The 72,089-nt window shown below is 44.1% G+C and overlaps 1 protein-coding gene across 1 annotated transcript; it reads left to right on the top strand.

Moving 5' to 3' along the window:
• The first annotated feature begins 25,243 nt into the window (after positions 1-25,243).
• ITM2A (integral membrane protein 2A) lies at positions 25,244-64,592 on the top strand. Its single transcript, XM_029606538.1, has 6 exons — positions 25,244-25,424; positions 33,253-33,384; positions 37,184-37,366; positions 50,795-50,905; positions 52,981-53,128; positions 63,756-64,592. Exons 1-6 carry the CDS (start codon positions 25,347-25,349, stop codon positions 63,842-63,844), a joined length of 741 nt encoding a protein of 246 aa, XP_029462398.1. The 5' UTR covers positions 25,244-25,346; the 3' UTR covers positions 63,845-64,592.
• The last annotated feature ends 7,497 nt before the right edge of the window (positions 64,593-72,089 follow it).

The following is a 72,089-nucleotide window of genomic DNA, read 5'->3' as shown; positions in this document are numbered from 1 at the left end:
CTGGCCTCCTGGCTGATGCCCTGGCATTGGGTCTGGGTCTGAGACTAGGCCCCAGTGTCAGGACCCAGCCTCTGGGTCGGGTCGTGGCATTGGGCCTGGGTCTGGGTTGAGGCCCTGGCATCAGGACCCAGCCTCCCAGCTGAGACATGGTGTCAGACTTGGGCTCAGGCTCCAGCTTTTGCTGGGTCCCAGGTGTCAGGACTCAGCCTCCAGGTCAGGATGCACCATCAGCCTGGATCCAAGCCAAGGCCCTGGCATCGGGTCCCGGCCTCCAGGTCAGGTCACGGCTTTGGGCCTGGGTCCAGCCAAAGTCCCACATTGGGACCTGGCATCTGGGCCATGTTGTCAGACCTGGATCTGGGCTCCAACCTAGGCCAAGGTGACGGCCTTGACTAGGCTGAGACAACCTACCGCGGCCTCGACCTATGTAAGTCTAAGGCTCCAGTCTAGTCCTTGCTGATGGATCCCCACTGGCCTGGGTAAGTGGGGGCCAGGGAGATCCTGGCCCCAATATTTTTCCGGGAGGATGGGAAGGAGGTTTCCCTTTTGTTTTTTGGCCTTTTTTTTTTTTATTGCTTGATTTTTTTTTTTCACACAAATGAAACAAATCAAGCAATTCTAAATTTGTGGGAAAATACTTCGTGAAAATGAACTGAACAACAACAACAATTTTTCCCCCTACATATCCCTAGTGCATACTGTATTAGCAATAACTTAGAAGATCAAAATAAAGATCACACTAGTTATTCTAAGAATAGCGTCTCCTTGTAACACTGACGGCAAGAGAAGGAGCATCACAGGTGGAACCAGACATTCGGGGATTTACATAGTTACAGTTCCACTGTCTGAAAAAGTCAGAAAACTGAATCTTTAATTTGAAAATTCTACGTTTTAGATGAGCTCTGTGTTGCAGACAAAAGGTTGTGATATGTTTGGTGTCATCTGTTAAGAATCTGTGCTTTGTTTCTAGATAAGCTGCACCACTTCCGATATTTCCAGGTGACAAACACAAAAAGAAGGTTTAGCTAACATATATTTCTTATACTGTTAGGCTGCCTTGTTCACAAAAGTTGTTTTTTTTTTTTGCTTCCTGAACTGTCTAACCATACACACACAGGTGTTGTCAAAACAAAACATAAAAGAGAACCGAATATGCTTACTATACCGCATGCTTTGTTCAACAATGCAATATTTATTTAGCTTCCTCACAAATTTATTTTAAATACACTCCATTTGAGTTTTAGGCATATTTACTCAATGAAATGCATTTGACGAAAACTGTACTAAAGGTCCGAAATGGTGCTGCATGCAAGATATTTAGGTTCCACTTTCATTCTTGCTTGCTCATCTTCTCATTCCAGGATTACTAAGTGATCTCAGACTATCCAGCATCAAAAGGTTAAAACAAATTCTCATATTAACAAATCAATCACAACATTGAAAGTATTAAAGATTCCTTGTTTTGATAAAGCGAGGGCACTCATTAGGCTCAGCTTCCAAAAAGGCTTCCCCTACTCTGTGTTCAACGGCAAAGTTTATTGGTTCCCATCTCAGTAAGTGAGCAGGGCATTCCCTGTACACTAAGTACAAGATTTGCATTTGGGTGTTGCCTCTCCTGTAAAAGTGATTCGATTCAGATATTCTGGGTGAAAACGGCACACCCCAGAAGAATAGCAAAATCCTGAACAATAATTAGTCACTTTTAACCACCCTCCTTAATCAGGAGTAATGACAAGTAACAGCAGACCCCCTCCTATAGCTTTAAAGCTTAAGGTAGGCACAACAATAACACCACAAAAGTTGCAAAATCATAACTGGCTGCACAAGATGCATGCTAGAAATGTATGCAAAAACGGCACCTCGCAAATTATGGGCCTGATTCACTAAGCTGGTTTTATTTTTCCCGTAGACGTAGAATGGGAAGCCTTAGTAAATAGGGCTCTGTATGACAAATACTGTTGCGCTTGGAGATGGACCCTTGTCCTGGAGCAGTGTGGAACGGCTCCCTGGTAGAGATCAGGAAGTACCTGCCCCCAGGGGGCAAAGCACAGGAGGAGACAGAGGCTAGGATGAGCTTCACCACTGGAAGCTCGCAGTCCCCCCGGGTGGAGCACGTAGAGACCCAAGCCACTTGGACTTAGGTGGGCCTCACAGGGTCTTCTGGAGAGGTAGTGGAGAGGCGTGCCCACGAGCAGCAAGGGAGTGCAGTCAGTCCTTAGGTTGTAGGCCTGGAGGATCTGGGAAGGCCAGTACAGCATAGGCGATGACAAGGCAAGGGACAAAGCCAGAATCAAGAGACGCGGTCAATGGCAGCCGGGGTCAGGTTCCGAGGATCAGTCCGAGGAGTGTCAGCCAAGGCAGAGGTCAGATACCAGGAGTCAGTCTGAGAGTAGTCAATGAAGCAGGGGTCAGGTTCTAGAGGTCAGACGAGGTCACAAGGCAGGCAGAGATCAAGATCCAGGCAACGAGCAGAATGGTCAATGGAGCAGGCCGAGATCAGTACCAGAGAGACAGTCCAAAGGTACTACCTGGGGAGACAGGACAGACAGACGCTGGAACAGAAGGATGCTGGATAGGCTGGAACAGAAGGATGCTGGAACCGAAGAATGCTGGAACAAGACTATGAACGCAGAGGCAAACTAGTACACATACAGTGCCGACCCGATTGCCAAGGCAAGGAAGTGCAGGCAGGAACTTCCTTATGTAGCACGTTCAATCAGGGCAGCCGCGGAGTTAGGACCCCGCCCCTGGCCCTACAAGAGGCCGGGCGTTCCGCACACGAGTGTAGGAGCATGGCCAACGCCACCGAGGACACCAAACTCTGGCGTGACATCTGGTGTGCAGTGGAAGGCCCGGCGACCGTTGCCGTGGGACACCAAGGCCTGAAGGAGTTTGCGGCTGCTGCTGGGGAAGCCGACCCGTGACCTGCAGAGGAGCTAGCGAGGTGAGCAGGCCTGTGCGTGGGCTGGGCACAAACGGGGTGCGCAACAAATACTTGACTATGCCTTTCATTAACTGTATTTAATTGCCATATAAGGGCTCATAAATGAAGATGAAGGACCATGAAACTTGAACAAAAGTAGGTGTATAATACTGATGGGTTTGTGTAATTTTTATCTATTCATATGAATAAAATTAATTTAAATGAAGGCACCAGATTTTACAATACAATACAATAATCTGTGTTGTAAAAACTGGTGTTTTAAATTCTTTCACAAGAGCAAATATAATAAGGTAATTATTCAGAGCAGTCTCTAAAAATGCATGGCTGCAATAGCCATCAGTAAAACAACTTTATCTAAGCAACCAATGCACTAACTTTGAAGAAGCACTATATAAATGATCTTTACCTACAATCTAACAACAGGAAATTTCTCAAAGAGAGATTTGGTAAGATAAAGAAAGATGTGTCTTACTTGTCCAGTAAAATACATTGAAGCTAGGGTATCTTTAGGTGGAAGACTATGAAATAATGGTGATAATTTTGACCAAGTCAAAGGGAGTTTCCCTCCTCAATAGGAAGAACTGGAAACCTTGATGTTCAAACATTCATAACTTCTTGGGAAGTGTAAAGGAATATTGCAAAAGACCACCCCTGGCCAATTAAATATAATTGTTGTCTGAGCTTCAGAAACCAGGGTTCACATGTTATTAAACAAAATGGGATCTTCAAATCATCTGGTTAGATCACAAAGTTCAAAATAAATCACAGATCACTCATGAGGAGGCTCAAAGATCATTTATTTATTTTTATTTTTTTTCTATACCGACATTCCTGTAAAAATATACAAATCATATCGGTTTACAATGAAACTTCAGCATTCGCTCAGGGGCGGTACAAGGAAAATTGGTGCCAGTTAACAGTGGAAACAGGTCAAAAACTCGTCTTAACATATCATAAAAATAATATAACTCATCTTAACATGTCATAAAATCAAATCTTCTCAAATCATCTCGGAAACAGAAGAGATGGTAGCTAGAGCAAACAGAAGAACTGAGAAGTGGACTAAGGTGTCCAGCTGGATTGTTCGCTTGGGAGAGAGAGGTTAAAGGCAAAGGGAGATTAGGTGTCCTGAAAGGCTTGGCTAAATAGCCATGTTTTCAGTCTCTTTTTGAAGACAGAAAGGCAAGATTCTCATCTGAGGCAGGGGGTAACGCATTCCATTGATGTGGTCCAGCTGTCGATATGGCGCATTTTCTAAGGGATGTTTTGGCTTGGGGAGCATACAAGGTGTCTTTGTAGGCACTCCTGATTGGTCTAGATGAGGTATGTGGTTTTAGTTGAGTGGATGTGTGGAAGGCGGTGAGGTTGTGTATAGCTTTATGGATAATCGTGAGTACCTTGAAGAGGATCCTGAATTTAATGGGGAGCCAATGTAGGTTCTGAAGAGTAGGGGTGATGTGTTCCCTTTTTTTGGTATTGGTGAGTAGCCTGGCTGCGGAGTTCTGAACCATCTGAAGGGGTTTTAGGGAGTTGGCTGGGAGACCGAGTAGAAAGGAATTGCAATAGTCCAGTTTCGACAATATGACTGATTGAAGTACCAGTCTGAAATCTTGGAAGTGAAGGAGTGGTTTTAGGTTTCTGAGGACTTGGAGTTTGAAGAAGCAATCCGTAGTGGTGGTGTTCACGAACTTCTTGAGGTTAAGCTGGTTATCCAGAGTGACTCCTAAGTCTCTGACAAAAGGAGAGTGTTTAAAAGTTGAATTGGCTGGTTGTGAGGCGGGCGGTAAAGTAGGGTGGGTGGGGAGGTTGTCTTGAGAGATGATAAGAATCTCCGACTTGTTGGTGTTCAAAACCAGGTTGAGAGTGGAGAGCAGGTGGTTAATTGCTTGAAGGCAATTGTTCCAGTGGTTTAGGGTTTTTTGTAGGGATTCTGTGATAGGAATGAGTATTTGGACGTCATCTGCGTAAAGATAATGGGATAGATTTAGCTTTGTAAGGAGGTGGCAGAGCGGAAGAAGGTAGATGTTGAAGAGAGTAGGTGAGAGGGAGGATCCCTGGGGAACACCCATGTTGGAGCGGACAGCGGCGGATTCTTTATTGTTAATCCTGACTTTAAAGCACCTGTTGGACAAGAAGGATCTGAACCAGCTGAGAGCAGATCCCTTGATGCCTATGTCTGTTAATCGATCTAAGAGAATTGCATGGTTCACCGTATCGAAAGCAGCAGATAGATCGAGTTGCACGAGTAGGTAAGTTTGACCTTTTCCCATGTTTATTAGGATGTTGTCCGCAAGGGATATCAGAAGGGTTTCTGTGCTTAAAGTCTTCCGAAATCCACATTGGGAGGGGGAAAGTATGTGGTGTTCCTCAAAGTATTCCGATAACTGTTAACTATTTTTTCCATGATTTTAGCAATCATTGGAAGGTTGGCTATTGGGCGGAAGTTAGCTGGGTCCATAGGGGACAAGTTAGGCTTTTTTTAAATGGGATCATGATCCATGGAGTGTAGAATTTGTTTTGCATGAACTGATTGATGGAAATATTATCCAGAAAATGTCAGAAGATGGGTAGTGCAACTTCATCCTCTACTCTTCACTCCCCCCCCCCCCATCTTCTTCCCTTTATATATCTACTATAAATAATTGAAAAAAAAAGCAAGCTACACTAAGTTCTCAAAAAAGATATAGCGGAACTAGAAAATGTACCACAAATTGCAACCAAAATAATAAAGAGGAAGGAATGGCTCACTATGAGGAAAGACCAAACAGGTTAGGGTTCTTCAGCCTGGAGAAAAGATAGCCAAGAGGAGATTTGATAGCAGCTTATAAAATCTTGAATAGGTGGAACGGGTAAACAAGGAATGGTTTATTTAGCCTTTCAAATATTACTAGGACTAGGGGACACTGCATGAAGCCAATAGGTAGCACATTTAAAACAAATGGAATAAAGTAGCTTTCATTCTGCGCACAATTAAACTGTGGAATTTTAATGCCAGAGGATGGGGTGAGAGCAGTTAGCTTAGTTGGGGTTAAAAAAAGTTTAGACAAGTTCCTGGAGGAAAAGTCCATAAACCATTATTAGCCATATAGACTTGGGAAAGTCACTGCTTATCCCTGGTTATAAGTAAGAAGGATTGGATCTATTCTTAGGGATCTTTCTGGGTACTTGTGATCTGGATTGGCCAGTAGACAGGATACTGGGCTTGATGGATCTATGGTCTGATCCAGTATAGCATTTCTTATGTTTCTTATGAATTGAAAAACAAAGAATTGTGGCTCACCATCCTCAGATCACTAATTCTTTATGGGTCTTGCTCTATTAGAAACACCTTCCCCTTACTCATGATTAGTGACAACAAAACCTTCATCTAATGGGCAATCATTTGACAGCCATAATGTATTCTCATTCTATGCTGTATATTATAAAATACTGCCGTACTAGATATAGTCACCTTCTTAAGTATTAATTAAAGTACCACGTAAAAAAATGCCTGAAAGAGTTCTCCAATTTGCTATACAAAATTGTATCAATATATAGTATTTGCTACATTTTCAATGTTACAGTCACAGGTGTTGTGACTTTTCTATTTTTAAATACCAGGTTTAAAAATAGCTAACCAGAAAAAGACACCTGCATGCTAAAAGTGCAGTATGCAGATAGCACTAATCTTTTATGCTTCCTAACAGGTGTTCATAAAGACATAGCACATGATGAATATACTGAAGCTAATATTCAAAGCTAAAACATCCTGTATAAGTTAGCCGGATAAGATTTATCCGGCTAACTTACATGGGATATTCAGCAGCATAGCTAGTGATATTCAGGTACGTTTAGACCTGTTATTTGAGTAGTTAGTAGGTCTAACTAATGCTTTTGGAGGCACTTGGTTGTGGGAAGGAGCTCAAGAGAGTAAAGTCCGGTTAACTTAACAGAATAAGTACAAATATTGTTACTTTTCTGGCTGTTAACCAGATAAGTAGCACCATTCCAATCTGCCCATGGCACATCCACAACTTATCTGGCTATCTATTTAGCTGGATAAGCAATTTATCTGGTTATGTGGCGACCTCTGAACGTAGCCAGATATTCAGCGGCTACCACTTAGCCAGATAAGTCCTACTCATCTGGTTAAGTAGTATTTAAATATTGGACTCAAGATGTCTTAGTTGATTGCCACTTATATACTTAAATGCAATATTTAAAGGATTTTTCATCTTTATTATGCAAAGATGGATTTTCATATTGGGTGGGGTGAAGAGGGGTTTGAAAATGAGGGATTGCTATCTCTGGGCAGAATCAGACATAGTATATACAGATTTAGTGCAGAGTTCTAATAATCATATAAGTCCTAGAGAAAAATGAAATCTTTGCTTGCAGATTGTGTATGATATGTTATTTGATCAATTAAAAGAAGATGTAGCATATACCATTTTTTGTTGGCCCAATAAAAGGTGTCACATCTTACAAAGGTTTCAGCTGCTGTCCTGTGCAAGTCCAACACAATTCTGCCAAATGCACCTCAATCTTTGGGGACTCTTTACTAAAAAGCACTAGACAATTGCTATTAGATGCCTTTTTAACATGCTTTTGTCTTCTCTTGGTGAACACAGGATTTACTAAAGGGAATTAAACCCTTCATACATCTCATGTTCATGCCAGAAACGTATGCTTGTGTTACTAGTTATGGCAATGCACACTCGCATTATCCTCCCACCTGGGCTGTGATCTTTTAAGGGGAAGTTAGCTTTAAGTGACATTCTTTCCCCCCTTAATCGAATCCTGACCCCAAAAGCAAATCCCCATCCCACTCCACAGTGCATCACTCCCCCTTCTTTCCCAAAAACGCCACCATCCTCCCTGCACTGGCTTCCCTCTTACTTTCCACCCCTTAACCCATTGGAGTGCCTGGGGCCCAGATCAGGCAGGAATTATCAATCTCCAGTACCTCCTGCCCCACTGGCAATGAAATTCCACATCCATGGGGGGGGAAAAAGGGAGCCTCGGGTCAGTTGGCAACATTTTGAATTATGGTTGCACCTTCCAGGTCCAGGACCTGGGGGCTCCAGTGGGTATGGGAAGGCCAACAAGGGGGTGGAATATTGTGGAGTTTGGAGACAGGAGAAGGACTATTACTGTAGATAGGATGGGCGATATGCTGTGGGGAAGTGGGAATCTGCTTTTGGAGGCACTTGATTGTGGGAAGAAGCTCAAGAGAGTAAAGTATCATTTGGAGCTAGCTGCCTCTTTAGGGATCGCAAGGGGATGGGTGAGGAGTGGTTCCAGGGGCATCGGGAGATGTTAGCATGCCAATGCTCTTGATGGGAACGTTAAGTGCCAAATTTGACATTAATGCTGCTTAGTAAATAGGTCCCTTTTTCTGCGTCTTATTTATTTATTTTATTTATTTAGATTTGTATATTCTGCTTTTCGTACTTTTTTCAGCACTTCAAAGCAGATTACATTCAGGTACTGTAGCCCATGGTAACTTCCTTTTGTGGAAGTCAGCAATTCTTTCTAAATGTGCATCAGAAAGAATTTATATGCCAGCTTTTTTCCTATATTTTCTTTATGGAAGCTTTAGCCAAAGTATTGAGTTAATTTTCAAAACAGTTATATGCATAAAATTAGCATATGCACGTTAAGTAGCCTGTACTCACGTATATGCTATTTTAGATACTCATTTCAATTAGGTGTGCATGTTGCGGTTCTGGCCGCGAGCGCCGCGACCAGACCCTTACCTCCATGTTTCTGGACCTGTTCCCGCTTTCACTGGCCTAGTTCCTATCCTGTTCGGCAGCGTACCGGCGAGGGCCGTGCCGCCGGGAAGCCTTCCGTGGACGCCCTGTCTCTAGGAGCGCACGCGCGCTACTTGGGCGCTTTTCTAGGCCGTTTCCCGCCAGTGGTGACTCCGCCCAATTCCTGACGTCAGACTCCGCGACCTTGATAAGCCGGCCGCGGCCACCCAGTCTGTGCCTTGCAATGGGCTTACCTACCGGATCCCTGTTGCGCTGTGCCCCGGAGCGTCCTGCTTTGCCAATCGCTCCATTCCTGCTTGCCTGCTACAGTACCTGGTTGGTTCCTGCTTGCCAGCTACAGTGCCTGCTTGGTTCCTGCCTGCTTGGTTCCTGCCTGCCTGCTACAGTACCTGCCTGGTTCCAGTACCCGAGTCTTGCTACAGTTCCTGCCTGGTCCCAGTACCCGAGTCCTGCTACAATTCCTGCCTGGTTCCAGAACCCGAGCTCCGTTACAGTACTGACCTACTGTCCTAGTCTGGATACAGTTCCCAGTCCTGATCCACTACCGCCTAAGTTCCAGCGACCGGGCCCCTACGGGCTCCTCCCGGGGGGGCTTCGGCTTCCAAGGGTGAAGCCACCTAAGTCCCAGCGGTTGGGCTCCTACGGGCTCCTCCCGGGAGAGTACCAGCTTCCAGGGTGAAGAGCACCTCCACGTCCAGCCTGAACATCTGCCTCCCAGCCTGTGGTATACTAGAGACTTTTGAATACCTTTCCCAGTCTCCTGCAGGTTGGTCCAAGGGTCCACTAAACTGACATTCCCTAACAGATTGCAAGGCCATGGACTCGGCAGATGTGTCCGCTCCCTCAGACCTGTCCGGGATGACCAGGTAGATGCTACAGCACCAGAGCTGCATTGATTCACTGGCAGCCACGGTGGAATGGCTATCCTCGCGCCTGGAGTACCTGCCTCCTGCTGGCAGGATCCCCAAGGGACACAGCTCTTCTGTGACTCAGCTACCGGCACCATCCCGCTAAGCTGGAGATTTAAGGACCTGCCGCGGCTTTCTGAACCAATGTTTTGTACAGTTCTCTCTGCCGCCTTGGCAGTTCCCCTCAGATGCGGTGAAAGTGGCATACATCCTGTCCCTGCTTGATGGGAAAGCCTTAATATGGGCTTCTTCCCTTTGGGAAAACAATGATCCTTCACTAACTAACTTACAACAGTTCATCTCGAACTTTCGTCAGGTCTTTGATGAACCCGCCCGAGTAGCCACGGCTATGTCTGATCTGCTGCAAATCTGACAGGGGGCTCGCTCCTTGGCAGATTATGCTATGGAGTTTTGGACTTTAGCCCAAGAAGTAGGTTGGCAGGATGGTAGTCTTAAGGCCATCTTCTTGGAAGGTCTGTCCGGACGCATAAAGGATGAGATTGACACTCGAGATCTGCCGGAGGACCTCAACACCTTGATAGAGATGGCTGCTCGCATTGACCACCGCCTACAACAACGGGCCAAGGAGCAGCACTCTTCTCGCCATAGTCCTGCCCGTGGGCCAGCGAGACCTGTATCCTCTCCCAAGATTTCTCGTCCAGATGCTCCCATTTGCGAACCTATGCAGCTGGGACGGGCCCCGCTTTCTGCTGAAGAAAGGCAACGTCGCCGTTCGTTGAAGTTGTGTTTATATTGTGGTCAGAAGGGCCACTTCTGGGCATGCTGCCAGGAGCGTGCGGAAAACGCCAAAGCCTAGGAGGTCGGGAGGAGCTCCTCCTAGGCTGTGCTACAGCTCCTCAATGTACCGACCCTGTTACCCTGGAATATCCTGGAGGATCGTTTGAGACGAATGCGTTCCTGGATTTGGGAGCCGGAGGTAATTTCATCCTGCAGGACCTAGTCTCTCAGTTGCGTATCCCTACGCAAAGACGGGAGGTCCCGTTATGAATTACCTCTATCCAGGGGACGCTCCTTCCAGGCCCTGTCCTGATGTCCATGGCACCCGTTACTGTCTGCACCGGGGTGATCCATTCAGAGGAGATAGCCTTCCTAGGGTTGGATAAGGCTGTCCACCCTGTGGTGCTAGGGTTGCCGTGGTTACAGAAACACTCACCCACGATTCAGTGGGATACGTTACAGATTGTCGAGTGGAGTCCTTTTTGCTTAGCTAATTGTATGAAAGTGCCTAAGATTCCTGCACTTCCATTGATGCACTCTGCCTTGGGTCCTCCTGCACCTTATGAGGACTTTTCGGACATATTTTCCAATACCCAGGCGGAGACCCTTCCGCAGTCTCGCCTGTCCAAGTCGCCTGCAGGGGCAGGCTCCTTCTATGTTAGTGAGCAGGACGGCTCACTGAGACCATGCTTAGACTAACGAGGCCTAAATTTCTTTGCTAAGCGAGACCGATACCCGCTCTTATTAATCCCGGAGCTCCTCGATAGGCTCCAGGGAGCGAAGATTTTCACAAGGTTGGACTTACGTAATGTTCCGGCGGAGTCCCAGCACCTTGTGAGTGAGGTGTTTCGGGATCTTCTGAATACTTGCGTAATCATTTACCTCGATGATGTGTTAATGTACTCCCAGGACCTTCCTTCCCACCATCAGCATGTCTGTCAGGTGCTCCAAATACTTAGGGAGCATGGCCTGTACGCGAAACTGGAAAAATGTGGCTTTGAGAAGACATCCCTGCCGTTCTGGGCTACATAGTCTCTGTAACCGGCTTTCGAAAGGATCCTGAGAAAGTGGTGGCAATTAAGAATTGGCCCTGGCCTAAGGGCCTTAAAGCGTTGCAACGCTTCCTTGGTTTTTCCAATTTCTACCGTCACTTTATTCCTAACTACTCTCGTATTGTGGCCCCATTGACTGCCCTCACCCGAAAGGGGGCCTACGTGGTGGATTGGCCTGTTTCCGCCTGCCAAGCCTTTGAGGCCCTTAAGGAAGCCTTCTTGTTAGACACCTGCCTTTGTCATCTGGATCCCAATCGGCCCTTTGTGGTGGAAGTGGATGCCTCCAATGTGGCCGTGGGGGCTGTGCTGAGCCAGTACTCAGATTCTGGACAATTGCTACCCTGTTCATATTTTTCGAAGAAATTCTCTCCGGCAGAGAGCAACTACTGTGTTGGAGATAAAGAGTTGCTAGCCGTAAGACTTGCCCTGGAGGAATGGAGACAGTGGTTGGAAGGAGCCAACCATCCGGTTACGATTTACACCGATCACAAAAACCTAGCATTCTTGAAGCAAGCCCAACGCTTGAACCCAAGACAAGCCCGGTGGTCGCTGTTTTTTGACCGGTTCGACTTTACCTTACGCTATCGACCCAGCTCTAAGAATGTTCGAGCCGATGCGCTCTCGCTCTCTTCTGAGGTCGAAGAGACCCCTGACATGCCTCAGTTTATTTTGGATCCTGTGAAAGTCAGTCTAGCAACAACCTTGGTGTCCTCCCAAGGGAAGACCGTCGTTCCACGTCACTCCCAGAGAACAGTTCTCACTTGAGCCCATGACTCCCTCATGGGGGGTCATGCTGGCTGTAAAGGGATCTTAGACTTGTTGAACAGATTCTACTGGTGGCCGACGGTGAGACAGGACGTCCAAGCATTTGTGAGCTCGTGCCCAACCTGCGCCGTGCAGAAGCCGCTCATCGGGAAGCAACTTTCAGCCCGCAGCTTCTTTCCTTGTGGACATCTATCTAGGGAAAGATCCATAAAGCCGCCCAGTCCACCAAGAAATGGGCAGATAGGCATCGTCAGCCAGCACCTATCTTCCTCCCAGGAGACCATGTCTGGCTAAGTACCAAAAATCTACAGCTACGTATTCCGTCTCGAAGACTAGCTCCAAGATTCTGTGGGCCTTTTCGAGTCGCCGAACGAGTGAGAGCAGTCTCGTACCGACTACGCCTACACTCCTCCATGCGCATACATGATGTGTTCCATGTGTCATTGCTGAAGCCTCTTGTTTTATCAAGGTACCACTCCCGGGTTCCTGAACCTTCGGACCCTTCAGTACCGGACGAGGTTACATATCAAGTACATGAGGTCTTGGATGTCCGGTTTCACCCACGCTGATGGGAGTACCTGCTTGCCTGGGAGGGTTGCGGACCGGAGGATAATTCTTGGGAACCGGCCAGTAACATCCTTGACAAGGACTTATTATGGCAGTTCCATCTGGACCACCCGAGTAAACCCGGATTGGCTAAGAGGGGGCGTAAGAGGGGAGGTACTGTTGCGGTTCTGGCCATGAGGGCCGCGACCAGACCCTTACCTCCGTGTTTCTGGACCTGTTCCCACTTTCACTGGCCTAGTTCCTGTCCTGTTCGGCGGCGTACCGAACTTTCTCTGATTAGTTTTAAATGTGCCCCATGCTAACTTCATGGAGTGCCCCCTAGTCTTTCTACTATCCGAAAGAGTAAATAACCGATTCACATCTACCCATTCTAGACCTCTCATAATTTTAAACATCTCTATCATATCCCCCCCTCAGCCGTCTCTTCTCCAAGCTGAAAAGTCCTAACCTCTTTAGTCTTTCCTCATAGGGGAGCTGTTCCATTCCCTTTATCATTTTGGTCGCCCTTCTCTGTACCTTCTCCATCGCAATTATATCTTTTTTGAGATGCGGCGACCAGAATTGTACACAGTATTCAAGGTGCTGTCTCACCATGGAGCGATACAGAGGCATTATGACATTTTCCGTTTTATTCACCATTCCCTTTCAATAATTCCCAACATTCTGTTTGCTTTTTTGACTGCCACAGCACACTGAACCGACGATTTCAATGTGTTATCCACTATGACGCCTAGATCTCTTTCTTGGGTTGTAGCACCTAATATGGAACCCAACATTGTGTAATTATAGCATGGGCTATTTTTCCATATATGCATCACCTTGCACTTATCCACATTAAATTTCATCTGCCATTTGGATGCCCAATTTTCCAGTCTCACAAGGTCTTCCTGCAATTTATCACAATCTGCTTGTGATTTAACTACTCTGAACAATTTTGTGTCATCTGCAAATTTGATTATCTCACTCGTCATATTTCTTTCCAGATCATTTATAAATATATTGAAAAGTAAGGGTCCCAATACAGATCCCTGAGGCACTCCACTGTCCACTCTCTTCCACTGAGAAAATTGTCCATTTAATCCTACTCTCTGTTTCCTGTCTTTTAGCCAGTTTGCAATCCACGAAAGGACATCGCCACCTATCCGATGACTTTTTACTTTTCCTAGAAGCCTCTCATGAGGAACTTTGTCAAACGCCTTCTGGAAATCCAAGTATACTACATCTACCAGTGAACCGTGGATTGCAAACTGGCTAAAAGACAGGAAACAGAGAGTAGGATTAAATGGACAATTTTCTCAGGGGAAGAGAGTGGACAGTGGAGTGCCTCAGAATCCTAAGCACCTATCTATTTGTGCTGTATGCCACATCAGGGCCATTCAGCTGGAGCTTTCTTTAAGCCTGTGTCACTGCTGCCTGGATGCTCGGAGAGATTTACCTCCTTCTGATTTTGCCGGCGATGGTCCATCTCCTCGGTCTGGACATCAGGATGTCAGGTTCAGGCCTATGGGTCCTGGAATGGACCCATCCTCCTTTTCCTGGGTAGAATTCTTCCAGGAATTGCAGACATTTCTACAGGGCCGGTCTTCTGAATTGGTAGATCTTACTAAGGTAGTTCCATGCACTTTGACTGCTCCTCTGCCTGTCTTCACAGTCAAGCAGCATGGCGCAGTGCGGTCTAACAGAGCTTGAATGCAGGTGGATCATGACAATACCAATGATGATGGGACTGGCTCTCTTGGTGAAGAAGGGGACATTCCACCAGATTTGGAGCCATATAGAACTCTTCTCCATTTCTTTCAGAGAGATCGATTTCCGGGTTTGATCTCTCAGACCTTGAAGACCCTTGGAGTGGCTGTGCCTAACTCCTTGTGAACGCAGAAGAATAATCCTATTTTAGTCACCCTGCGCATGGCCTGTTTCTTTCCTCTCCTGAATGTAAACCAGGAGTTGATTGATCTGGAATGTAGTACGCCAGAGGCATCTTTTAAAGGAGGGCACATCTTGGCAGGTTCATACCCCTTGGATCTGCAGGCCAGAGAGCAGTTGTGTTTCCCTAGGTTGGATGCCTTGGTGTGCTCTATTACAAAACATACCACCATCCCATTAGAGGGAGGTGCAGCACTGAAGGATGCTCAGGATAGGAGGATCGAGGCTATCCTAAAGCAAGCCTTTGAGGCAGTGACAATGAACTTGCAAATTGCTTCTTGATGCACCTTGGTAGCTTGGGCTACCTTGCATCTTTGTCACGAATTTGGTAGTGCTGGGTCTAATCTTGGACCTATGATAGAACCAGGGCCACCTTCTTGGCTGATGCAGGCTTAAACTTGGTACGCACAGTCACCAGAGGAGTTGCTTCATTTATTGCGGCCAGACGGCAGCTATCGTTGCCCACTGGAACTGCTTCATTTATTGCAGACAGGCGGCAGCTATCGTTGCGCAACTGGAGCTGCTTCATTTATTGCGGACAGGCGGCAGCTATCGTTGCGCAACTGTTCCACAGATACTATTTCAAAGTCCAATCTTACTAAGCTGCCCTTCAAAGGCTCACTTTTGTTTGGCAGTGAATTGGAAAAACTGGCAAGTAAATGGGGAGAGACCCAGGTCCCACGATTACCAGAGGACAAGAAGCATGTTGCCCACTCTTTTTGTGACTGGCTGCTCTCAAGACTACCAGCGTTTTCAGCATTATAGGGCAGGTTCTTCCCAAAGATTTCATCCTTTCCATAGGTCTCAGTCCTTTTGCCCCTGAGGACCTTGAAAGGATGTGGGCTCCAGATATGGAGCCCCTCAGTCTTCCCAATGAAGGTTTGGAGGCTCATCTAGTGGTGCAGGAGAGAGGTGGTTGCCTATCCCGTTTTTAACACAGGTGGGCCAGATTACTTTGGATCAACGGGTTTTCGAATGATTCAGGATGGGTATGCTCTAGAATTTCTTCGCATTCCTTCGGATGCCTTCATGGTCTCTCCATGCAACCCCCCTCAGAAGAGGATAAAAGTGGAAGTGACATTAAAGTGGCTGTTAAATCTGAAAGCGGCAATTCCCATTCCCAAATCGCAGTGAAATACGGGGCATTATTTCATTTATTTTGTCATGCCTAAGAAGGAAGGGTCATTTTTGGCCCATATTGGATCTCAAGGGCATCAACCAACATCTACAAGTCACACATTTCAGGATGGAAACAGTGCATTCTCTCATAATGACTGTTCAAGCAGGGGAGTACCTCACATCTATGGATCTGACAGGTGTATCGGCATATTCCCATCTGGCAGGAGCATCAGTGGCTCCTCCAATTTGCTATCCTGAATCATCACTGCCAGGCATAGTCTTTTCGACTAACCAGAGCACCCAGGACCTTTTACAAGGTCATGGTGGTGGTAACAGCAGCCCTTCACAAGGAGGGCATTCTAGTTCACCCCCTATCTGGATGACAGGTTTATTTGAGCCAAGACAGAGGAAGAGAGTCTTTGCACTTCCCACAGGGTGGTTTTCTTTTTATTTATTTTATTTATTTAACATTTTTCTATACCGAACTTCATGACAAGCTTCATATCAGGCCGGTTTACATCAAACGTAGGGGTTAACTTAACAAAAACCATATAACAAGAGGGCCGAAGCGCAGATACAAATAACAGGGAGAATGAACTTGGGGGCTAGAGTAGCCAGGAAATAAAGGACAGAAAAAACTGGAGAATGAACATGAATGAATATACAATGGCTGGGTTGGACATTTAGTCTATTGAGCTAAATGAAACAACTGTTGCAATGTTAAGCTTAAGGGAAGGCTTGGACGAAAAGCCAAGTCTTGAGTTTTTTTCGGAAGGTAGTCAGGCAGGGTTCCAGTCTTAGATCAGTCGGCAGGTTGTTCCAGATGATGGGGCCAGCTGTGGAGAATGCCCGTTCTTTCGTGGAGGTTAGTCGAGCGGATTTAGTTGGGGGAACTTGAAGGGTTTCTTTGTGTGCCGCTCTGATGGGTCTTGCAGATGTGTATAGTTTGTGTGGGAACTGAAGGTCTAAAGGAAGTTGGTTGTGTATGGATTTGTGGATAATGGTGAGTGCTTTGAGCAAAATTCTGTATTTAATAGGTAACCAGTGTAGGTTTCTAAGTATAGGGGTGATATGAGTTCTCCGGTTAGTGTTGGTTAATATCCTGGCTGCTGAGTTCTGGAGCATCTGTAGTGGTCTAGTGGCAGAGATCGGGAGTCCTAAGAGGAGAGTATTACAGTAGTCGGTTTTGGAGAATATTGTTGACTGAAGGACCGTTCTGAAGTCCTGGAGATGGAGGAGGGGTTTGAGTCTTTTCATAACTTGCAGCTTAAAGAAACAATCCTTCGTAATATTGTTGATTGATTTTTTTAGGTTTAAATGGTTATCAATGGTGACTCCTCAATCTCTAACTTGAGTGGTCTGAGGAATAGAGGTTGTCTGATCATGGCTGGTAGAATGGTCAGAGGAGATGAGAGGAATTTCTGTTTTGGCTGCATTGAGGACAAGGTTCAGGCTGGTGAGTAGGTGGTTGATGGACTTGAGGCAGTTTTCCCAGAAGGAGAGCGTCTTTGGAAGGGATTCTTTTATAGGGATCAGGATCTGAACGTCGTCAGCATATAGTGAGTTAGGTTAAGGTTTGTGAGGAGCTGGCAGAGAGGCAGTAGGTAGATATTAAAGAGAGTGGGGGATAGAGAGGAGCCTTGGGGAACACCTAGAGTAGATTTGAAGTTAGGAGATTCTTTATTGTTGATAGTGATCTTGGAGCTTCTATTATTGAGGAATGAGCTGAACCATTGGAGGGCGTATCCAGATAAACCAATGTCTGAGAGACGATTGAGGAGGATGCTATGGTTCACAGTATCAAATGCCGCGGAGATGTCTAAGAGAACTAGCAGGAATGAAATCCCTTTGTCTAGGCCCATGAGGATGTGGTCTGTTAGCGAGATGAGGAGGGTTTCAGTACTGGAAGACTTGCGGAAGCCATACTGGGAGGGGTATAAGATTTTGTGTTCCTCTAGGTAGTCCGAAAGCTGTGTGTTCACCACCTTCTCGGTGAGTTTTGCTAGCAGCAGGAGGTTGGATATGGGTCGGAAGTTGGAGAGCTCATTAGTGTCCAGGTTGGGTTTCTTCAAGAGAGGTTTAATTGATGCTGTTTTAAGGTCATCTGGGTAAATTCCTTGGGCAAGGGAGCAGTTAATGATGTCGGCCAAAGATCTGGAGATGGTGCCTGGAATAAGGAGCAGAAGTTTTGTTGGGATGTGGTCCAACGGGTGGCTGGATGGTTTCAGCTTCTTGAGTGTTGATTCTATCTCCAGCGGGGTGGTTGGCTCGAAGGACTCTAGGGTAGCACTGGGGGAGCCTGTGATGGTGAGGTTTAGAGCTAGTGGTGTTGGGTTAGTAGGGAGAAGCACTAGAGTGTTTGCAATTTTATCCTGAAAGAAGAGTGCGAGTTCATTGGCTTTGGATTGAGCCTGATCGTCAGGAATGGTAGGAGCAGAGGGTTTAGTGAGTTGAGATACATAGGAAAACAGGGCCCTAGCGTCATATTAAATATCATAGATTCTGCTGGCGTAATAGTCTTTTTTTGCTTGTAGGAGAGAAATCCTGTAAAGATGCATGTTTCGTTTGTAATCGGACAACGTTGTAGAGTTAGGGGACTTCCGCCAAGAGCCTTCCTTGTGTCGGAGGTCTTGCTTCATTCGTTTAAGTTCCGGTGAGTACCAAGGTTGCTTCCTTTTTTGAGTCCAGTTGATGGTTTTCGTCTCTTTGGGGCAGAGTTTGTTAGCTATAGACTCCGTGAAATTGCGCCAGGATAGAAGGGCTGAGTTGGGGTTAGAGGTGTCTAGATTGGGGAGTTCTTTGGAGAGATGTTCACTGAGAATATCGGAGGTACATTTTCTTCTGGGATGGATGGTGGAGTGAGGTTGTGGTTGAGAGGGGTTTCCTCGAGTCTTGAGAGTAGCTGATATGAGTGAATGGTCGGACCAGGGGACTGGGGTGCAGTCTGGAGTGTTAGTGTATGATAGGTGTGAGTTTAGGAAGATGAGGTCTAGTGTGTGTCCAGCTTTATGGGTGGGTTTGTTGACTATTTGTTCAAAGCCCATTGCCTGGAGTGTGGATAAGAATGTTTCGCAGTTGGAGGAGATCGGGGAGGCGTCGACATGTAGATTGAAGTCCCCCAAAATCATGGCAGGTGAGTCCATGTTAATGTATTTAGCAATGGTTTCTATAAGGGGTGAGGCATCCGAGTCTATAGATCCCGGTGAAGCGTAGACAAGGATAATTTGAATATGCTTTGATTTAAACAATCCGAGTTCTAATTTTTTGGAAGAGGTCTTGACAGGTTGCTGTCTAAGATTCAGTTCCTTCTTGGATGCTAGAAGCAGACTTCCCCCTCTTTTTTTGGGTCTGATAATTGAGAAGACGTCATAAAGATAAATAGGTAATTGGTTTATCAGTACAGTGTCGGTGCTTTTTAACCAGGTTTCCGTGATAGCACATACATCTGGGTTGGATTCAAGCAGGTAATCATGAAGAATGTGCATTTTCTTAGTGAGGGACTGAGCATTGAAGAGGGTTAGAGAGAAAATCGTGAGTCCTAGTAGTTGGGTCAAGGGTGTGAGCATGATTGGGATGAGTGATCTCGTTGACTGATTCAAGGTCCATTGTGAAAGTTTGGAGATGTGTGAGTGGCGATAATAGATGATAGGAATGGGGTAGGATTGCATGCTGCCTACTCGGATGGTGAGGAGAGGGTGGTGTGGAGGGTGGTGGTAGAAGCTGGTCTGGCTGGACAGGGTTGCACAGGGTTACTGGTGAGGCTGGATGGATGCTGGCGTGTCTTGATGGAAGCTGGAGAGGCTGGAATGGATGCTGGATGGATGTTGGAGAGGCTGGAAGGATGCTGGAGAGTCTTGATGGATGTTGGAGAGGCTGGAATGGATGCTGGAGAGTCTTGATGGATGTTGGAGAGGCTGGAATGGATGCTGGATGGATGTTGGAGAGGCTGGAAGGATGCTGGAGAGTCTTGATGGATGTTGGAGAGGCTGGAATGGATGCTGGATGAATGTTGGAGAGGCTGGAAGGATGCTGGAGAGTCTTGATGGATGCTGGCGAGGTTGGTTGAATGCTGGAGGGGCTAGGTGGGTGCTGGCTTTACTCCAGGCAGCAAAATCCGTTTGGCCAAAGACCTTTGCTGGCAGCTACAGTTATTATGGCTTTAGTTACTTCCGCGGGTATGGCTCGGGGCTTCCTCGGGGCTGCACGAAGGGGCGAACAAAGGGGCCTGCCCCTTTGTCGCGCGCCTTTGGCGCGCTCCGAGCTGATGACCAATTTAAAGCCCCTCAGGGCTGGCTCCTATTGGAGGTGCTGGTTCGGTGGGCGGGGCTCATGTTTTCGGCGCGGCGCGGTTTCTTTCTGCTTTAGATTATTTAGGTTTTTTCTTTCTTGGTTTCTGCCGCGCTATCGGCACTGAGGCCTCCTGGGTGGGGAGAGAGTGGTACTGACCTTCCCCCGGCGGGGCTCGGCGCTGATCGCGCAGGCCTTCCCCGATTGCAGCAGTGCAGAAGAGGAGATGGCGCCAAGCTGATGACCGATTTAAAGCCCCTCAGGGCTGGCTCCTATTGGAGGCACTGGTTCGGTGGGCGGGGCTCACGTTTTCAGCGCGGCGCGGTTTCTTTCTGCTTTAGATTATTTAGGTTTTTTCTTTCTTGGTTTCTGCTGCGCTATCGGCGCTGAGGCCTCCTGGGTGGGGAGAGAGTGGTACTAACCTTCCCCCGGCGGGGCTCGGCGCCGATCGCGCAGGCCTTCCCCGATCGCAGCAGCACAGAAGAGGCTATAGGAATTAGGCTAGGTGGTAAATTTGGCCAAGAGCAATTTGTAGCCATCTCAGACCCTGGAGTATATCGGGGTTTGATTCAATACAAGGCAGAGCAGAGTATTTCTGCCGGAGTCTCGGATCCATATATGATGCTGCGAGTTTGACCCTGCGGAACTATGTTTGTCCAACTGTGTGATCTTATCTACAAGTCCTGGGGTTGATGGCTGCCGCTTTAGAAGTAGTTCCTTGGGCAAAGGCAGATATGTGCCCTCTTCTGTGCACATTGCTCTTCTGATGGAATCTGCAGTCATAGAACTATGTGGTGAGGCTTCTCCTTTCATTAGAGGCAAGATTCCAGTTGGACTGGTGGTTACACGTGGATCATCTCAGGAAGGGAATTTCCCCGACAATGCTGGATTAGTTGGAACTCACAACAGATTCGAGCCTCCAGGGCTGGAGGGCTCATTGTCAGATGTTGGTGGTGCAAGGGCAATAGAATGCAGCAAAGCAGCAGTGGAAAATCAACAGACTGGAAGCATGAGCAGTTTGGTCGGCGTGTCTGCGGTTCACCGAGCAGGTAGAGGCTCAGGCAGTTCGGATAATGTCCGACAATGTAACGATGGTGGCTTACATCAATCATCAGAAGCAAGCAGACTCAAACAACACTCACAGGAGACGTTGCCAAGTCAAGGAATGGTCAGAGGAAGTCTCCTTTTATACTTCCTCTGGCCCTGAGGATAGGAATCAGCTGAGGACAATTAAAGGAGCGAGGTCCCTTTAATTCTGGTGAAGGGGCACGGTGTTCAAATGAGTGATAGCCATTCAATTTTATCATTCAGTCCAAAGGGTTCCAGTGTATTGAGATGATAAATCCATGCATTCTCTTTTCTATTCAAAGTGCTGACCCGGTCCCCTCCTCTCCATGATGAGGGTACATGCTCTATTATGGACCATTTGAAGTCACTGAAAGTGTGGCCACAATCAATACAATGTTGTACAATTGGTGCCCTCTGATCCTGATTATTGATCCTGCATTTGTGCTCTATAAGGCGTATCCTGATTTTCCGTTTAGTCCGGCTTATATAAACTTTAGGGCACGGACAGTGGAGGGCATAAATCACAAAATCTGTATTGCAATTCACATTACTGTTGATTTTAACTCAAAATCCTGTAACTGGATGAACCCATGTGGTGCCTTGATGAGCTTGGGAACAGAGGGCACATTTGCCACACGGAGTTTGCCGATGTCGCCCGTATGACATAGTGAGGGCAAAGGTAGCGCCGGCGCCATTTTGAATATTGGCAATACGGCCCGCGTGCAGGAGGTTGCTCCCGGACCTCCGCTGGACTTTTGGCAAGTCTTGTGGGGGTCAGGAGGCCCCCCCAAGCTGGCCAAAAGTCCCTGGGGGTCCAGCGGGGGTCCGGGAGCGATCTCCTGCACTTGTGACGTCGGGAGCCAGGAACCAAAATGGCGCCGGCGCTACCTTTGCCCTGTCATATGATAAGGGCAAAGGGCCACCGGTGCCATTTCTATTAACGCAGCCGTGGCCAGAGTGCGGGAGATCGCGCCGGGACCCCCCCACTGGACTCCAGGTAATTTAAAACATTTTGGGGGGGTTCGGGAGGGTGGAGGATTTATTTTAAAGGGTCGGGGTGGGTTTTAAGGTTGTTTTGGTGTGCTGGTTTTCCCGCCCTCCCCCCTCCCCCGATAAAACGATTTTTTAACCAAAAAAACTAAGACGATCAGATTTCTCCCCCCCCCCTCATCCCTAGTAATTTCTCCTTGTACATTGTTCATCTTTCAAGTATGACTATGTCCATGACATCACAAATTTATTTTTTTGTGAGTTGATTAGACCAAGCTACACTTTGTAGCATCTGTGGCATATTGAGCAGCAAATGCTTCCTTGGTTTGCTTGCTCCACAGCAGTTACAAAATTTCCACTGTTTGTGCTTCTGCTCTGCTTCAACAGTTCTCTTTTGCTCGTATATTGTAGCTCCAGTATAGATAACACTTTGCTAGACAGAGAGATCATGAGAAAGATTATCCCAAGCCTCCAGGTCAATGCTGAAGAATTTCAGAGAAGACTTGAGGGAGTCCTTGAAACTCTTCTTTTGCCCAACCTGAGAGCACTTTCCCTCCTTGAGCTCACTATAGAAGATGTTCTTTGGTAATCACTCATCTAACATCCTGATAAAACTGAATGAAAGCCTTATAGAAATCTGAACATCTGGCATCTTGTCTTGCCATATTATCCCCATCAGTTTCCTCAGACAACCCACATGAAAGTGGTTCAACTTCATGACATAGGGCCTAAACACAATCCAGGTTTCACATGCATACAGCAGGACTGACAACAAAACAGCTTTGTAGACCATGATACCTCTGTGCATTCACATATTTGCACAATGGCTGTCAAAGGCCACATTCACCTTGGCAATTTTGGAGTTAATTTCATTCTCGGTGTAGACTGCATGTAACAGTATACTGATGAGGCTGTTGAATTTGTCGTGAGCCTTAAGGTTTTGCATATTCACTAACAGGACAATTTTAAAAGCGTTGCTTGCGTAAAAATGCATGCATATTTTAAAAAGCTGCAAAACACACGTGTATGTACCTGAGCATGCATAGGGAATAAGGGGATGGAAAAGGGGAGAGCATGGGCGTTCCAGGGAAGGGCCAATACTTAAGCATGTAACTCAGAATTTTAAAACAAAAAATGGCAATGTGCATAAGCTAGATATCTGCATAACTTTACTGCTGCTCCTGCTGAGGAGCAAGTCTGAAAAGAGTTTATAGAACAGGGTAAGGGGTCCGGACCAACTGGGGAATATGCAGGATAAATGGACAAACTGGTGGACTAATTGCAAAACTGGGAATGTACCTCTTGTGAGCATACTTTAAAATATGCTGACATACGCACGTAAAAGCTGACAAGGTCCTATGGAAGATAAATTTGCATACTTACGTGTGGTTGGTGCATTTTAAAACATATGCATGCAAGTGTGTGAGCAATTAAATTTCCAGTGAATTCTCACTCATGCACCGATACGTGTTTATATGGATGCACATGTGCTCATTTTAAAAGCAACCTCTAAGGTTGGAGGCCTGACTAAGGTTTTCCTGGAGCAGTCTGGTGCAGCACTTCTGTCGATGTTGACTGTGAGAACAACATTGTGTTGTGAGGCCCGATCGCAATCGCATGCGATCGGGCCTCCCTACCTCTCCCCCGCACGATTTGGGCCCTGTCGATTTGGGCGCTCCGGCCAATGAAAGCACATAGATGGGCGTGCTTTCATTGGCCGGAGCGCCCGTCTATGTGCTTTCATTGGCCGGAGCGCCCAAATCGATGGGTGCTCTGGCCAACGAAAGAACGCTTCGCTCCGCTCGTGCCGGAGAGGGCACAGAACAGTGGGCTCTCACCTCACGCCGAGCCAGGAGAACCGGGACCTGTGCGGGGGGGAGGAACGCTGCAAGCCGCTTCACAATTTGTCCGAGCCAGGAAGGAAGGAAGGATTGGGGTGGATGGAGCCCTAGCTGTTGTACTGCTGTTGCCGAGCCAGGAGAACCGGGACCTGCGTGGGGGGGACCGCTGCGAGCCGCTTTCGCCGCCGGCTGCCCCCTCCGGAGGGCGGCAGAGAAGGGAAGGGACTGAAAAGCAACAAAAGGTAAGTTGGCACATGTCGAGCCGCTTCGGGAAGAGGGGATTTTCGGTTTTTAGGTTTTCCTGGGTTAATGTTGGGATCCACTTCCTGGTGCCTGTCATTTCAAATGTCATTTGAAATGACAGGTACCAGCGCACCCAGGATACTGTATAGGCGCTGTATTAAGCGCCTATACAGTAAAATGGGTTGCACGGGCCTAACGCTTCGCCTAACGCTTTGCATACACGGCTTGCATTTGCAAGCAATTTAAATAGAGTATCAAGCGGTATGTGATCAGAACAGTGCGTGGGGCAAACGAGGGTGCGCCCGGCACTGCCGCACTCTTTCTAACGCGGCCTTACTGTATCGACCCGTGTGAGATAACGCAGGAATATTTTCTTAATTGTATAATAATACTTTGCTCTGTAAAATAAAATTGAAACTTAATCAAAACTGTATCTACCCTATAAAACCATTGTCTGCTGCTATAGTCTTAACTACTTCACAAAGGTGTAAGTTCCTGTTCCTTTAAACAACTGAATTTGTATAATTTAGGTTATTTTTATATTAGCACATGTAACAACATTCCCACACACCTCTGAACAGAAATGCAAGAAAGGAGGAAACTTTCTTTTAATGCGTTAGGAGGCTAGGTCTCTTGCCGCAGATTTTTTTCGCATCTATGTAAATATATAATTAAGCTGGGCGGGAGTTAAATATGTTAATTCATTTGTTAGCAACACCAGTAAAATTTAGCTACATTCTTTTTTTACATTGTCTCCATATGTGCCAGTGTGATGCATGTCTGAGATTGTGCTACACAGCAACAGCCAGAGGCCTCATCAGCATTGCAAAACGATCTTTTGGCCAATCTCAGGGAAGCAAAACAAATAAAAACACAAAAGATGAAGATTCCGTTTTTAACTACCAGCTGACTTGTTCGCATAAAAAAAAAAATAATAATTCCCCTTTGCACTCCTCTCCGAGAGCATAAGATCTTTTACAGCTCAGGAAGGAACGGTCATTTCCGGTCGGCGAACGGAGGCGTGGCCGCCGCGACGTCACGAGGTGCGCAGAGGACGGAAAGGCAGCTGCTGTTGGTGCGTCACAAGCAGCTCGGGGGGGAGGGGAAGTTAGTTGCGCATCGGCCTAGGTTCAGTGCGCAGGATGGTGAAAATCGCCTTCAGCTCGCCCTTCGCCCAGAAGGAGCCCAAGAAGGATGCTGAGGCGCTGGTGCCGGAACAGGTGGGTGCGGAGTCGGTTTCGGGAGCCGCCCGTCAGTGTCTTGTGGGAAACGGAGGTAGAGGGAGGCTGAGGCCTCTCGCTCTCTCTCTGGGTCTGCGCTGCAAAGTTCGGCGCGCAGGAGGCACTTTCAGCTCAGTCTGTAGGTGGTCTCCGGACGTCTGTTTGGTTGGCCTGGACTCAAAATGGATGTTATCTGCCCTGTTTCTTCTTCCTCCCTCCACTGCGTTACTTCCGAGCGAGCGCTAAAAAATCACCCTTGCCTGAGTATTCTCAGTATAAGAAGCTATTCGCGAGCACCGAAAGTTACATTTGAATTTCTTGCTTCGCTGGATGTTAACGGGCGTTGAGTGGCGAAATAATGCTGACAGCCGAAGTCTCTTTATTCTATGGGTTTAGGTATTCATTGCTTGGGAAACATTGAGCACGCTGGAGGTTGTAGTATATTTTGCTTAAACTAACGAAAAATTGTAGGTTATATTGTATACTTGATAGGAATTTTTTTTTATAGCTCCTGAAAGCTAGCACATAGCGAGCAACTCGAATCAAGTAGACAATGTTGTTGTTCTTTGCAAGTACTTTTTATGCTGATCTTTAAAGAAGCTATCCATATTTTTATATAAAAATAGAAAATACACTATGCACAAAGGCGTTTTAATACAGACTGCATCTGCTGTTTGTGGAGGTGGATGGCAATATGTATACGTTTGGCAAACCAGTATAGGCATACTGTGTTCTTGCCCCAACCTCAATATGCCACAGTAATACTTTTTTTTTCCCTGCAGTAATAAAAAAAAAAAAAACAAAAAACACTTACATGCTTAAAATTGGGTTTTATAGGGGTAAAGTGCATTTACAGTGTAAGTGGGCTTTTGAAAATGGTTGCATTCCCTGCCTATCTGGGTTTGAAAATTGCCCTTGATGTAACTTCCATTTTTGATTGGGCTAATCAACTAACAACTTCCACAAATGCCCCTTTTTTTTTTTTTTTTTTTTTTTGAAAACTATATTGATCAAAGTGATCATTTTTTCAGGACTTTTTTGTGTGTTTGAAGAGGTTGGTAGAGTAGTTATACTCTTGAAAACTAAAACATTCTCTATATTAAAATGCATTTTTGTTAGCAGTATTGCTTTCTTTGAAGGGGGAAAAAAGGAGTAAGTGTTCTGAAATTAACTTTGTATTTCAAGTGCAGTAATGTTGCTGTTTAAAAAAAAAAAAAAAAAAGGGTAAAGAGAAAATGTCACCAAAGAACCATTCTTGATTAAACCTCCTCCCCATCAATATTCTAATTTTTTGTGGATCATGTGCTACCATAGTGCACAAACCTGTACACAGTGTACTTTAAACACTATTCTATTTTCCTTTTCTTCCTCATGCTGTGTGTGCACGTAGGTTGCTTCCCATATATTTTTGGCATCCTGTTCTCATCTGTTAGTCTGTCTTATTCTTGGGTTCCCCTTTCCCTCCCAGAGGAGAGTAATGTTAGCATTTTATTTACTAGTTTTAGTGCTTACTCAGTGTGATTGCATAACATAGTAGACCATGGCTGGTAAAGACCAAAGGTCAATCTAGTCTGCCCAGCAGTTGCTTTTGGTAATGATTGCTGCTATGTGCAGGCTGCTTGAAAGGGCACACCTGAGAGGGGTTTTGTTCTGTCTCAATTTCAATCATAAGAACATAAGAAATTGCCATGCTGGGTCAGACCAAGGGTCCATCAAGCCCAGCATCCTGTTTCCAACAGAGGCCAAACCAGGCCACAAGAACCTGGCAATTACCCAAACACTAAGAAGATCCCATGCCACTGATGCAATTAATAGCAGTGGCTATTCCTAAGTAAACTTGATTAATAGCCGTTAATGGACTTCTCCTCCAATAACTTATCCAAACCTTTTTTGAACCCAGTTACACTAACTGCACTAACCACATCCTCTGGCAACAAATTCCAGAGCTTTATTGTGTGTTGAGTGAAAGAGTTTTCTCAGACTAGTCTTAAATGTGTTACTTGCTAACTTAAAGGAATGCCCCCCCCTAGTCCTTCTATTATTCGAAAGTGTAAATAACCGAGTCACATCTACCTGTTCAAGACTTCTATCATATCCCCCCTCAGCCGTCTCTTCTCCAAGCTGAACAGCCCTAACCTCTTCAGCCTTTCCTCATAGGGAAGCTGTTCCATCCCCTTTATCATGTTGATTGCCCTTCTCTGTACCTTCTCCATCACAACTATATCTTTTTTGACATGTGGTGACCAGAATTGTACACAGTATTCTAGGTGCAGTCTCACCATGGAGCGATATAGAGGCATTATGACATTTTCCGTTTTATTAACCATTCCCTTCCTAATAATTCCTAACATTCTATTTGCTTTTTTGACTGCTGCAGCACACTGAGCCGATGATTTTAAAGTATTATCCACTGATGCCTAGATCTTTTTCCTGGGTGGTAGCTCTTGATATGGAACCTAACATCGTGTAACAGCAAGGGTTATTTTTCCCTATATGCAACACCTTGCACTTGTCCACATTAAATTTCATCTGCCATTTGGATGCCCAATCTTCCAGTCTTGCAAGGTCCTCCTGTAATGTATCACAATCCGCTTGCGATTTAACTACTCTGAATAATTTTGTATCATCTGCAAATTTGATAACCTCACTCATCGTATTCCTTTCCAGGTCACTTATATATTTGGATTTTCAGCTGTGTGATCTCCTGACTGTCATGGATTCATGGATATATTGAAAAGCACTGGTCCAAGTACAGATCCCTGAGGCACTCCACTGTTTACCCTTTTCCACTGAGAAAATTGACCATTTAATCCTATTAGGTTTCCTGTCTTTTAACCAGTTTGTAATCCACGAAAGGACATCACCTCCTATCCCATGACCTTTTTCGTTTTCTTCAAAGCCTCTCATGAGAGACTTTGTCAAACACCTTCTGAAAATCCAAATACACTACATCTACCGGTTCACCTTTATCCGCATGTTTATTAACCCCTTCAAAAAAATGAAGCAGATTTATTAGGCAAGACTTCCCTTGGGTAAATCCATGTTGACTGTGTTCCATTAAACCATTGCTTTCTATATGATTTTGATCTTGAGAATAGTTTCCACTATTTTTCCCGGCACTGAAGTCGGGCTCACTGGTCTATAGTTACCCGGATCGCTCCTGAGCCTTTTTTAAATATTGGGGTTACATTGGCCACCCTCCAGTCTTCAGGTACAATGGATGATTTTAATGATAGGCAAGGGGTGGTGAGACAATCCTGACTTCCTTCTTCCCACCCCAGTAAAGAGGAGCTTTGGTAACTCCCATACATAATGACTGGTCTAACAGGAAGATAAGTAAGGTTAAATTGTACTTTACTGATAATTTCAATCATCTTACCTTTCAACTTGCTCAGAGCGATCATTAATACCCAGTAAAAGGTATTTTCAAGAAAGTGGTGTTTGGGGCTGGGGAATTTCTAGTGCTCTTTAGCAACAGACATTGGACCAGGATTACACCCCCTTTATACCAGAGAGTGAGGTAATTAGAGGGGTGTCCTCTGTCAGCCATGGAGGAGGGAAATAGTATATGTAATGACTGATCTAGCAGGAAAGAAAATTATCAGGTAAGTGCGTTGTGGGGAGGTACTTGTTATAGCAGTTCTTGGACTAAAAATAGTTCAGAAGACTCCAGATGAGGGCAGACCCAAGGTGGCTAACTGGGTATATATCTTCATGGTGTGTCCAGCTGTGCACCAAATAGCAGCGATAAAATGTTCGTCCATTTAAAAAAGACAAAGCTGTCAGTAAACTACATTTTGTGATTTGGCAATCCTAGTAGGAAGTGAAGGGGAGAGAGAAACTGGTGTGGGGAAAAACAAGATGGTGTAAAATACACAAACTCTACTTTTTTTTTTCTTACCATAGTTATAAAAAGTATACATCACCTTGAACACTTTGTCGGTACGTCAGACTTGCATGCATTTAAATGAGGCCTTTTTCACACACCTCAATGGCATATATCACATCTTTACAAAGTCATATGTTTTTATTGGAGACAAAGCATATATTTCTAGAAAAAAAACCCCTGAAATCCAATTGGATAAGTTTCCTCAGTGCCCCCATTCCCAGAGTCACTTAATGAAGGCACCTTTTTAGTAGTTACAACTATAAGTCTGCTAGGATAGGTCTCCAACAATTTAGAAAACTTAGATTTTTGCCAGTTTTAGACCCTTTTTTTATGAAATTGTTCAAGTTCTGTCAAGTTCTTTGGGGAGCATTGATGGAAGAAATCCGTTATGTCACAGATTTTTGGTTGGATTAAGGTCTGAGCTCTGACTTTGGACACTCTAGGACCTTTAGCTCTATTTCTTAGCCACTCCAGTGTAGCTTTGGCTGTCTGCTTCAGGTGGTTGTCCTATTGAAATGTGAACTTTTAATTGTTTAATTTGTACTTCAAGCTGTATCACAGTTTCAGCTTTCTTGCACAGGTCAGAAGGCTTTTGTCAAGGACTTTTCTGATTCTCTATTCATTGTGACACGGTCCCTGTTGAAAAACATGTCCATAATATAATGCTTCGCAGTAGGGATGGTGTTCTGCATGATGTGCTGTGGTTTGGTTTGTACCAAATGTAAAACTTTTTTTGCTACATGGCTACAGTATCCCTTGCATGTTCCTTTGCATACTTCAAGGGGGGGGGGGGGGTCAAGGTGGGCTTTCAGTAATGGTTTGCTTCTTTGCTGCACTGCCATACACGCCAGATGTGTGGAATGCTTCTGATATTGGCACATGCACACTCTGACTAGACTTGCAATATACACAGAAAATATTGGAAGATATTAACACTTTTGGGGGAGGGATATCTGTCCAGTGATATAAAATTGTATGCTTATGGGTCACAGAATAACATACTGTGCCACAGTTTAACACTTGCTGCAGGATGTAGCCAGGAGCTACCGCAGAAAACCAGGAGACATTTGTATTCTGGAGCTCATGTGTAGTTTGTCGTTTCTCCCCCCCCAGTCTGCTTCAGGACATACTGCTCAGATTATTCAATCCTTATTTTAAGTTTATGCCTGTTGAAGGGTACATCTAATTTTGGAATGGGAAATAAGTAGGTGCAAGATCTAAAGTTCTTATTCAGTCCAGTTTAACAATGGACAGGTACTTAATTTGAGTTGTGCAAAAGCCATGTCTTGCTTCAGGAATGTGCCCAATGTGTGTGTCTTTATTTTTAACTACCGGTACTTTAAAATTCCCATCAAAGATGAAGACTAGATAAAAACTCTTGATCAGAGGCAGTAGACATACTCCTTGGTGGCACTTGAAGCTGCAAGCAAAAAATGCTTTGGCCCTTTATTTTTTAGCACTGAGAAACGTGATTATATTCCTTACAGATATCCATGGACTATCAGATGGAGGGGGAATGATGCACTTCTTTTCCAAGGCACACCTACATTAATAAAAATGTGTAGCAGACCAACCTCCACAGGGCAGGCAGTGCGTACATGGAGAGGCATCATAACCAAAAGAGCCCTCAAAAACCCCACCAGTCTCTTCCAAGCTTTTAAAACAAACGTAGGGAGAAGATAGAAATTGATGAATTCATCACATTGGACCAGCTCGCTCAGTATACAAGTGCATGCTAAGGGAGACGTTTGGTCAGGCAGCCAGCTCTGTTACCTTGGCTGTAGCATGTGACTTCCAGAGCTCAGTCATGGCTGCTATTCCTAACAGTAAGTCATGGTTGCTCAGTGCATGTTCTCCCCATCTTATTCAGTTTGGGGATAAGACAGAAGCTGGAAGGACTGAAAGTAGGCTCAGGAAAGGGAAGATGAGGATGTGTTGTCGCTCAAATTGGAGCTTTGCTATCCTTGTAATGCATGCTGCCCATTAATTACCACACTCTGGGGCTCATGCTGTAGCTAAGAAGAGGCATGAATGCTTACACATGTTCTCAGGAGCTCCTATACATTTAAGAGCACATGCAAGTGTCTTGTGCGGTGCTAAGAGCAGAATCTAGGTGCTGGCCTGGATCTGAGCATTGGGCAGCGGTGACTCTCTTTTTTTTTTTTTTTTTTCCTGTGGCACATATGATTGCATCCGAAGACACAGCTTTGGAAACACTGTGCTAGACAGATGTTAAAAAATGAGGCACCCCTACTTTGCATAAAGCTGATAGTAAATGAAGTAAGGCTATAAAAAACAAAAAACAGCAGCTTAGGCTTGTGTGTGTTGCCCCAATACCAATAAACAGGAGAACCAAATATGGCCAATAATGAAATCTTTATTGTAAGGAAAATGTCTTTGGTTTACAAGGTATTGGTGGAAGGAAAGAGAACAGTTACACAGAATGCAGTGTATGACTGCTCTCAACTCCTTCAGAGAGCTATCATATCTATCTTACATACAGTATTACTTATAGGCTCCATTACCCTCCCCCACACACACAAATCATGCGTTACCCAGACATCTTGTAATTTCATTTACCATGCACCAAAAAGGGCACTACTTCCTACCACTAAGCCAGTATAACCCCCCCCCCCCCCCCCCCCCCTTTCTGACCACAAATGTCCCTGCTCTGGTTCTGCATTTCACCTCTGAGCCCAGGCAAACTGCTTCATGCTCTCTAACTGTGGTCAGGCTGGCATACCCTAGTTCCTCTTTTGTGCATGTTCCTTCTGTGCTATCAGTGTCTCTGTAAGGATGCAACTCTCCCTTTAGCTGGGGCTTTGAATACACAAGCATCTTGCCTGCCCTTGGCTGCTTGTTGACAGGCAGGTCAATACAGGCTCTGAGGATTACTAGTTTGCTAAATTCAAGTAACTATATTCCAGTCTTGCAAGCCAGGTTTATATAACTTCTGGAATACAAAAATGTAGCCTATTTTATTCCTGTCTTAGATGTGTGGGAAATAGTTACCTAAACTGTCTAATCGGAATTAATCTTGTTGGTCAAAGATCAGCATTCCAATAAAAACAAAAATAGCTAGCAAAATGTTCTAGTTGCCAGGTAAACCAGTGTATCAACGTTTAAAATTACATGACAATGTGGTGTTTCAGACTTTTTCTATATCTTGTGCTAAATAACTCACTTCCTTCACATGTGACCATCTTTTCCCCACTCTCTGTATCAACCTCTGCTGGGTAGGTAGGGAGGACTTTGGGATAGGCAGCAGGTAGACCTCTTGTGGCTCTTCAAAACGTGTGACAAAGGCTTTAAGTAGCTGGAACAAGGAGGTTATTGCTGCCTTCTTGATGTGTAAAGGAAGCCTTCTGTTGGTGGCTGGGTCAGGAGAGAGCATCTCTTCTGATCAAATTAAGAAGGAAGTTTTCCCATGATGGAATAGGCTGGTTAAAAGAAGAAAAAAAAGGCTTCTGCAGCTCCTGGGATTTCTGGTTTGGCTAGATAGCGGCAGTGACTCTTTAGTGGTAATCTAGAAGCTCCTCAGAGGGAGATGGTGGGATTGATTCTGAAGCCTTTTTAGCAAGAGCAAGGTGGTCTCATTTGTGGCTTTTTGGACTGGCAGGAGGGATCTAGACTGGCATTTTAGATATGAAGGAGCTGGCAGTTCTGGTCTCAGATGATTGCTCCTCTATGGTTCCTTGGTTTAGATGAGGAGGCAGGCAGCAGTAGAATTCTCATGCACTGGAAAATTAGTGAACACTAAGATTTTTGGTTGCTATTGGTAATCAGGAGGAGAATCTTTTTTTTTTTTTTGTTTAGCTCTGCAGAGATCTGATTTTTATTTTCATTTTTTTTTTGGTGGCGTAAAACATTTAGGAATTCAGGCTGTGATCTTGCTTGATGTGCTCATGATGCTAAACATGATTTTTTTTTTCTTTGAAGGATCCTGAAATAGCAACACATGGGACTGAGAATTCAACTGGAAGATGCCTGCTCACTCTTTTGGGTCTTGCATTCATTCTTGCTGGTATTATAGTTGGTGGAGCCTGCCTCTACAAATACTTCATGCCCAAGGTAATAGTTTTCTGGTCATAAGAACTGCCATATTGGGTCAGACTGTCCATCAAGAATACTTTTGTTTTCAATCTGTGGATGGTGTTTGTTATAAAGTTTTAAAAAAAACAAAAAACCATTGCATCAAAACATAAACTGACACAGCAGTATGTAAAACATTCAGCCAACTTCTTTCTTCAACAGGCATTTCTAACATACTGTGTGACCGTTTTGATCGATATTTGTATTGGTAAACAGTATATAAATACGTTAAATCCGCATTGTTTAATAACAATATACCCTTCCCCCAGGCTTTACCTTAACATCACAAGTACATTTTCCAAAAGTTCAGGAGGCTCTGTTTTCCAACTTAAACCCATTTAAAACATTGGTAGGAGACGAGCGGGGGGAACATTGAGTCCTAATCACCTTTGTCCACTGGTCCCAAAAGGGGGACCATATCTTGTCATACAGAAACATATTTCATGTAAGTAAATAGGTAAGATACTTATTTGTGTACCTGCCTCTTCCAGCAATCAAGTGTGTGAGCAGACTTCCACAAGATAGCTATCATGAGCTTACCTGTGTTGATCATCTGGTCTGCTAGGCATCATTTAGATAAGCTCGGTGTTTTCCACTTCCCCAGTAGACACATGGCTGGCATAAAGACTAACTTCCCTTAGTGATGGACTTTTTGGACAAGGTCAGAACTAACAGGTGTGCTCAAATGTCCACATCTCCTCCAGCACAAACCAGAAAGCCCAGCAGAGAATATTGAATAAGAGGAAATTGGTATGCTCTATGGAGAAGCTCCATAGAGCATATTGAAATCTTATGTGCTGCCTTCCATATACCTTCCCAATCCTTAACATTCAAGTCTAATTAATTAAAGGTCTCTGTTCCAATGCTCTATCAAACCCAGAGGCGGTCCTGTCCTATCTGACAACCTTGTAAAGGTGCCATATACCCTACCTGGGGATGTCTTCTTCGGCTATCACTTGTTCCACTGGGCCTGGAACCTATGGCTCCTCCACCAACCTTCCTGTCCAACTCAAATCCTCTCCTCTAAGATCTGGAAAGGTTTTGATCTGTTCACTCTTCCCAGAATGGACTGAAGAACTTTAAGCCAGTTTTCCACCAATCCCCAGCCTCGCTATGCATTAATTTATAGAAGCCATTAGTCTACAACTTCCATGTATTGGCACTGGGGCTGATAAAGACTGCAAGCCCAACCCAGTTTTCATGCACATAGCTTTCCACCTTTAAGAGTCTCCATAACCCTATCAACAGCTCCGGCTGAAGCATGGGCAGGTCCAGCCCGCCCACCAATTTAGCTTCCAGTTAGTACCACAGAATCATATATACCTTATGAAGCCAGGCCTGCTGCCCAATAGTAATTTTGTGGATCTGGGAGAGCCATTTCCCTCTGCCTCCCTTGAACGTTACAAGGTACACAACTTAATGTGTGCCGGCTTGTGATGCCAAACTTGGATAATACTCCATTTAGAGCTGCAAAGAAGCTATCTGGTATGTAGCATGAAACATGCTGAAACAGTTATGTCCATCTAGGCAAAATATTCATTTTCAGAACGTTCTCATGGACCAAAAACAATATAGCCACAGAGGCAGTTGGAAGGCTGCCTCCACATCAAGGGCTACCATCAGCCCCATTACATGCTCCTCTTTGGCCAAGGAGATTATATTGAAGCCGCCTTGTATTTGTAGTGGAAATGCTACCTTTTATGAAACCAGTCTGTTCTCCCATTAAATGACATTGACTCAGCCTAAACTGAATGATTTTTACTAAAATCTTAATGACAGTATTGAGCGATTTTTATAGGAAAGTAAGATCTTGAATATAAGTTATCTTGTCCTTGTTTAGGAATCGGCACTATAACTGCATCAGTCATAGTATGTGCTGTCTGGGCATTACCTGAGGTACTCTAATGTTCCCTGTAGCCACAGAGCTAATTCTGAAAAGAACCTTTTGTAAAACTCTGTGTGAAAGCAATCAGGCCCTGGACTCTCTCACCATTTGGTAGCCCAACTGCTGCTTTATATCTCTTGTCAAGATCGGGGCCCTTAGCCTGGCCATTTGCCTTTCAGATGCCTCTGGCATTTCTACCCCCACCAGGTACTCTATTTCCTCAGTCCTACCTTCCTCACTACTGTCTATCCAGCAGCAGTTCATGCTGTATGATTTGCTGCTGTCCTGCTTCTCTTCACTCACACCACATCACTGAGACCATATCTGGCAGGGATATACTGCCCCAGCATTTCTACCTCTATTAGCTGCTGGCCCTCCCTTTATGGTCATCTCTGGCCTTGCTGATCTTGTCTGTCAGCGAACGTGCACACTCTGTCAGACTGGGCCAATCCACCAAGTTAAAGACCAGGATACGATAACCAGAGCTACTTCAACCACTAGAAACTGAGCCAAGGTTGCTTCCATTGGACCGCCACCACCTTCAGCTGTCGCGCTTTTCCTCTAAGCACCCCTGCTACTGACCACCTCCTCCCGAGGAGATGAAGCACAATTTTTTTTTTTTGTTGTGTGCCTCTAGAAATGCAATCATGGCCCTCAGTGAGTCAAAACCTTTCCAGACACAATCAACCCACACTGTAAACCTTGACATGTAAATCAAATGGAAATGCAGCTGTTGCTCGTGGAGGAATTTCTTCACCCATGCTTCTGCTCGCCTTTTCTGTGTACTTGCGCTGTAGTTCGAATATTGCCACACGGCTCCCCAGGTAAGCTAACAGGCAGCCTGCTTCCCCTGCTTTTCTCAGTACCCACTCCTTCATGTGATACCGGTGTAACTTTATTAAAAAGAGTTGTGGAGCATTATCCATTCAGCTCCTACCGGGAATCTAATGCCACTGGTCAACTTCAAGGTGCAGGTCACTTGCCCCCAGACATAGGACCTCCCTGAAAAATCTCTAGGAATTCCTGCACATTCTGTCCGTCTGCCTTCTCCGGGATCCCAACATTTGACCGATTGAGTTTGATTTCCAGGTCCACAACTTTTGTCTCAGAAATTTTACTTGTTTAAACCCTGTGAGTGAGTTAGTTGCTGAGATTCCCAGTCCTCTACTGCAGACACTACTGCTCCTCTCTGGGGCCCAAGGTATCCATTTGGGCCTTGATTTCTGCTATCAAGGACTTCATTGACACTTGTTTTTAGCTGCCTCTGCCTGCAGCTCTCTAATTTCATTTAGGACTTTCACAATCATCCTGCTCAGGGGCTGGTAATTGACTTTCAACTCCATCGGCCTTCTTTCCACCAGCATGCAGTGTCTGACTCAACAGCCTTCCAATAGATATCTGTGATGGGCCTGACCTGAGTGCTGCATGTGTACCTGAAAGTCATCCCCCCCCCCCCCCCTCCTCCTCACTTAATCAAATGCAGGCTACCAAACAATCATGGCCAATGTATTAAAATATTTCCACCTGCATCTAAAAACCCAATGCAAAATAGGGGATAAACTCCTGGGTGAGTGGAACTTCACCATGGAGGCAGACTTACAACAGCACCCTGACTATTCTATTTCCAACAATGGCCAATCCAGGTCACTTATACTTAGCAGGATCCCATCTAGGAGATGGGATTCCATGCTGCTTACACCCATGGATAAGCAATGACAATTGACAGAAATAATAGTCTATAGTTTTCTGGTTTATTTTGAAACAGATTTCTCTTTCCAGTCAGTCAAGTATTTTTAAACCAGTCTGTTTTATATAGTTTTGAATGAAGTATGATTTGTGAAGCAAAGTGAGCACCACCAAAGCAGTAATATATTGCATTTTCTTCTGTTTTAGCATAAGGTTTACCATGGAGAGTTGTGTTATACTGAAAATCAGGATCATGTTCAAGAACCCTACTTCCTGCCCATTGTGGAAGAAGCTGATATTCGGGAAGAAGAGAACATTGCACTCATTGATGTCCCTGTTCAGAAGTCTTCAGATAGTGACCCAGCAGCTATTCTGCATGACTTTGATAGGGTATGTATAAGACATGCCATGTGTGCCCTAATTTTGTTTGAAGAATTCACAGAATTACTACTGTTCCTGGGCTAGACAATTAGCATTGTAATTGGAAGTGGTATGTCATTTATGTAACTAAAGAAATATGTACGTTACCTGACAAGAAGGCATGTGTTAACCATTATGTGTGGGTGACATTGTCCAACACACTCAACACTCTGAGCTCAGTAAAGTTATACTGAACATATATGGGAGTTTTGTTGTGCACACCTGCCTTGTGAGTCTCTTGCCTTGCTTTGTCTAAGCTACATCATGGACATGATCCACTGTTTCTTAGAATTTTTCTATTTTTGAGGCCTAGTGTTTCTCTCTGCCTCTAGCTGCTACAGCTGTGGTTGATATCCTAAAGTAGTACCATGCCTGGAAGATGGAAATCCTAAGGAAGGTACCAGAAGGTAAGAACCTCAAGCCTCAGTGTGAGGGAAGCAGCATAGCAGCTCCATTGAGTGAAGTATCATGCTCTTGGCACAATAAATCAAAGCAGGAAGTCTCTCATTCTTGATCCCACAAGCACAGGAAGGGCCCCTCTACCTCACCCCATGGCATCAGCCTCTGGAACCACCTCAGGTCAGGGGGTTAAGTGTCCCAGAGAAGTCTATGGTGCCAAAGCAGCACTGGGAACCTCCTTGAGGGCTGTCTTCTTTGGAGTCAAACAGCTCAGTGCTATCAATGCAGGACTCCACTATCATGGGGGTCCTCAATGCTGAGGCAGTCTTAGCCTCTTCAGCTCAGGTGCCATCTTTGTGCATGGTATTGAGGATTCCCACAATACTGAGCCATTTTGTTTTATCTGACCCTGTCTGATCAGGATGCCGTCAGCATCCTTGGCTCAGAGCCTGCATTCTAAGGCTCAATCAACACTCTGCTTGGCAGATCACAGTATAGTAATTGGTGTCACAGCAGAGCACTTAAGCATATAGTTTTAGGAGTCCCAAAATGACTGCCATGGCATAGAAAAAAAAGCTACGAGTTATCAATAGAATAAGGTGGAGCATCTCAGAACTAGCTGCTTCTGTGGCAGGGGAGACTACAGGTGCACAGGGTTCCTCTTCAGCTTCTCCAGTAGCCCTGAGCAAGGTGGTTGACCTGGGTTTCTGAAGAGGATGTCTCTTCAGCTCCGGCTCAGAAGGTACTTTTTACTGGAGCTAGGAAAAAATCTTTCCCTCATTATTCCCTGAAGACTGAAAAGGAGAGTAGAACCACTCCGCTCGAAGATGGATGTAGTTTTCCCACATAGTACAAGCATGGAGCAGCCCCACTATTTGTGTGGTGTGTGGGTTTTTTTGTTTTGTTTTAAGTGGGGGGTTTATGCCCTCTTTGTAAGATGAGTAAACCTCCAGGGGAGTCCCTTCACAAATTTGGTGAGGGAAAAAGTGGTCTGTCCACTCTCTTCCTATCAGACATTTCCTTACTGGACCAGCAAAAGTCTACACCTTGGTTGCTGCCTCGATCAATGTTCTTTAAAGAAAGACCCGAGAACAAATGTCTGTGGGCTTCTTCGGTTCCTTCAACTTCAAATGGATTTCTGTGTTTTTCTCCAGGATCTTCTGATGAGGATGTAGCAGATGCCTACATTGTATCTGGCTGTAGCCAGAAGCTGGATGTGAAATATAGGGTATGGGGTGGTCTAATTGTCATACCTCTGTGGTAGTATAATTGACATTGAAGCTTGCTAAGCACACTTGTGATCACTTCAACATAGTAAGACTGTCTTCAGGATTGCCCGCTCAATGTCTGAATTGTGGCTCACCAGCTTTTCATGATGCAGTATTTGCATGAATGTGTCCAGAAGCTAAGACCCTTGCTAAAATTATCACATCCTGAGCAGTTGGACTTTGAGCAAAAGATGGTGAAGAATGTGAGAAGCATCTTATCTGTTCAATATATATAAAGCTTTCCATATTTTATCCAGCACTCTGGAAGCTTCCAAAGGGGCCCATAGACTTGTATGGTTGCAAGGGGCTTCAGAGAAAATGTGCATAATTGTCTTGCTGATATGCCCTCTATAGTGAAAACCTTTTTGTCAACAAAGTTCAAGAATCAGACATTCTGATTTTAAGGAGCATCAATAAAAAAAAATTCAGTGTTTATGGTGGACTATCTAGCTTTTGCCTGATATTGGTACTTTTCTTCCAAATACCCATTCTTCCTAAGATGTCCCTTCTGTTCTATTCAGTATCTTTGAGCTCCTCCTACTTTTCATTAGCTGCTACCCACTTGAAGGGACTAGTTTTTGATGGCAGAGACCTACCTCTTCCAGTTGAAGGAAGGGTTCAATCCCTCCAAGAATGGCTCCATATCACCAAGCATAAGGGTCCTTTAAATTGTGGTTATTGCTTATGTTTCTCTTGCCTTCCACTGACCCAATAGATTTCAGTCTTGAACTCTGACCCTTCTCAAGCAACTTAACTGCAGCTGGGGGGTAGTCTGTTCTCCAGCAGAGGATTGTCAAACTTGCCCCCTATTAGTAGTGTGGCCAGGGATTCTATTCCTGGTATCTTCTAATCCCCAAGAATACTGGGAATAAGGCCTATACTGGATTTGCAAATACTGAACAAAATGCTGGCTAAGAAGATGTTCAAGAGGTGCTCATTCCCAGCAGTCCTTCCTTTCATTTAACCAAGGAATTGTATGTATGCTTTAGATCTAAAAGACTCCCTTTTATATAGGGAGGAAGTGATGTACGTGAGCGAGATAGCAACTCGAATCTAAAGCTCCCTATTTGCCTTCATAAAAATCCCATTTGAGCCAGAAAGTCTGTTTTTGAGCTTGGCAAGGAACCAGAAGTCTTTGGTGCAAGACAGCCAATTTTTTTTTTTAAGCGGTTCTTAGCATGAAGCAGATTGGAACCTGAGACCAGTACAAGAATTCAGTACAGCACAAGATGTCATCCAGACAACTGCAAATGTAAAACTGTAGATTTTTTGCTAAAGGCAAATTTGAAATGAAGTTGGCCATAGGCAAAAACTCATAATAAATTTTTTTTAAAATATATCCGAAGCAAGAAATCTTTGAGGGAGTCGGTTGGACTATTAGATGACCAAGGGGTTAAAGGTGCTCTTAGGGAAGATAAGGCCATTGCAGAAAGACTAAATTAATTCTTTTCTTCCGTGTTTACTAATGAGGATGTTGGGGAGATACCAGTTCCGAAGATGGTTTTTAGGGGTGACGAGTCAGACTAACTGAACGAAATTACTGTGAACCTGGAAGATGTAGTAGGCCAGATTGACAAACTAAAGAGTAGCAAATCACCTGGACCAGATGGTATGCACCTAGGGTACTGAAGGAACTAAAATTTCTGATCTATTAGTTAAAATTTGTAACCTATCATTAAAATCATCCATTGTACCTGAAGACTGGAGGGTGGCCAATGTAACCCCAATATTTAAAAAAGGCTCCCGGGCGATCCGAGTAACTATATAGACTAGTGAGCCTGACTTCAGTGCCAGGAAAAATAGTGGAAACTATTCTCAAAATCAAAATCATAGAGCATATAGAAAGACATGGTTTAATGGAACACAGTCAACATGGATTTACCCAAGGGAAGTCTTGCCTAACAATCTGCTTCATTTTTTTTGAAGGGGTTAATAAACATGGATAAAGGTGAACCGGTAGATGTAGTGTATTTGGATTTTCAGAAGGTGTTTGACAAAGTCCCTCATGAGAGGCTTCTAAGAAAAAAGTCATGAGATAGGAGGCGATGTCCTTTCATGGATTACAAACTGGTTAAAAGACAGGAAACAGAGAGTAGGATAAAAGGGTAAACAGTGGGGTGCCTCAGGGATCTTACTTGGACCGGCGCTTTTCAAAATATCTTTATGAGGAATATGAGTGAGGTTATCAAATCTGCAGATACAAAATTATTCAGAGTAGTTAAATCATAAGCAGATTGTGATATATTACAGGAGGACCTTGCAAGACTGAGCATCCAAATGGCAGATGAAATTTAATGTGGACAAGTGCAAGCTGTTGCATATAGGGAAAAATAACCCTTGCTGTAGTTACATGATAGGTTCCATATTAGGAGCTACCACACAGGGAAAAAGATGTAGGCATCATAGTGGATAATACTTTAAAATCGTCGGTACAGAGTGCTGCGGCAGTCAAAAAAGCAAACAATGTTGGGAATTATTAGAAAGGGAATGGTGAATAAAACGGAAAATGGCATAATGCCTCTCTCCATGGTGAGACCGCACCTTGAATTCTGTGTACAATTCTGGTCACCACATCTCAAAAATTGTTATTTGCGATGGAGAAGGTACAGATAAAGGCAACCAAAATGATAAAGGGGCTGGATCAGCTCCCCTATGAGGAAAGGCTGAAGAGGTTAGGGCTGATCAGCTTGGAGAAGAGATGGCTGAGGGGGGGATATAATTGAGGTCTTGAACGAGTAGACGTGAATTGGTTATAGCAAGTAGCACATTTAAGACTAATCAGAGAAAATTCTTTTTCACTCTACGCACAATTAGACTCTGGAATTTGTTGCCGGAGGATGTGGTTAGTGCAGTTAATATAGCTGTGTTTAAAAAAGGATTGGATAAGTTCTTGGAGGAGAAGTCCATTACCTGCTATTAAGTTCACTTAGAGAATAGCCACTGCCATTAGCAATGGTAACATGGAATAGACTTAGTTTTTGGGTACTTGCCAGGTTCTTATGGCCTGGCTTGGCCACTGTTGGAAACAGGATGCTGGGCTTGATGGACCCTTGGTCTGACCCAGTATGGCATTTTCTTATGTTCTTATGATATTGACTAATCAAGACTTATTGTAAAGAAAGGCAGGAAGTTGAGAAGGAATAAAGAAAACATACTTGACTCCTTGAATCTTAAACATTTACAAGGTTATTGTAAAATTACATTAACTTTAACTTTAAATGTGAATTGAATACTGTTTATAGTAGTGTATTTACTACTTTGCATGGTGTGCTGTAAATATAGTAATAAAATCCATTCAAAGTTTGACATGTCAGTTTACAGCAGACCATCTGCCAAGAGGAACAGTCATAATGCTTGATCTTAGAGCAAAGGAAAAGTAGGCAAAAGTGTTGCAATTTGGGGGGGAGGAGAGGTGGCAAATAAGAAAATAGGGGCTTTGGAATTTTTTTTGTAGTGGCTTTATTTTTGAGAGGAAATATTTAGAAATTAGATTATTTTTCCATGGCAACCAGATGTAACGGAACCAAAGCATATTTAAAATGTTACTTTAAAACATTTTTTGCTATATGGGGAGAATGTTGCAGCATGCAGAAGTCTGTGTAAAAACAGCTGTTTAACTTGTGGTCTAACTATATGATATGGCAAAACTCCATTATCAAGATGCTAGTTAACCTGCATGTTTGATTATCTGAGAGCCTGTTTGCTGCTTCAGGGAGCAAACAGGAAAAGAGGGGGTGACATAAAAGTGCGTAGAGCAGAGAAGCTTTTGTGTGTCTAATGTTTAACATTTCTGGAAAAAAAAAAACCTTTCTAGATACCTTTTGATAAAGTACTAGATAATGGGGCATTTACTGTACTTGATTTCATTATTAGAAGCTGTATTATGTTAATACTGCCATTAAAGTCATTTTGAGGATGGAAATGGCTCAGGAAAAGGCTAGAAAAATACCAGGGTTGCAATACAAACCTTATAATGAAGCTTAAGACTATCAAAGGAGGAAAAGAGGGAGTGATCTGAAAAACATTTAAAATATTTTGATGGGCTTCAAGTAAGTATAAGGACTGTAAAACATTCTATAAAGGAAATTCAAGGACCCAGGGGGTCACAATATGAAGTTGCAGGGAGGAAGGCTTTTTGAGAACATGAAGAAAGAGTGATAGATCTTGGAATAGGCTGCTGGCAGAGGTAGTTGCAGCCAAATCTGACTATGTAAACTTATTTGAGATAAAGTACAGTAGTAAAGGCGCAGGGTGTAACAGCTAGAAGAAATGAGGGGCTGGAGTCTGCTTAGTCGTGTGGATCTTTAAAGGAGAATATACCATATTTTTCGCTCCATAAGACACACTTTTTGTGTCTGTCTTATGGAACAAATATATATAAAAATAAAAATCTAACAGCCCCCTCCTGACACCCCCCCCCCCCCCCCCACCAAAGACCTGCCATAAGTCCCTGGTGGTCTGGGAGTGATCTCCTGGACTTGGGCTGTCTGCTGCCAGCAATCAAAATGGCACCGACAACACAGTAAGGGCAAAGGACTGTCGGCGCCATTTTGATTGCTGGCAGCAGACAGCCCAAGTCCAGGAGATCACTCCCAGACCACCAGGGACTTATGGCAGGTCTTGGGGTCAGGAGGGTGGGGGTTAATTTAAAGGGTTGGGATGAGGTTTTTTTTTGGGGGGGGGTTCCCACAGAATTGGAAAGAAAAACGTTTTCTGATCTGGGGAATGGACCGAAATGGCCCTCCCCAGACCTGAAAACAAAATGGGGAGAAAAAGTTATGCACTCCCCTAATTTGCTCCATAAGATGAACAGATGCCCGGGGACAGAGCCGGTTTAGCACAATTTTTTTTTAATTTTCCCCCTCTGAATCCTAGGTGCGTCTTATGGAGCGAAAAATACGGTAAATCAGTGGGCAGTGTGTGACAGTACAACTACATCAAGTTTCTAAGAAGGCTGGGGTAAACTGCATAGATCAACCATGATTACACCTTGAACATCAAGGGCAGATGTGAACTCAGCAGATTTGGTGGCTGTTTTGAATTCCAAAAGTTTTGTAAGACCTGAAAGTAGTTCTAGGTGTTGTAGATTAACTTTAGAATGTTGAAGAAATAAGGCCTGAAATAGTCCACCAGATGAGGTAAGGGAGGCCAGAACTGAAACAATTTTAAAGCACACTTAGGACAGATACACAGGGCAGTAGTAGGAACAAGGTGTAAGAGGTTTGGATAAGAAGAGGGGTTAGGGTGGTGGGGAGAGTTAGTATATAAGTATAGGGATTTACATACTAATCTATCCAAATTGGTAGAGAACAAGAGGAAAATTTTGGATTGGTCAGTGTATCTGCTGTTGGCTATCATGTGTTTTTTTTTTTCTTGTAACCCTTGGATATCATATTAGTACCTAAATTGTAAAGTTACATTTTTAACCAAGATACGTTGGTAGCCACACAACTTTATTTCTAATGTTTCACATTTGTTTAACCTTAACCTACCTCAGAATCCTTTAAAATGAAAATTTATATTCCTGTTCATACCCCAAATCCAGACAAGTGTATTTTGCATCCCTGCAGGCAGAGGCATAGAATAAAAACTTTCAGGCACTGCTAATTAACAGAGTACCACCTGCTGCCCTTAGTATGTATTATTTAAATCTTTTTCTATACCGTCGTTAAGGTGGGTACCGTCACAACTGTTTACAGTAAGGCACAAAAAGTAATGCTATTAAAATCTATCATTTTACACAGGTGCCATAAGGTTCGGTAACATAGTTTTTATCAAAGTTAGTTGTTAAATGAGTGTGAACACTATCATGTCCAGGTCAATTCTATAGCAGTTTTGAGTCTAGGACCCATTCTATAAATGTAACTTATCCTTTAGTGATGAATTCTATTAAAACATACACCCTTAGTGATTACTGTTTGTGTGGGTGTTTTGTACCTTGCATTTCCCTGGATTCTATTCTCCCTTCTCTTTTTGAAAGGCTTGTTTAAATAAAATTTCTGTCTCCAGCACATGGTAGAGGTGCAAACCTGCAGTCTGGAGATTATTCAAAAGGAAAACAAAATATGTAAGAAGTTGGTGAAGTCTGGTATTTGGTTCCTTTGTGCGTCATTCTTTGCATTGAGCAGTGGGATTGGTAATCCCTGTTTTGGCTCAGCCCTAAACTTCGAGGGAGCAAAAGCCAGGGATCCTGGTTTCCTTGCTCCTCCTGAGGCCTTCTCACCCTCCTGACAGCCAGAAGCAGGAAAGTGTGTGTAAATTTTTTTTTCCTTTGGATTGCTTGGTTGCTTTGTGGGTTTTTTGAAAGAGAAGCTTGGGAAAGCAGTACTGTTTGGTTGACTGCCTCTGCGGTGACTTGTGAAGGTAAGAGGAGATGTGTGCAACTTGCTTGCATTATTAGGGGCCCAGAACAGCATCTGTGGCAGCACGTGGGGGGAGAGGGTTTGCTGCAGGCCACAGCAGAAGCATAGGGCCTCCCACAGAGCACAGGAAACTCACACCTGTGGTGTGAGGAAATTGCACCTCTATGAAGCCTCTTTGTGTTCCAGCTGTGCCTCCGAGAGGGCAGGAACCTCTGAAGGTCTCAGGCAGTGGCCCCTGCATGAATTCTTCAGGCCCCATTCTGGAGACCCCAGGGGTGGGGGCAGTGGAGGTTTGATCATGTCCATGTGGCAAGAGGCGTACTATTGCTAGGGAGTTCAGGGATTCCCCTACTTCACTTTCTCCAGTGGATCCAGATAATGTAGAAGATAAGGGGCAAAGGAGCCAGAGGAGGACATGGCAGAAAAGGGATATAGATGGTTTGAGGAATTTTCCATGGATTTTGTACTGCTGCTCCATAAGGCTTATCTGGCAAAATGGGAGGCAGTGTAAGTGCAGCCCAGGTCTGGGAGAATTTTTCAGCTCCTGAGTCTGGGGCAAGAGAGAGAGATCTGACTTGGAGGATGAAGATCTCCAGGAGGGCACATGAGACGATCCAGCCATTGATCCTGTGAGTTCTCTGGCAGATAGCAAACTTGATATGGTGGCTGTGCCAGTTGCAGAAGGAGATGATCCGAGGATCTTGAGATTATTCTGTAAGGAGGAACTGTGGCCCCTCATTCCCCACATGTTGGAGGAACTAGGGATCAAGGTCATACAGGAGGAGTCAGACAATGAGGGGTGCACTCAGTATTAGACAGTCTGCATGGACCACAAAAGGCTTTTCCTTTGCCAAAGAAGTTAGTGGAGTGGGAGTCTCCTGAGGCAGGGCTGAAAGTGGCATGGGCTATAGTTAAGTTGTATTCCCTGATGGAAGAGAACCTGGAGCTTTGGAAATTTCCAAATGTGGCTATGGCAGTGTCTGTAGTTACCAAGAAGATGACCATTCCCGTGGCAGGGTCAGCTGCGCTGAACAATATCCAGGATCAGAAGTTGGAAATCCTGCTAAAGAGATTTTGAGGTCTTGATGTTTAGCCTTCAGGCTGCAATCTGTGCTAGTCTGATCAGAGAGCTTGTTTGTGCTGGGTCTAGAAAGCACAGGAGCAGATGTTTGCCAGCTCCTGCTGATGCCAACCATGGAACTCAGGCTCCCCCCTGCCTCTATGTGGCAGATGTCCTGTACGACATGGTCTGAATGTCAGCCAGGAATATGGTGTCCATGGCATGCAGACTCCTGTGGCTGTGCAATTGGGCAGCAGATGTGTGGTCTAAACACAGCTGTGTAATTTCCCCTTTAAAGGGAAGCTGTTAGGGGAAGCATTTGGGGGGGGAGTCAAAAGGGAACAAGTTGGCCTGAGGATAAGACCATAGTTTACTGCCACATTCTCACTTTCAAGAGGTGAAGTTTTGCTCCATTAGGAATTCCATCTCAACACAAACAAGGTTCTGGAAGGCAGCAGTGCTTTCAGGGGACATGTAGGTCTTCCAGAGATACTGGCCAGGGGGCCGGAGGAAGTAATACCTCCCAATGAAGGAGGCTGGTCCACTCTTCCCTGGAAGCTGTTGGAGACCACTCCTCTTACAAGGAGTGGACCAAGACCATGTCTGATCAATGGGTCTTGGAAGTAATAAGACTGCTATGCCTTAGAATTTTCACACCCGATCAGAGACCTATGTGGTGTCCTGTTGCGCATTTTGTACCAAGCGGGTAGTAGTATTGGACACATTGCAGCAACTGGAGACCAATCTTCAGTTCCTCCCCCCAGGGGAGCAGGGACTAGGAAGGTATTCTTTACTCTGTAGCTCCCAAGAAGAGAGGCACTTTTTGGCCTATTCTCGATCTGCAGAAGTTGTGCAGCACTGTGGGTACCGTGCTTCCGTATGGTGATAGTGGTGCATATAATGGAGAATTTCTCACATTGTTGGATCTAATGGAGGCAAACCTGCATATTCCCATTCGGTCAGACCCATCGCATTTCTGTGATTCATAGTGTCCTGAGAGCATTTTCAGTTTTGCATGCTGCTCTTCAAGTTGGCAAAGGCACCAAGAACTTTCACAAAGTTGATGGTGGTGGTAGCAGCCCTCAAAGGAAGGGATTCTGGTGCATCCGTATGTGGACGATTGGCGTATTCTGTCAGTTGGAGATGGCGTGCCATCATTTGCTTTGAGACTTCAGAGCACTTGACTCTCTGCTAGGTTTATCACCCAACTCAGGAACCTCATAGCCGGCCCAGTCATTGGAATATTTGGAAGCATGGTTCAATACTAGCTTAGGCAAAGATTTCCTTACCTCAGAGACTGTGGTCAAGTTGAAGGCTCAAGTGCTTCGTCTACTGTGGCTTTCAGTTCCCAGAGTCTGGGATTATTTACAGGTTCTCAGATCTGTGGCATCTATGCTGGAGTTGGTCCCATGGGTGTTTGACATTTTGGCCTCGCCAGCAGGCTCTTTTATACCGTTTTAGAATCTTTCAGAGGAGTTTCAACTACCTTTACCACTTCTGAGGGAATAGAGATCCAGTCTCTCGTGGTGACTATCATCTCCCTGTTTGGAGAAAGGAGTGGACTAGGTGGTAGTGACCACAGATGCCAGCCGCAGTGTGTCAGGCACATGCAGCTCAAGGTCAGTGGTCACCAGTGGAAGTATTCTGGTCAATCAACTAGTTGGAAATGAGGGCAGTTTGCAGGGCATTAATGGCCTTTCTTCCAGGGATTTGGGGACGTGTGGTGTGAGCGTTCTCAGACAATGCAACAGTGGTATACATCAATTGAGGTGGGACAAAGTCAGCTACTGGCTTAGGAGCACTTTCTTTGGGCTTAGAACCAACTGGCAGTGATAGCAGCTTCTCATGTAGCTGGAGTGGACAATGTACATTGTCCAATCTCAGTAGACAGCAGTTAGATCCCAGGGAATGGGAGTTGTCAGGGGAGGCCTTGGCCCTCATTCAGAGCAAGTGGGGCAAGCCCCAGTTCAATCTCATGGTGACTTGAGAAAATGCCCAGGAGGGGAGGTCAGTTCTGAAGGAATCTATGCTCTGGTTCAGCCTTGCTGACAAGGCTTCTACTATATTTTTCCCCTGTGGCCTCTTGTAGGCAGAGTATTACATTTCATCTAGCAACATCCAGGAAGGGTGATTCTAGTGGCTCCGGAGTGCCACATCTGTGGTGGGCAGCGGACTGTCTAGCCTGGCTGGGGCACCTGCAGGGGTTTCTACAGCAGGGGCCCATCTCGGAACAGGCAGATCACTTTTGTCCAACAGCCTGGCTTTTGAGATGTTTTCACTTGAAAGGGCTTTCAGTCGGTGATTTGCTACGTTGCTTCAGGCTAGGAAACCTTTCACTTTAGTGTATATCCATGTGTGGAAATTTAGTTGTGACCTGTATCCTTTGTTTCCCAGGTATTGCAGGACGGCTTAGTGAAGGGGGCTGGCCTATAACCTGCTCCAAGCTCAGGTGGCAACGTTGGGCTGTTTTCATGGAAAGCTTCAGGGGAAGCTGATGGTGTCTCATCTGGACATTGTGATTTAAGTGAAACACTTTGTCTTCTGGTTCATAGGATGTGTCCCTCATGGGACCTTAATCTGGTTCGAGTGCTCTATGGACCTCCTTTTGAACCGTTGAGAGAGTCTTTGAAGGATCTTACCTTGAAGGCCGTTTTCTTAGTGGTAACTTGTTTTAGCTAGATGGATTTCAGAGCTTCAAGCCTTGTTCACAGATCCTTTTTGGATATCTGACGACAGGCTGTCGCTGTGCACGGTTCATGCCTTTTTGTCAAAGGTCGAATTCTTCTCACCTCAACCAGACTGTGGAATTGCCAGCCTTTCCTGACATAATGGCAAATGTGCCGCACAAAAGGAACTTCATTTATTGGATGTCTGTCCGAACGCTGTTATCTTAAGTTCACAAATGAATTTTGGAGGTCTATCATCTTTGTTTTATTCAGTGGAGCAAAAGGGATGTAAGGTGGCTGAGTAAGATTGTGTGATGGTTGAAGGAGGTGACTTTTTTTTTTTTTTTTCCCCCAGCCTCTCTGTAAGGGAAGGAGTGTACAGTAGAGTGGTCCACAAACTCTACATCACTATAAACATAATTGTAACACTTTGAATAGTGAATTTTACCCATGAACCATACCTTACTGGTACAGTTGGTCCTGACCTACTCCATTAAACAATTGATTGTCTTTAATATATTGTAACCGAACCTTTAGCGGCACCTGTTAGAATGTACTAATGTTCACCCTCACCTACATTAATTTATGTGCTTACATGTAAACCGTTGCGATGGTATATGACTTAGCGACAGTATAGAAAAGATTTTAAATAAATAAAAATAGATTAATTCCTAAGGGACTGTGGCACATTCTGATAGGGCACAGGCAGCCTCCTGTGCGGAGTGTTAGCTGGTATCTCTACGAGAGATTTGTCGGGCAGTGAAGCGTTTTCCCTTCACACTTTTTTACCAAGCATTTCTGCCTGGATTTTCAGGTGCCAGTTGAAGTGATGTTTGGAGAAAGTTCCTGCTCAATGCTTGGGTACATCCCACTTGTCTGGGGTATGAACAGGGAAAGAGAATTTTTTTGGTTCTTACCTGCTAATTTTTGTATGTGGAATACCACAGAAGTCCAGAATCCCATCCCCTTATTTTTGCAAAAGACCTTTCTTGCTTCTAGGTGTCTAAAAATGACGATTGTATATAGGTTAAGCAATTAGGGTTGCAAGTTTTTCATTACCCTGGAGGTTGGGTTCCAGATTTTTAAGGGGGCTCCAACTTTGATTCTCTGCTCACCCCAAGTGGAAATCCATTTGGGTTTTTGGGAGTAGACATCTTGGCTTGGGTGTACAGGTCAATACTGAAGGACTGCAGGTGGCAGTCTTGGTTAAGTAGCAGTGGCTGAAAAGTGGTGTTTTGTTTTGTTTTGTTTTTCTCTGCTTCCATCTGCTGGTAGGGATGCAAAACCCATTTGTCTGGACTGATCCTGTGATCTTACCTAATTTTTGGTCTTGAATAACCAATTTTCCTTTTTCAATCTTTTTGGGTATATGTTGAATGTCCATCTGCCAGGCAACTTCATTGTGATTGGTTTTATTACAACATAATCTTTTATTGCGCCATGTGTGAATCAAACTCTAGGACACACACAAAGTCTTACTCGAGGCATAGAATCTTTTGGACAAGCTAGGCATTCCTGAATAAGCAGTGAAAACTAATCTGAAAAATTGTAAAACTGCCCCTGCCTCCCCAAAAGTAAACTTGGGGTACATGGTATAAGTAGAACTTAATGAGCCTTATTTCCTATTTTTGTTCTTTTAATAGCTTCTGACTGCTTATCTTAATTTGCATTTGGGTAAATGCTATGTAACACCACTGAATACATCCATTGTCATGCCACCAAGAAATCTCAAAGTCCTTTTCGACAAACTTGGGGTAAGTATGCCATTTTCATCTTTTTCTTTTGCCTTATTTCAGCATACACTTAGTGCTTTCCCCACAGTTTATAACAATTCTAACATTCAAAAAGTGCCTTACAGACTTCTATTAATTTTAGTTTGAGACTCTTCATAATTGTGGAGCAGATCCCCTGTTTTCTGTGCTAGAGGTGCTGCTACTCTGGGTTCATATCAGATGGAGGGGGTAAAATTTCTCTTCCAGGACCCCTGGTACTGTAGATCACAATTGCCGTGACCATTTCTCTTAACACTCTAAATCAAATGTTTCCAGGAGGTGCTAAAGAGCAGGGAAGCCCAAATTAGCAGAACAGGAATAAACCAGGAATTGCAAAACGGTCCATCCATTTCCTAGTAAGTCCACACTAAGGTACACTCAGAACACTGGAGTCCATAGTTGGTGTTCAGATAAAATGTAGTTCTTTACTGAAACTTAGAAGGATCAGGTCAAGATTACAAAAATAAGAATCAACATGCATCCAGTAATCAAGCAAATGGTTTCTCTGTCCATCTTTCTGTGCACTTCCCTTCCTGCTGTTGCACCTTTATCCTGATTGAAAATAGTTCAGTTCTGGCATGAACTAGGCTGGAGGAAGAAAAAACCTCCACAAGCAAAAATACTAAACTTGGTTCCAAAAAGTGAAACACTTCAACTGTAATCCTACGTCTCTTGAGTTACTGGCTCAAAAACTACATCCTTCTCCTTACCTCATCTGTTAACTGGTTGAATGGGCAAAAGGCCAGTTCTTTGGGATACCAGAGGTATGCCCTTTCCTCAGGCACTGGTCAATCAAAGTCTTCTCATATCTCTTCCTCAAAAACCTCTTTGCCAAATGCCTAACTTGCCTTTTGTGAGATCCTTGGGAAATCTCCTGCTCTCAAACACTTTGCTTGAGATCCTGTGCAAATCCCTAGTTTTCCAATCCACTCTCAGGAATGGTTTCAAGTTACTCTTATGTCCTTCCCAGTGAAACACTGGGCATATACCCAAGGTACTTTATACCCCTAAAATGCCTATCCCTCAAAAGGCTGGGGTTATAGCAATGGGAGGAATCAAAACCCCTCCTACTGCCATTAGATGATGATCACACAGGCATTGTTGGTGATTGGCATAGCCCCATTGCATGAGCTTTTAGGTTATACTACTATAGTTAAAGTACAGAGCATTTGTTTGGGCAGTCATAAGATATTTTGTTTAGGTCAAACAGAACTAATAAATTAAACCCACTTCAGACATTTATTTTTTATGTGCAGAGTGAGGAGCTGCAGCACAAACCTAGAAACTTTTTTTTTTTTTTTTTGTATTTTTGTAAAATTTGGTTGCTGCTGAGACACATGCATGCATCTCACCAGTCTGACATCATGTGGTCTGCTAACCCTAAGTGTATTATGGATGAGGCTATGGATTGAGATTTTTGTTTTCCCGCCTGTTGTGTATTTATGAACATAAAACACAAGCTTATGTGGGAAGGATTTTCTCCTCCCTACCTCCAAAAAATTATTCTAAGAAAATAGGCTCTTATAAATCTGTGTAATCTCTTACAAATACATTCAGTACTGTGGAGGTTATACCAAATGGGACAAGATACTAATGGATTGAGTTCACAGTGTGATAAAGAAAATGTCTTCCATGTACATTGTATGGCATTGCCATCTGGTTCAGAGTAGAGGCTATATTAATGGAAAGAATGGTACTGGAATACTAGATGTATATTATGTCCAACAATGGCAAAATAAGCATTGGAGGTTTCTGCACACTTTTTTTTTTATTGTTGCCAAACATGCTCAAATCGATTGCTGACATTGTATCAGTCAGATAACACAAACTAATTATTGCAGGTGGTTTAGTTTGAAAACATATATTACATGGCCAAAGGTAATTGTGAACTCTCTTCATGCTATTCTTGAATTTTCCATTGATTCTAAACATACATGAATTGTTGCTTGCCTATCATACTGAAAGTAAATAATGAAATTGTAGAATTAGTTTCCAGATGTTTTTGAAACTACAGTAACCAGAATAATGTTGTAACATAATCTGTTTTACTTCTTTAGACTGGTTCCTCTATGCCTCCATCGTTTATAATTTACGAAGAGATGGTAGTAGTAGAGACTGAAAACGTCTCTGAGCTGGGCATCTTTATTTACCAGCTTTGTGCAGGGAAGGAGACCTTCAGAGTGCAACACAGAGAACAGATGATTGGTAGAGTATTTCTTTATTTTGCGTTTAAGCAATAGTTGGAATGTGTTCTAACAGCTATACCATTCACAGAGGGGGGTTGGGGAATGTGGAAATCTGCAGACACAAGGTTCTTAAAGCATCTTTAATAGTGTGGCAGCAAGAAGGGGGAGGGAACTTGAACTGGTATGCAAAATAAATTCTTGTATTTGATACATCCTCTGGTGGTTCATGGGAGCTTAATGACGACACAAATACCATACTGTGGTCAGACCAAAGGTCCATCAAGCCCAATATCTGATGGACAGTGGCCAATCCAGGTAACAAGTACCCAGCAGGATCCCAAAGAATAGGTCCAGTCCTTCCTCACAACCAGGATTAAGCAGTGGTTTCTAATGGCTGCTAATTTTTATTGTATTTTATATTTTAATTTTGGTAGTTTGGAATTGTATGATTTATTGACTTTATTATGCTATTGAACACTGCACCATCCAGGGATATCTGAGTGAGCAGTTAATAAGAATGAATAATAATGGTTTGTCTGTACTCCAGGAACTTGCCCAAACTCTTTTTAAACCAGTTGTACCAACTGCTTTCACCCCTCTCTTCTGGTAACAAATTCCACAATTTAATTGTATGCTGATTAAAAAGTACTTTCTCGGAGGAGACCGGATTGCTGGGCCCCGATTCAGGGCCGGACCATCACCCACCCTCCCCGAATCCGGAAGTGAGAGGGAGGAGCCGCACGCTGAAAAACACTGCGGCTGAGAGAGACCGCTGAGGAGACCGGATTGCTGGGCCCCGATTCAGGGCCGACCATCACCCCACCCTCCCCGAATCCGGAAGTGAGAGGGAGGAGCCGCACGCTGAAAACGCTGCGGCTGAGAGAGACCGCTGAGGAGACCGGATTGCTGGGCCCCGATTCAGGGCCGGACCATCACCCACCCTCCCCGAATCCGGAAGTGAGAGGGAGGAGCCGCACGCTGAAAACGCTGCGGCTGAGAGATACCGCTGAGGAGACCGGATTGCTGGGCCCCGATTCAGGGCCGGACCATCACCCACCCTCCCCGAATCCGGAAGTGAGAGGGAGGAGCCGCACGCTGAAAAACGCTGCGGCTGAGAGAGACCGCTGAGGAGACCGGATTGCTGGGCCCCGATTCAGGGCCGGACCATCACCCACCCTCCCCGAATCCGGAAGTGAGAGGGAGGAGCCGCACGCTGAAAACGCTGCGGCTGAGAGAGACCGCTGAGGAGACCGGATTGCTGGGCCCCGATTCAGGGCCGGACCATCACCCACCCTCCCCGAATCCGGAAGTGAGAGGGAGGAGCCGCACGCTGAAAAACGCTGCGGCTGAGAGAGACCGCTGAGGAGACCGGATTGCTGGGCCCCGATTCAGGGCCGGACCATCACCCACCCTCCCCGAATCCGGAAGTGAGAGGGAGGAGCCGCACGCTGAAAAACGCTGCGGCTGAGAGAGACCGCTGAGGAGACCGGATTGCTGGGCCCCGATTCAGGGCCGGACCATCACCCACCCTCCCCGAATCCGGAAGTGAGAGGGAGGAGCCGCACGCTGAAAAACACTGCGACTCCGGTGCTTGCCACCGCCGGTGCGTCGCCAAAGCCGTGCGCGCCCAAGGGGTGCGCACGGCTTTGTCCGGCTTAGTCCGGACTAGGACGGACCAGGACGGACTGAAGGGAGCCCAACACCATCTCTGATTGCTGAGAAGCAGACAAATCAGCTCATAACGACCGACGACCCTGTTTCTTTTTTAAAGAGATGCCTCCAAAAAGAAAAGGGAAGGTAAGGGTGTTTCCACCAGAGCCCTTGCCCTCCCTACTTCAATTGGAAATCGATCGTTTTATGACCCAGCTGGGGAAAGAGAGTACCAATGAGTCTGTTGGAGGTAACCCGGAAGGAGAACGGGTAACACCCGTTGAGGAGGCATCTCTCAGTCCTGACATACGACCGCCTCCGGCCCGACGTGACACCAATGGAGATGCAGCAACATCAAATACCGAAGAGGTAAAACGATTGTTGTCTTCTGGAGGAGCAAGCTCCATGTTGGACTCAGTGGAAATTGAGGAAACTTCTCCTCAATTAGAGAGACAAAACTCTTCTCAACCTGAGGACCCAGGTACTGTGCGGGTAATAAATGTAAGACCAGAGACGGTAACTTTAGGGGCAATCTGGGATTTAGTAAACGGTTTAAATGATACTGTTAACCGACTGGAAGGAAAAATAGACTCAGTATCCAATGATTTGCAGCAAAAATATACAGGGATACAAAGACAGACAACTGAAGTAGTAAATAGAATAGGGGAAGCTGAGAAGAAAATAAAGTCCTTACAAGATTTGAGTGTAGCTATGGTAAAAGATCAGTTGGGTTCCTCAAAACGATTAGAAATAATGGAGAACAATATTAGACAGTTAAACATAAGGATAATAAATTTTCCTAGAATAGCAGGGGAGATTCCCTTTGTTTCCTTTAAAAAGTTTTTGGCAGAAGTTCTTGGTTTTTCCGATATTAACAATAATATGCTTGCAATAAACTCTTGTTTTTTTTTTTGTTAAAAGAACTTCTCCTCAAGCTTTGACTATCCCTGCTAATCTCACGAGTTTTTTGGAAAACTCAGATATGCAAATATTAGGTAGAGAAACCTTGATAGTTTCTTTCATTTCATCAACAGATATTAGTACCCTTATGAAAGTATATTTTCAAAAATTTCCCATCATGTATTGTGGACAAAACATCAAGATATTCCCAGATCTTGCGCCAATTACCAGAACAAAGAGGCGTGAATTTTTAGATTCAAGACAAAGAGTAATAGCTTTAGGTTTCTCCTTTTTGTTAAGGTACCCCTGCCGATGTATAATTAGAAGGGGTACTGAGTCATTTAGCTTTAGCCAGCCAGATCAGTTACGACAATTTGTAGAATTACGAGAACCACTTGCTTCATCTCCAGTAGGAACCTAAATAATGCAGGCATATATATAAACACCAGCTGTAAATGAGCTGTTTTCAGAATTAATAAGTTTTCCTTTTTTTTCTTCTCCCTTGCTATTGTCTAGCTATCTCAGATGTTATACACATATTCCTGGAGATATGGTTACCATTAGATTTTTTAGTTATATATTACATATTATGCAATTATGTACATTTTTTTGAATGGCTTTTTGAAAAATACTTTCCTTTAATTATTTTTTTTTGTTATGTGGTAATTGCAGATATGTTTATCCTTGTTTTTTTTTTTATTTACCAATTCAATTAAAATTGAATGTAACGATTGACCTATTGTAAACTGAAAAATAACCAATAAATAAATAAATACTAAAAAAAAAAGTACTTTCTCTGATTTTTGTTCTTAAAAGTGCACTTACCTATTTGTGTTGAGGAGTGTCCCCTCGTTTTAGCACTATTTGAAAGTAAATAACCATTCCCTGTTCACCCCACTCACGATTTTTATAGATCCCTATGACATTGCCTCTTGGCTCTCTTCTCCAAGCTGCAGAGCCCTAACCTGTTTAGCCCCACCTCATTTAGCTTTAAATTTACCTGAAAATTTTGATTGAAGGTTTTGCCTCTTGGTAAGTTTTCCCCCTTCACCCCATTCTTTCTTGGCCTACATTATTAATGCTTTGCATCTAACTTGACAGTGCTTATACGCTTTCCTGTTTTCTTCATTTTAATCTTATCTTCCTGTTTTTGAAGGATAGCCTCTTTGCCTTGCCATGAAACCATGCTAGCAGTCATTTGGTTGTCTTTCTACCCCTTTTTTTTTTTTTAAACTAACTGCAGCTTCTATTTTTATAATTTCATGGCGTGCAAGTTTTTAGGTGTTGAATACAAAGTATGAATCTGATATTGGAATGGTTAAGGGATCATGATTAGGTTCAGCACAGCAGCATTATGGTTTACTGAGACATGATGGTGAGAGTAGCTAGATGCTTTCAAAAGTAACTTTGCTCAGGCTTAAGGCAAAAATGCTTGGAATAACTCAATTTAGAATTTTTAGTACTACTGCTTTAATTTTTCTTTTTTAATTAAAAAATGCATGTCTTCAGTATGGTCATAGGAAAAGAACAGCAGAACATTAGTTAATTGAATTTGTTGCCATTGTAACTTGCATTGAACATTTTTATGGGAGGCAGGATATAAAGTAAACTATGAATTGCTTTTTTGCTTGGAGCGCCATTCTCTTGGGAATTTATCCATCTGCCTGTGCAACCTGTAACACTGACCACCAGGGGACCAAACTGCTTAGCATAGTGTACGTTTTGTGTATTAAAATTAGATTTTTAGCTCACGAGTTGGGTAGTAAAGAGTGTGCTAAAATGTTTATGCAAATGCATGGCAGTGACTATTCAGTATTACTATCCAATACAGAGAAGTGAACTAAAAATTAGTTCTTTCCTACCCCTTTGACACTAAATGTTTGTTGTCTTAAAGTAAAATAGTGTTAACCACCATGAACTTGTATGGTTGAGGGGGTGGCTGTTTAAATCAGCCATCCTCAGACCTTTGATTCCCCCTACCACCTAGACCTAGGGGTGGCTTTCCAGGATTTACAGGCTTGAGAACACTGAGATAATCTGTTACACAGAATTGGCTCTATACTTGAGAATTGGAGTCACAGACCTATGCTTGAAGACTTCTGAGTCATAGATCCTCTTCTAACCTGACTCGTGCTCACCACCAACTAAGCCAGCCCCCACCATCAAGCCTATAATTCATTTTTACTTCAGTGATTATAGGTATGAGTTTAAACTTAACTTCCACCTTAACCAATGAAGTCAAATAGTGTGTGTAAAAAAAATAAAAATTTACTATAGTTTGTGCACTCTGCATATCAGCTTACTGCATTGGTGGGAGAGCTCATTTTTAGCACAGTTGAGGAAGATGCTATATTTATCAGTGTTTATTACTGTCCTGTTTATATCAGCCCCAATGTCAGTATCATAATAGGATATTGCCACCTTCTGACTAGCGCCGGTACTGCAACATTAAGTGTTCCCCCATCTCCCCACATACAAAACTTTCAAGTAGGATCCTAATTTTTTGTTTGCTGTAGGTTAAAATGATTCATGAGGATTTGCAAACACAGTAAAACCATGATTTCCTAGCATGTAGACGATGGATTCAGGACCAATGGGTTATATGCTCCCCTGCTAGCAGATGGGGAGACTAAGTCAGGTTTCAAAGCTGACATCACCTTAGATAAACACCTGCAGTGACCTCAGCCCTCCAGTATCTGTCTCCTAGCAGATGTGGACATGCATTCCCTAACCAGCATTGATGGTATAGTGGGATTCCAGTACTTGTTAGAGGAAAAATTCACCTTTAAATTGGAGAAAGATTAAGCAGTGATGCCTTACTGTTCCTCCCCCAATTGAGAATTCCTGAGGCGATTTCAAAGATCCCTTAGAGATGAGTCTTTAGCTGGTTCCCGCAGGGACTTCGCAGCTTAAAGGCAGTGGGTGCAGGAAGCAGAGCGTGGCAGGAACTGCCAAAACACACTCACACTCTATACTCGGCCGATAAGCGCTGAGCCCAGGTAAATAAAGAGAAGAGGATTTCTCCCGATTTAGAGACTTGGAAGGGCTTCAGTAAGTCTTTCCTCCAGTTTCCTGCTCGGTGTGCTGTACAGACGATCCTGATCCCATTGGGGCAAGGGAAGGCGGTTGAGTGGGTCCCGTGCCCCACTTCAGGCTCAGTGGGCACTCCATGTGGCAGGTGCCAGCGATGCCATCTTGCACATGGTTTTGTGCATCGCCATTGCCCTCCATAGTCACTGTGCACCTAATGTGCGCACATACCGGCGTGCACATGTGCTTCTGCTTACATGCACTGGGTCTGAACTTGTACGTGCTAGATTTCAGGGATGTTGGCTGGCTGAACGCACAAGTTACTGTTGATTATTAAAGCGACTTTGTGCTGCCTGCCAAATTAGGGCTGCACAGTCTGACCTGGAGTCATTCCTGTGTCAGCATTGAGGAGGCCCAGGAAGGGTGACTCCCAGAACTCTTCCAAGCCCAGTTCCTCCCATTCAGAAGATGGGTCAGCCACAGTCTTATCCAGTAGCACCCTGGATCTGAGTACTCTGGGGTGTCCATCTTGGGAGAGGGCAATTCAGCTGCACCTACCTCAGTTCCTCCTGGGCTAGGTATGGACACAGCGGCCTTTTCTTGGGAAGAATTTGTTTTTTCCAAGGCCTTCAGTTCTTCTGCCCCTGCTTGGATAGAACCATAGCCGGGAAAGCCTCACACTCAGCCCTATCAGCGTGCCTTGAGACATGTCTCACAAAGGATATCCCTGACAGGGACCCAGACACTACAGATGCAAAAGGGCATGCAGACCCATTGGAGGATGGGGAAATCCCTCCAGGCTTGGAGCCTTATCGGACCATGTTGCGGTTTTTCCATAGAGATGAATTGCCGGCCCTGGTTTCCCAGACCTTGAAGACTCTCTGGGAGTTCCTAGCATGGGCCTTATGACAGAACCAACCCATCCTGGTGTCTCTACATAAAGCCTCCTGCTATTGTCCGATGCTGGAAGCCATCCAGGAGTTGATTAACCTGGAATGGGACACCCCGGAAGCCAGCTTTAAAGGAGGTCGGGCATTAGAAGCCTTATACCCCCTGGATCTGGCAGTCAAAGAATGCCTGTGTTGCCCCAAAGTGGATGCCCTGGTCTGTGCTGTTTCAAAGCCTACAGCTATCCCAGTGGAGGGAGGGAGCAGCCTTAAAGGATGCACATGACAGGTGGCTGGAGTCCATCCTTAAACATGCATTTGACATGACAGCAATAACAGTGCAGATTGCTTCCTGATGGTGCACTTGTGCCTGCTTATCTCGGAGGCAGATCTTTGGAGTCCCTTCAAGGAGGCAAACCTTACAAAGATGCCCTTTAAGGGTCCCTCCTACTCAATAGCGAACTGGAAAAGCTAGACAGTAAGTGGGGTGAATCTCCATTGCCTTAGATACCAGAAGAGGAGGAGGTCACAGCACCCCTCACCTAGAAGTCAGTCCAGGGGCTCCCAGTGCTTTTGGCCCTCAAGAACTTGTCCCTTCACATCTCGGTCTTTGAAGGTCTCAAGTCTTTTCGGAGTCAACAACCGAAGAGAGGAGCTAGTTCAGGTTCGGCCCAAACTCCCCAATGATGTTTTGCTGACCCAGCCACAGGGTGAGGGGGGGGGTTCTGTTATCCCTCTTCTACCAGCGGTGGGTTGAGATCATGTTGGACAAATGGGTACTGGATATCAGAGGACATGCGCTGGAGTTTCACAGCATCCCTCTGGACATATTCATGTTGTCTCCGTGCCACTTCCAGCACAAGAAGCTGACGGTGGAATCTACCTTGACAAAGCTCCTCAATTTGAGCTATAATTCCAGTACCTGCACCTCAGGAAAATACAGGGTGCTATTCCATCTGCTACATCGTACCCAAGAAGGAGGGGTTCCTTTCACCCCATCCCAGACCTCAAAAGCATCAACCATCATCTATGAGTAATTCATTTCCGCATGGAAACTCTACACTCGTCGTCATGGCTGTACAATCCAGAGAGTTCTTAACCTCCCTGGACCTCTGAGGCCTGCCTCCATATTCCAATCCAAGAAGACCGCCAGTGTTTCCTATGCTTTGCAATGTTAGGCTGCCATTATCCATTCCGGGTGCTGTGCTTCAGCCTGCCACCGCCCCAGAACATTTTCCAAAATTATGATGGTCGTGGCAGTGACACTGAGGAAAGAAGGAATCCTGGTGCACCAGTACTTGGACAACTGGCTGATCTGGGCAAAGTCATTGGAGGAGAACCTCTAGGTGACCCGCAGGTTGATGTCCTGCTTCAGGAGCTTGGTTGGGTCGTGCACATGGACAAGAGCAGTCTCATGCCCTCCCAGTCCTCCCAGACCCCCCAGATCTGGGGGTCTGGTTCGACACCAAATAGGGCAAGGTCTTTCTTCCACCCTCTAAGATAAGGACAGGTGTCAAGTGTGCTGGTTGACGAACACCTAATGCCCAGGGTCTGGAGTTGCCATCAGACCAAGGACCTGAAGATATCAACCCTGGATGTAGTACAATGGGTGAGGGCACACATGCGTCCACTTCAACAATCCCTGCTGTCATTTTGGAATCTGTTGTCCCAGGACTATGCAATTCACCTACACCTGCTGATGGAATTATGTTCTCGGCTTTAGTGGTGGCTGCAGGAAACCCACCTGAGCAAGGGTATAAGCCTGTCCCCTCCGGAATGGCTAGTTCTGTCGATGGACATGAGCCTCCAGGGATGGGGAGCTCACTGTCAGGAACTGGCGACCCAGGGGCGTTTGGGCCAAGAGGAGGTGCGCTGGAACATAAACCGCCTGGAAGCCCGGGCAGTTAGATTAGCGTGCCTACAGTTCAGCTACAGGCTTCAGGGTCAGGTGGTCCGCGTGATGTCGGACAAGGCAAGAGTAGCCTACATCAACCACTAGGGAGGAACCAAGTGCCAGCAAGGGTCCCTGGAGATAGACCCCCTTATGGAATGGGTGGAATTGACTCTATGGATCTCTGCCTCCCACATCCGCAGGAAAAGGCAATGTCCTAGCAGACTTTCTAAGTGAGTCTGGATGTAGGAGAATGGACATTGTCGACCAGAGCCTTTCAACTGCTGGTAGATCATTGGGGCTTCCCATCAATCGACTTGCTGGCCTTATCTCAAAATGCGAAGGTCTCCTGATTTCTTCAGTCGCAGAAGAGATTGGCAATCCCTGGGGAATCGACACCCTTGTTCAGGCCTGTCCAGAGGAGGTCCTACTGTACACCTTCCCTCCATGGCCCCCACTGGGCAAGGTCATTCGCAAGATTGAGCACCACAAGGGACTAGTCCTTCTAGTGGCTCCGGATTGGCCCAGATGCCTGTGGTATGCAGACCTGTGGAGGCTTCTGGTGGAGATGCCGCTGCCCTCCGTACAGGGATCTGCTCCAACAAGAACCGATCCTTCACAAAGATCTGACTCTTTCTATTTTGTCTTATGGTTTGGCCCTTGAGAGGGCTGTCCTGACGAGTCATGGATATTCGTCAGTAATTTCCACCTTGCTGTGCGCACTGAAGTTCTCTATGTCCTTGGCGTATGAGGATCTGGAGAATATTTTGAGGCCTGGTATGAGGGTTGCGGGTCTGTCCCTCATTCAACCAAAACACCTATGGTTCTGGAATTTTTACAGGATGACCTGAAAGGGTTGTCCCTTAGTTCCTTGAAGGTCCAGGTAGCGGCGCTCTCCTGATTCAGTGGCAAGGTGAATGGAGCCCACTTGTCAGCACATTCAGACTTGGCCAGTTTCCTAAAAGGGCTTAAACAAGTTCGACCACCCCCTACAGTGGCCAGGCCCCCTATGGAATCTTAATCTAGTGTTTGGATTTTTTAGCAGGGCCTTCCTTCCAGCCGCTGGGCAGTCTATCCCTGCCCATGTTAACATGGAAGACTGTGTTCTTGGTGGCGATATGCTTGGTTCATAGCATCTCTGAGCTACAGGCATTGTCGGGAACCATTCTTCCAGATAACTCCATAAGCGCTACTCCATCGTTTTCACTTAAATCAGACCTATTTCTGTACCATCCCTAGATGGGCTCGAGGACATGGAAGGCTACCGCCCCTGCCATTTAAAGGTGAGTAGGCTTCTAGTGTGTATCTGGAAATCTCAGAATATGTGCACAAGACGGACCGCTTGTTTTGTTCATGGTAGAAGGAAACAAGGAGAGGCAGCTTCACCTCCTTGATCCAGTGAGTTAAGGTAGCTTGATCATGGGAGCTTACATAAGAGATGGGGAAGCCATTCCCTTTCAGGTTAAGGCTGATTCCACTAGAGCCCAGGCAGTATCCTAGGGGGAAGCGAAGCTACTGTCTCCTGTCCACATCTGCTGAGCGGCGACATGGTCTTCCTTGCACACCTTCTGCAGGTTCTATTGCCTGGACATTTGGGTCTGAGAGGATGCAGCCTTTGCAAGGGTGGTGCTAACAGGACCATGGGTAGCTTCTCACCATCCGGGAGTAGATGGACTCAAGGACATCTGGCTACACGCTAGGAAATGGAGAAATTACTTACCTGATAATTTCGTTTTCCTTAGTGTAGTCAGTTGGACTCTGCATCCTGCCCACAGCTGCCCAAGGATGGTGCCAAGGAATCACCCATGAGGCAAATACAGATTCCAAGAAGTTATGGGTAAGCTGTCGCCAGATCCTTAGATCAGGGCATCTATAATCTTGCTGGGATTCAGTGCTTATGCTTGGTTGAGTACAGTTATCGGTTTTTAATCACATTGTGATTACATTTAATCACGTTTTTCAATATTATATCCACAATAGCTTTTGAAGGGAATACTGGATGGCTGAGGTCACTGGAGGGGTATATCTAAGGTGACGACAGCTTTGAAACCTACCTCAGTCTCCATCTGCTAGCAGGGGAGCATATAACCCATTTGTCCTGAGTCCATCTATCTACACTAAGGAAAACGAAATTATCAGGTAAGATTTCTCCATTGCTTTTTTTTTTTCTTGAACAAATCTCAACTTTGTGCAACTAATTTTGCAATCTTTGATTGCAAATGTGATGTATATTAACTTTGAATATACTTTCATTAAAAAATGGATATTTTCTTCTGTTTTTTATACAGGTCTTCAAAAGAGATCAGTTGACAACTGCTGTATTATTCGGCATTTTGAGAGCACATCTGCAGTTGCAACAAAGTTCTGTCAACAGTAAAGAGCACTGGCTGACAGCTCAATGTTGCACATTCATTAAGAAGTTATCTGTACAATTCTAAACTACCGTCTGCAGTGATAATCAAGCCTGTTTTTTCTTTTTGTGCATTTGCTTGAATTGAAAATATTCATTTTCAACTTTTTGTAGGTCATATATGTAACTGATATTTTTAATTGGGTAAGTGTAAGTAATTTTGGAAATTCAATGGATAAACTGATCTAATCTTGCTTTTCAACAATCTTGGCAAGATTAATGTTAACATTGTAAAAAAAAATATTTTTGGCTTGCTCATTCTGTAAAAAATTATACAGTCACATGGGCTAAAGAATCATTCTCTGCCCCTAACTGAATTCACAGTTTTAACTGAGGCTTGCAGTAATTTTAACCTCTAATTGATTTACAGCATTCTCTCATTTTGTGCAACTACTGTAATGAGCATGTATGTATATTTAGGACTCATTCTTGATATTCAGTTTAAAGCTTCTACTTGAGTTGTATGTTTTTCAGTATTTAATCGTTCTAAAACTTGTATTTCTGCTCTGGCTATACATGTCTTAATCTTGAAAAATCACTTTTATGCTGTGTTACTAGAGGCAATACTGGTTTTACAAGTCTCTAACATCACAAAAAGCTGAGAAGAAAAGGTGCTAATTGTGGGGGGGGAAAAAAAGCAGTTGGGACCTGAATGGTGTGGAACACACATCTAAAGTCAAAGATCTCTGTTCAGAGTCTGTCCTTGGAGAGGAACTTTAAAGCTTGGAGAGCAAATTTATGGGCTGTTGAAACATAGATCTCCATGACATTTTGACTAGCATCTAATTTATATCTACAGCTTTTTGAACTTGAAACTTGTTATTGCCACTTCAGTCTTTTTTTTTTTTTAACCTATGCTTTTTTTTTAAAGAGCTGCAGCATAGCAAGTGTTAATAAAATAAAAATAAAAATTGGTAATATGCTGCAGAATGTGAATTTGTTTAATATGAATCTTTATATAAACAAACATCTTCTAATAAATGTTTCTCTTGAAAAGTGGTGGTTGCTTTTTAAATCTACAAAATAAAACAGAAGGTGAATGCAGAGGTTACTACTTCAAATACAGTTGGGCTTTTCCGTAAACACCAGTATCTGAAACCCCAAACAAATATTGTTTAATCCAGTTAAAGCTCCTTGCCTTTGCTTGAATTTTGTATGCTTGCTCATGTTTTAATGTTATAGTTCAAGGTGCATATTTTGTCTTGAGTGGCTTATCTGTCTTACTCCTTGTAAGTGGCATTGTCCAATGCCCCATGTGCACACTACCTTAAAGATTTTCTGCAGAAAGGAGGCACACAAATGTATCAACTGTCAGATTTTACTACCTATATTCCCCCCCCCCCCCAAAAAAAAAATCAAAATTGATTTTTCAGAATAGAAATGTGGAACAGAAGAGGCTGGAAACTACAGCCTGGTTAGTTTTACCTTGGTAGGGAAAATTACTGGAGACTGTTGTAAAAGCCTACAATCTGTAATGGTTTACAGGCTCAGAGGCAAAATCCCTTTACTAGGGGCAGGTCATGTCAAATGAATCTGATTTCTTTAGGTAACTAGTGCTCTAGCTAAAACGTGCAGTGGTTTGTTTTGTTTTTTTTTTTTGTGGGGGGTGGTTAATTCTAGATGTCAGCTAAACTTTTGACACACTCCCATGTAAGGGGTATATGAACAAAATGAAAAGCATGGCAATAGATTACAGATTTGGCTGATTTGACAGATAGTGAGTAATGGTAAATGGAACCTATGCTGTGGAGAGTAAAGAGAATGCCTTAAGGATTGGATCTGGGACTAGGAGTAGAGAATGAAGAGTGGCAGAAGGTTGGGCCTCTGGCATTCACTACCAAGAAGTACTGTCATGTATCTGGGGTGCAGAAATCCAGAGGAGCTCTATGTGAGGGGAGTGATTGTGCACAGATTGGAAAAGAGGCCTGATCTGAAAATGGTGAAACATCATGTGATAAGATGGTAGCTTAAGACTAGATTATTCACATACATATAGGGATCACATACAATTGTTAACATCAAAATTGTATCCAATATTCAACTAACTTTTTTTTTTCATAATACATACATTTATTTTATTTAACAGGTTTTATAGACCATCATTTAGTTACTACTTTCACAACGGTTTACAAACAATAGGAAAATGAATACATTTATAACATTAAGTCAAATAAGATTAACACGGTTGTTGATAATAAAATAAGTAAAAATAAAAACAAATAGAACTAATAGATAAAAAAGTAAAAGCACTGAGGTTCATTTCATACATCTGTACTGTAGGTCTTTTTAAATTACCATGTTCTTAGGTTTCGCTTAAATATTTTGAAGTCTGATTGTAGTCTCAATTCAGATGGCATTTCATGCCAAAGTTTTGGTCCTGCTAGTGATATAGCTCTCTCCCGCACTGATGTTAGTTTAGCTGTGTTGATTGATGGGATGGCCAGTAAACCCTTATTTGCCGATCTTAAATTTCTCTGTGGCGTATGAAAATGTATTACAGCTTTCAGCCAGTCATTGTTTTCTCCATAGATTATTTTATGTAAATTACATAAGGTCTTAAATTGTATGTGATTCAACTGGCATACAATGCAGTGCCATCAGAACCGGTGTTATATGTTCATCTCTTCTTTTTCCCATCAGTATTCTTGCTGCACTATTCTGCAATAGTTGAAGTGGCCTGAGTGAGGTTGCAAGCCCCAAGAGAAAAGTATTGCAGTAATCAATACCCACAAAAGTCAAAGATTTACACTATAACTTCAATAAACATTCATATTAATGTAATCGTACTATGCCATTGTAACACAATCTTAATACATACAAATCATTATTCTTCTTGTGCTTTACCTATTATGCCAGATACTATTGAATTCCTTAAAATGACATCCTGCATTATATTCCCACATACATACTCTCACCCCCCTTATAAAACTCTTCTGTAATATTCTCTCCTCTTGCTCTTATTGTGTTATCGTTTTTTACGACACTCCCTACAACGTTCCTTGTTTTGCCAATGGCTTCCTCAAGGGACAATTTATCAGCTGATTTCAACTTCTTATGATGTTTACTTCATATCCTGATATGTAATTTATTTTATATTGAGGTGATATTACTACTATTGCACTACCACCATCCATTTACAATTATGGTAATCTAATACTTACAAAAGCACTATAATTCTGTTCATGTCCATCAGCAATTTCTCATATCACCTATGAAGATTTATTAAACTTAACTTATATCCCAATCAAAAACCCAATTTCAGTGTTCAAAAACATTTCTTACTCATCCAAGTTTCCTTGGTACCCATCTTATTCTTTATAAATCTTCAATTGGTTAATCTTCACCTGATCCCTCATAATCTCAATTAGCAAAGCTAGGATTCCATGTGCCTGTTCAAAACATGCAAAGTACAAACAAAAATTTAAGCTAACTGCAATGTTTAATATCTTGTTAATACAACAACCATCTGCAGACAGACTCATATTCCTTACCTTCAATTCATATTCTTCACTTACCATCTCAATTCATGTATCTCCACCAATCCTATGATATCCAGTCAGTTCCACACTCACAGCATTTTGTCGAGACTACTACAAATTGAATTAACTGCCATGGTCTGGTGGCTATCTCAATGCTGACCATCAAAAGGACAATTTTAACAAGGCCATAAAATGGCATCTTCAATCACAGTACAACCCCACCCCTTCACGTACAAACAAGTCTTAACTTTCTCACATCTCCCGAGAAGACCGTCATTACCTAATACCTCATACATGTAAACAAATCAGCTGCTTAACCCATATGTAACAAGACCTAATAACACCACATACATCCCAATTCAAATATATAAATGATGTCAAATCCCAAAACCACAGACTCCACCATCTCACATATAGATCCATACTCATGCAGCCTATACACACTCTAATCCAACATGCATCTTTTTTTTTTTGTATCATAAGCTTAAGACTAGAGCCATGCAGGGCTGCAAAGAGATGGACAGGCCATGCCAGCAGAAAAAGGTGCTAATACCTCCATATAGCTTCTTAGTGAGGTCTCACTTGCACCCTCTACTTTATTCCCCTCCCCCCAACCCTTATGCATTCACTTATTCATTACACAATACCATGTAGTTATGCATTCTGTTAAGCCAAATGCTGAACATATTAGTTGCTGCTAACTATTGTTCATTTGAGTAGTAGAGGTTTTGATTTTTTGCCAGTTCTTAGTGTTTTCATTTAAAAAATGTTAGGTTTTTGTGATTGTGCTGACTTATCCACCACTGCATAAGTGTCTTCCTTTACTAGTTTTACTGATCAAATGAAAGCTTGTACTCTTTAACTTTAGGATCACATAAAAGGCCAGAAAATAATCTAAATTAAAACAGAACTGGTTGGCAGAAGGGGAGAAATTCTCACTTTTATTTTTTGTAACCTATATTTTAAGAAATAGGTTGTGTATAGAGGCTTGTACTAGTCTGTGGGGTTGGCTGATGTGAATTGGAAATTCCTCCTCCTCCTCCTGTTTTTAAACTTAGGATGTGCATTGTTTAGTTTTTGGTTCTGAAATAGGCCAGTTACAATAAATGTTTTTCTCCCAGAACAAGCAAGCTTGTAGTATTCATCTGTGGGTGACGATATCAGATGGAGCCCTGTCAGAATACTTTTGTCAAAGTTTCTAGAACTTTGACTGGTATACTGAGCATGCCACTAACCCTGTGGCCACAGGGGGTCCCCCTTCAGTCTCTTTTTTTTTCTTTTTTTTTATATTCTGCAGCAAGTTGCCTTGCAGTTTAGGAACTCTGTGAGAAATTTCTCACATTTTTCCTCACAGGAAAAAAATTGAAGTTTAATCTTCCTAATTCACTCTCACTGGGGTCCCCTATTACGCTCTGTTCCCTCAGATGCTCGGTAAGTGCTTTTACTGCAGTTGCTGTCTGTTTCCGGCAGCATTCCTCTCTGTGCCTGAGGGTCACAGACTGCTTGCACCCCATTTTTTTTTTTTGGCATGGCGACTGGTTTTAGAACGTGTGCCGAGTGTCTGAGGACCATGTACATAATGGACTCACACAATATGTGTTTTGTACTTAGGCCCCTCCATTAATGTCCAGTGCCCCAGTTGTACACAAATGACCTCCGAAGGCTGGTGAGCTCGACTGGCCAAGATGGAACATCTGTTTGGGACACAACATTTTGCTCCATCGACCCCAGTTCAAGTTGCACCAGCCAGAGGCGTTCCATCTACATCGGAGATGCCACACCAGGCACATCTGTCACCGCTGAAGCAGTGGTGTTGTCATACTGTGTGCCAGCGAAGGACTGGATCAAGCACAAAGAGGAAACATTGTTACTGGCACAGATGTGCGTCCCCACCTGGTGCCGGCACAGATTCCACAGCAGCATTTACTTCCATCGAGCTGCCAGCGAAGAGGACACTGGGCGAGAAGCTCCCATCCTCTGCTGGATCTGGGCCCCTGCACCATTCCCCACAGACATTGGGGCTGGGTGCTGAGCCTCCACAAATGCCTAGCCTGCCTCCTACCCCAGGCACAGTGTTAGCCACACTAGCCTTCAGGGAGGAGTTGGACAAACTAGTCCAACAAGCAGTGCTGAACACCCTTCAGAGTTTCCAATCGCCACCAGCACCCTCGCTGTTTGCACTGCTGGCTGAGCACCTAGATGCTCTCATCGCTGCCTTGCTGACTCAACCTGTGCCATCTGATACGCTGGCCATCAAAACTTCTGCAGGTACTGATTCCCCCATACCGTGTTCCTTGGAGGAAGAAGAAGCGACTCCCGGCCCTACACTGGAACACATTCCAGGACCATTAGGGCTATCTGTGCCTAAGTGCACCTTACCTGCTTCGGTGCCATCGATGCCTTCTCACCCTCTTGGCTTTGGTACTCTTCCTCCCTCAGGCAGTCCACCAGGAGGAGAACCTATGATCGCTGGGAGGATGCATCCTTGGACCATTCCTCTCAAGTGTCTGAGGAACTACTCTCAGAACCTTCACCCCCAGAGGAAAGTGATCAGTCTCCTCTGGAAGACCTCTTTTGCCAGCTTTGTCAAGGAAATGGCTGAAACATCCCATTTCCATTAGTGACAGAGGAGGATACTCATCCCAAACTGTTGGAGGTCTTACAATTTATTGATGCTCCAAAGGAGGTAATGGTAATACCAGTTCATGAAGTTCTTCTGGACCTTTTGCAGCACCTGTGGGATCATCCGGGTACCGTGCTATTACTAAATAGGAAAACTGATGCTATGTACCTGGTTCATCAGGCTCCACCATTTCAAAAGAGCCAATTGCCACACCATTCTGTGTGGTGGAATCAGCTCAAAAGAAGGCTAAGAGATCCTATCCACACTCCTCTGCTCCTCCTGGTAAGGAACAAAAGGCTTTGGCCATATTGGGGCACAGAGTCTTTCAAGGGTCCACGTTAATAGCACGAACAGCTGCGTATCAACTGTACATGACCTAATATAATAGAACTCTCTGGAAACAAGTCCAGGATTTCATCAACAGCAAGAGACTTTAACCTCTATACTACAGAAAGATTGGAGGCAGGTAAGGAGGAGCTGAGAACTGCTTATGACTCTCTTTTGAAACATCAGCTAAAAAAAACTGCTTATGACTTTTGAAACATCAGCTAAAAAAAACTGCTTATGACTCTCTTTTTGAAACATCAGCTAAAAAAAAAAAAAAAAATCTCAAAACATGGCTGTTTATAAAAGCCTTCCCACCAGTATCTTTTTTTTTTTATTTATAATTTATTAATTTTCTCAAAAAACATTTACATGTAATAAGAAAAGGAAAATAGTGTGTTACAAACGTAATACATAATTCCATACACTTCACCCATTAAGAAGAAAAGATAAATTTTTGTAACTAACACATACAGACCCCATAATCATTGGGGAGCCTTTCTTCTAGAATTATTTTAAGGAAATTATAGAAATTACAAGAATTCCATAAACTTGAGAGAAAAATCTATTCCATTATACCAAACTTTAACTCCTAAATAAGGGCTTTAAACCTCTCGGCCACTTTTGTCTTGAAGGAAAGTTTCTAAATGCCCTGGGTCCACGAAAATAAACTTATTCCTTTGATAGGAAATCATACACTTGCATGGATATTTTAGAAAAAAGGTGGCCCCTAGGGCCAAAACGCTCTGTTTCATTAACAGAAATTGTTTCCTTTTGTGCTGGGTTACCCTAGACACATCAGGAAACATTTGCAATGTTTGTCCACAAAAAACATAATTTTTATTAAGGAAATATTTCTGGAGAACCAAGTTCTTATGACTCTCTAATGCAAATACAACTACTAATGTAGATCTTGATTGGATGTTATCCGCCGATGCCTCTAAAAAGGATGTCAAATTTGGGCTATCCGGTTGGAGTACATCCATATCACCATCTTTTTGTGTATTTTTTTTCACATTAGATATATAGTACAAGTTAGAAAGAATTATTTCTTCAGAAATACCCAAAATTTCTTTTGAGTATTTCTTAAACAATTCATTTGCAGATAACAATCTGGTTATAGGAAAGTTCAAAATTCTAAGGTTCTTTTTTCTTAATACATTTTCCACATTTTCCAACTGCCTATATATCATTACTGTATCTTTAATAAATGCTGATCCTGATGCCTGAATAGTGGCAACCTGTGTAGATGTTATCCCATTAGATGCCTCTATGGCTTGCAGTCTCTTTTCATGTTCCTCTAGGGCTTTCTTAGTATCTGTAGCGAATAAGGTGGCTTGATTCATGGACTGGACTAATCTCCTGTCCATGTTGGTTACTGCCCTCCAAATATCAGTCAAGGAAATATTTTCCGGTTCAGGTATGTTCAGATCTAAAATAGGGGAGGGGTTAACAATACCCTCTTTTGCAGTTATTACTAGGGATGTGAATCGTGTCCTCGATCGTCTTAACGATCGATTTCGGCTGGGAGGGGGAGGGAATCGTATTGTTGCCGTTTGGGGGGGTAAAATATCGTGAAAAATCGTTAAAAATCGTTAAAAATCGAAAAATCGAAAAACCGGCACATTAAAACCCCCTAAAACCCACCCCCGACCCTTTAAATTAAATCCCCCACCCAAATAACTTAAATAACCTGCGGGTCCAGCGGCGGTCCGGAACGGCAGCGGTCCGGAACGGGCTCCTGCTCCTGAATCTTGTCGTCTTCAGCCGGCGCCATTTTCCAAAA

This window comes from Rhinatrema bivittatum, chromosome 6 (assembly GCF_901001135.1).
Source record: "Rhinatrema bivittatum chromosome 6, aRhiBiv1.1, whole genome shotgun sequence".
Taxonomy (NCBI): Eukaryota; Metazoa; Chordata; class Amphibia; order Gymnophiona; family Rhinatrematidae; genus Rhinatrema; species Rhinatrema bivittatum.
The sequence above is the reverse complement of the archived record's forward strand: the minus strand, read 5'-3'. Positions and strand labels throughout refer to the sequence as shown.

Excerpts from the sequence above, each read along its gene's own strand:
- ITM2A (XM_029606538.1), top strand. The coding sequence starts at position 25,347 with ATGGTGAAAATCGCCTTCAGCTCGCCCTTCGCCCAGAAGGAGCCCAAG. Across the intron at positions 25,425-33,252 it reads AGGCGCTGGTGCCGGAACAG|GATCCTGAAATAGCAACACA; the intron begins GTGGGTGCGGAG and ends TTTTCTTTGAAG. Across the intron at positions 37,367-50,794 it reads TTCTGCATGACTTTGATAGG|CTTCTGACTGCTTATCTTAA; the intron begins GTATGTATAAGA and ends TTCTTTTAATAG.